The following is a 63,573-nucleotide window of genomic DNA, read 5'->3' on the forward strand; positions in this document are numbered from 1 at the left end:
ATGGTGGAGCAGGCTCGAAGGCCGACTCCTGCACCTATTTCCTATGTTTCTGGTTTCCTGCCCCACAACCCCCCAACCCTTCCCCCAAACCCTTTCTCCCAAACCTTGCCCCCAAGCTATCCCCCAAATCCTCCCCCAAACCTACCCCAAACTCTTCCCCCAATCCTTCCCCCAACCCTTCCCCCAAATCCTCCCCCAAACCTTTCCCCCAAACCCTCCCCAATCCCTTCCCCCAAACTCTTCCCCAACCCTTTCCCCAAATCCTTCTCCCAAACCCTTCCCCCAACCCTTCCTCAAAACCTCCCCCAAAACCTTGCCCCCAATTCTTCCCCTGTCTATCAGAAGTCTATCTAACACAGCATCCTCTGCCCTCTGGGGAAAAGGATTCCACACTTTAACAGCCCCCTGAGAGAATATAAATTCTCCCGATGTGGCTAACAAATGGTTTGTCAAAGATAAACTGTAGCCTGATTGCGAGGGGAAGGTAGACATTGAGAAGGTGCCAGAATGATGTGTGATTTCAAGAAGAAATTAGGTTTTGTTCTTGGTGCTAGAAGAATCAAGGGATATGAGGGAAGGAGGGATCAGGATATTGAATTTGATGATTAGCCATGATCAAGATGAATGGTGGAACAGTCTAAAAAGGCCAAATGGCCTACTCCTGCTTCTAGTTTCTACATTTCTATGAAATAGTGAAAGAGAAAGAGGTGAAAATGGGTATCAGAAAACAAGAGGAAAATTGAGAAACAAGATAGCTGAAAGAGAGGAGAAGAAGAAGAGGGGATCGAGACTGAGAACAGAAAAGAGAAATGAGAAATAAGGAGAAAGATGACAAGGATTGAAAGAAAAGAATGAGAATAGGAAGAGAAGGATAAAAAGTTAGGAAAAGGATGATGAAGGCAGCGAAAGCTTTGGCAAGATGATGGAGATAATAAAGGGGGAAGAATAAGTACGGATAAAGGAAAAGTTAGGACAGGAAGGGGGAACGGTCTCTGTACAAGGAAACCTGTATCATTAGTTTTTGTACGAGTTGTATGCAGAGTTTTCATAGATACTGTTTCGCATGGATCTGATTGGATATCAAAGTAACTGCCTCAGAATATAAGGAGGAGTTAGCAGTCATTGATCTAGTTAGCAGTGACCAATTTGGTTGGTAGTGTTAATCTAGTTAACAGTGATTAATCCATTAACAGTAAAACTAAAGTTTATTCATTAGTCACAAGTAGGCTTACATTAACATTGCAATGAAGTTACTGTGAAAATTCCCTAATTGCCACACTCTGGCGCCTGTTCGGGTACACTGAGGGAGAAGTCAGCACGGCCAATGCACCCAACCAGCACATCTTTGGAATGCAGGAGGAAAGCAGAGCACCCGGAGGAAACACATGCAGACACAGGGAGAATGTACAGTCTCTCACAGACAGTGACCCAAGCCAGGAATGGAACGTGGGTCCCTGGCGCTGTGAGGCAGCAGTGTTAACCGGTGATTAATCTGGTCAGCAATGACTAATTTGGTTAGCAGTGTTAATCTAATCCTTCATGTATATACCTGGAGGTTAAAGACTTTCTGCAGTTGTACATTAACATCAGGTCAATCAGGTCTCAATCTATCGTAAAAAGGCTCCACACCTAACAGTGGGGACAGACTCAGAGGCTATTTCACCTTTCTGTACAATCTGCTCCCACACATTGCTAGTCTCTGGGAGAGAGTGGAGTTTCCGATGTGTAGATTACTGTTGGAACTCTAGCACAGGGTTGTTGGGTCAGAATCAGGCTTTAGGAAATACATCAATCACCAAGACACCAGCACAGTTTGGGAATGTTTTCCTGCATTGCCAGCACCTGTAACAGTCACTTCACACAACACTTGATTCAGTCACAATTCCCGACATCCGGAAAGAACTGCAACTAGTTTATTCACAAAAATATTCTCTAAACCTCATTCTTTCTCTTTACCTGTATAAAATCTTTGAGAGAATCTACACACCAGATTGCACCCTCTAACAATCACATACCACATCTCACACTTAATAAATCACAACTGAACAATTGTGGAACAAATAGGGAATAAAACTCTGTTTTTTTCTGTTTTCCTTGTCTCCAGTTCATTCCCATTTCCACAGGGAAGAAACTAAAAGAGACAGAGCAGGTTACAGGCTTTAGAATCATGTTACAAACCCCGTTACAATTCCCATTGAAACCATGTCTCATGAGAACCATGTTACAGCCCCATTACATCCCCAATTACAAACCTCATTTGAAACATGTTACAGCTCCATTACAGCACCCATTAGAACAATGATACAAACCCAATTACAACTACCATTAAAACTATATTATGATCCTATTACTACCTCATTAGAAAAATGCTGCAGCCCCCATTACAACCCCATCAGAAGCATATTATGGCCCTTTTACAACAGCCATTAGAAACATGTTATAGCCCCTATTGCAACCCCCATTATAACCATGTTATGACCCCCATTACAATCCCCATTAGAAACTTGTCCCAACCCCATTAGAAACATTTTACAGCCTCTATTACAACCCCCATTTGAACCATGTTACGAGCCCCATTATAACCCCCATTAAAATCATGTTACAACCTCCAACAAGAATTATAAGATTATCACCAGTTAATAGAGAAAACACTTCCTGCAGTTGAACAAAAAGGTAATCTTTGGCACCTCGATGCTTTGCAAATGTTAAATATTTTAACCAAAGGGGCATTATTAACCCCAACAACTTCTGAATCTTTCACAGACCTTCAGCCCACATGACCTTTAACACTGAGTGCTAAAGGCAGCCCCGATGACAAGCTCGGGTATCATGGTCTGTCAAGGGTAACTGAAAATCCTCTAAAAACACAATATGGCACAGAAGCTACCAGAATACGGCAAAGACAAAGTCACCAAAACAGTTCCACAACAGACCAGTGTCAGGAAATGGAGTAACCTTTACAATTCTTGTTGGAAGAGGGGGAGAGAATGGCCACCAGGCCAGCGAGAGGAATTGACAGAAACTAATCTGAAAGAGATTTGAGTTGGCAGCAGGAACGAACTGGAGAGAGACAGCAAAGCTGCCAAATCTAATGACAGAAATTGTTCCAATTCCACACCAACGTGAAGGCTGTTAAAGAGGAAGTAAAAACTGTAGAAGGCCGAAATGGAGATGAAGGTGGAGATAAACAGCAGATAGCAGACTTGCTAAAGACAAGACAAGCAACATACCATTCAACGTCAAACACACAGCACAATCTCAACTTGAACAACGTACAAGATCCTGATCAACACAAATGTTTCAAAAGCATTCTCTTTCCTGGAATGGATTAACTATATCACAAAAGAATTAGTGAATTACCTGTGGGGATTTGTGATTGGTCATTTTAACAAAGCCACAGTTTGAATATATTTGGAGTTTGGAACCAGCAGCATTGTGAAGCTGAATTGCATCTGTCTGTGCTGTAAATTCTAACACGGATTTTATAACATTGAACTATCTGAATACAACAGATCAACACTGTGTGAGGAGACACCATCATCACAGGGGTGGCACAGTGGTTAGCACTGCTGCCTCACACCATCAGGGACTTGGGTTCAATTCCCAGCTTGGGTCACTGTCTGTGTGGAGTCTGCACATTCTCCCCGTGTCTGCGTGGGTTTCCTCTGGGTGCTCAGGTTTCCTCCCACAGTCTGAAAGACGTGCTGATTAGGCACATTGGCCATGCTAAATTCTCCCTCAGTGTACCCAAACAGGCACTGGAGTGTGGTGACTAGGGGATTTTCACAGTAACTTCATTGCAGTGTTAATGTAAGCCTACTTGTGACACCGATAAGTTAATTAAACTAAACAAAGGCTGTGCTTGTTTTATATCAGCTCAATTACTGTGTCTATACTGACTGCCAAACCCCAAGTAACTATCGGTGAGAAAATCTTTCTCATTGGGTCACAGTCTCACCTCAGAATTCAAATACTCTGAATTCAAATCCCACTCCCCGACCTGACACACCAGTGCAGAAATACACAAAACGGGTTAGTTAAAAGCCTGAGGTCCCATTTTCTCTGTTCAGTTAAAAATGTCACTATTCAAAGAAGACTGTCCTGGACAACATTCCTGCCTCGGTGAAATCATCAAAAGTAGAACATCTGGTCATTTAATCCCATGGGATCTTGCTGTGCCCACACAACAACAATGACCAGACTTCAAAATCAATCCATTGCGTGTCAGACACTTGATAATAATAAATAATGATGATCTATCTCACTGCATTGTCAGTGAAGAGCACCCAGGACAATGTTTCAATCCCCTCAACATTGTGCTCACAAATCAGTGAGTTGAACAAGTTATCAGAATTTCTCAGTGCTCTGGGAGCGAATCACTGAGAAATCATTATAAAATCAACCGGTACAGGCTGGCAACGAGGTCTGACTGAGGGTTTATTGATTCATTCACAGTGCGTCAGGTTCCAAACACAGCTCCTGAGATAATTTAAATTCGCCTTTGTCTCTTTAGTTTTATTGTTCTTGTTGCTACCACACAGCTTAGGTTCGAATAGACTTTTCCCTTACTGGAGGTGATATCCATTCTCGTCACCAGAGCAGCTCAACTCACTGAGTACAAAAATCAGAATTGCGAATACAAAAATCACTTTCCTGAAGCTCAGAGTTATAAAGTTTCACCCAGTGTAATAGATCTAACCAGCAGAGGGAGCTGAATGAATTGGAGATGATTACTATAACAAGGTTCACCTACCGTTTAATTATCTGCTCTCGTTCCTCAATCAAACTTCATCGTGAGTTAGAAGCAAAAAAGAGAAAGAATTGCATTTCTGTAGCACCTTTCAGGGCACTTCCAGAAGTAGCCAATGAAGTACTTTGCCATTTCTGTTGGTGTGGAGGAACTGCAGCAGTTAACCTGGTCATTAATTTCCCACCAACTACTCATAACATTCAGATCACCTTAGGGTGGCACAGTGGTTAGCACTGCTGCCTCACAGTGCCAGAGACCCAGGTTCAATTCTGGCCTGGGGTCACTGTCTGTGTGGAGCCTGCATATCCTCCCCATGTCTGCATGGGTTTCCTCTGAGTGCTCCAGTTTCCTCTCACAGTCCAAAGATATGTGGGTTAGGTTGATTGGCCGCGATAAATTGCCCCTTAGTGTCAGGGGGATTAGCAGGGTAAATCGGTTACGGGAATAGGACCTACAGACTCAATGGGCCAAATGGCCTCCTTCTGCAATGTAGGGATTTTATAATTCTACCTTTTTTTTCCAATATTGCAAAAGGTGGTTACTTTATGCCTATTTCTACACAGCACCTGTTGATAGGAATGTACAGCGATCATGCGAAACATTAGCCTGAGTTCCATGGATTAGAATTATTTTCCATCTCAATTTATAATCTTTCCCAGGCTGTGCAGGATTTGTTTCGTAGCAAAGAATAAAGTATCTTGGAATTAGTTACAATATCTGGCAGCATCACCCTGCAGGTTGCTCAGTCAAAACATCATTCCATCTGTTTTCAAATCAAAATCATTGAAACCAGAAGCAGGCGGAGGCCATTTGGCCCATCGAGCCTGCTCCACCATTCATCACGATCATGGCTGATCATCGAATTCAATATCCTGATCCTCCTTCACCACATGTCCCTTGATCCCTTCAGCTCCAAGAGCGATATCTAATTTCTTCTTGAAATCTCACAACTTCAACTACTTTCTGTGGGAGTGAATTCCACACATCCACCACCCTCTGGGTGAAGAAATTCCTCCTCACCTCAGTTCCAAAAGGTTTACCCCTTATCCCCAAACTCTGACCCCTGGTTCTGGGTTCCCCCACCATCGGGAGCTTCCTTTCTGAATGTCTAAACCTGATAGAATTTTATACGTTTCTACGCGATCCCCTTTCACTGTTTTAAATCAAAAACTCCTTGAAGGGTCAGTTGAATCTCTTCACAATTGATGGCGTCAGTCACTGTAACCTGAAACATGTTTATGTATTAAATCCGCTGAGGCAAGCTGTTTTTTAAACAATGCAAAGTGTGTGATAAAACAGGGCCCAGGTCTGCGTGCGGTCGAGATCTGAATTATCTTATAAAACTCAGCTTGTGTAGGATCCAAACTCACATTACTTCGTTCATTCCTATTGAAGCAGGGGGTAAGTGTGGAGTATTTACACTTTCACTTGTTGGGAAAAAATTGGTTTTCATGAAGTGATTTTGTTGATGAATTTTATTTCAAAACTTGATATGAATTAGTAAATATCAAAATGAAGAAAAAGATCAGAGAACATGCTTCGGTTAACAGTTAAAACACAGACAGCAATAAAAATGCAAATAATTATTAATATTAGCAATAATAATAAGTTCAGAAGCTCATAAGGTGCAGGAGCAGAATTGGGCCACTCGGCCCATCGAGTCTGCTCCGCCATTTGATCATGGTTGATGTTCTCCTCATCCCCATTTTCCTGCCTTCTCCCTTTAACCCTTCAACCCATTAAAAACCTGTCTAACTCCTCCTTAAATTTACTCACTCTCCCAGCATCCACCACACTTTGGGGGAGCAAATTCTACAGATTCACAACCCTTTGGGAGAAGTAGTTTCTCCTTAATTCTGTTTTAAATTTGCTGCCTTTTATCCTAAGACTATGATGTCTTGTCCTAGAATGTCCCACAGCAGGAAGCATCAGCTCCACGACTACTTCACCCACACCTTTTATCATCTTGAATACCTCAATTTGATCTCCCCTCGTTCTCTAAATTCCCGAGAGTATCGACCTAAACTGTTCAATCTCTCTACACAGGACAAACCCCTCATCTCTGGAATCAATCTAGCGATCCTCCTCTGAACTGCCTGCATTGCCACTACATCTTTCCTCAAATAAGGGGACCAAAACTGTTAAATAACTATTTAAATTTTAATAACAGTCCAATACCTAAGAATATCTAATTCTTAACAGTAAATAGTTATAGAAATTATATCTGCTGAACTTAGAACATAGAACATAGAACATTACAGCGCAGAACAGGCCCTTCAGCCCACGATGTTGCGCCGACCAGTTAAAAAGCAATGACCCTCTAACCTAAACCAATCCCTTTTCATCCGTAAACCTATCCACGGATCTCTTAAACGCCCCCAAACTAGGCGCATTTACAACTGCAACTTGGTAACTATTCTGCTGTAACAAATTATTCCCAAGAACATCAAAGTGATATTTTTAAAGGATCGGCCTGCTGATCACAAAGGTACAAACGAACAAAAGTTTTAATGGAAAAGTATTTACTCTACTGGCTGTTAAGATAGACTGCCTGCTAGCCTGTGCAAACAACCAGACGTCACATGATTGGTCTCTTTAACTATCCTTGGTCCAACCAGAAACAACAAGACTACACAACACTTTCCTCGCCCTGTATATCAGAGGTTCCTGCAATGAAATACAGTATAACATTAACAATCAAACTTCTCAGTATGAACAATTAATAAACGTAACAGTCATTAGGTTAGATATTTCAGAGGATGTCAATTTCTATGTGGTTGTTGGTGAACTTCAGGCATTTGCTTTTCCATGTTGACTGCGACCTCTGGTGTTTTTGGTTGATTTTGGGCATGATCCGCGGTTATCTTCACCGGAGTCAGTGTCGGTTTTGGAGGTTGATTCAGCGTTGGAATGTTCTCAGCTGAGTTACTGCCTCCCACTTATTGCCAGGTTTTCAGGACTTCTGGGTCTGGCCCAGCTTGTTGCAGACTCACAGTTAATTCTGCCTCTGGAAAACTAGCTCTAGTTGTTAAAATTTGATCAGTGTGTCTACCCCGGTACAGGAGACCAGCCATGATTCTGTTAATACCATGGCTTGTATCAGCTTCTCACTGCTGGGATAATTCCTTCCCAAAATGTCCCTTCTATAAAACATGGTGACTAGCCCTGTTCTCATGTCACAAAATCCAGCTCTGCTGTTTCCTCTCAATGAGCTCTCTTATCTTAGGTGGTTTCAGCAAACCAAACACTGTGCCTGACTGACATTTTATCATGAGTCATGCCAGAGAACGTGGAGTGTTGAATGTGTTGTGTTCCTGTATATCATCAGGAATTGGTTTAGACATTCAGACAGTGATCCTTGCTCACGAGTTACCTTTAATGAATGCTCCATTGTTAGCACAACCCTTGCAGCCGGCTCATCTGTGGCAGGTTGATAAGGAGTGGGTCACGTGTTGGATTCCATTCTTCTTTAGATAATTTGTGAATTCTTGCAAAATGAACCGTGGCCCATTGTTGCTAACAAGTTGTTCAGGGTAACTAAATCTTGCAAAAATCTCACCCAGTCTTCTTATTCTTCACTCCAAGGACATTGTCTTCATGAAGGCAACTTCAGGCCATTTCAAGTGTGCGTCTACCGTAATAAAACCATTTGTCCTTTGAATGTCTTGGTGAGACCACATTTGGAGTGTTGTGTGCAGTTCTGGTCACCTCACTATAAGAAGGATGTGGAAGCATTGGAGAGAGTGCAGAGGAGATTTACCAGGATGCTGCCTGGTTTGGAGGGTAGATCACATGAGGAAAGGTTGAGGGAGCTGGGGCTTTTCTCTTTAGAGCGGAGGAGGATGAGAGACAACTTAATAGAGGTTTATAAGATGATGAGGGGGATAGATAGTGTGGACGTTCAGAGACTATTTCCTCGGGTGGATGTAGCTGTTACCAGGAGGCATAACTATAAGGTTCATGGTGGGAGATATAGGAGGGATGTCCAAGGTAGATTCTTTACTCAGAGAGTGGTTGGGGTGTGGAATGCACTGCCTGCTGTGATAATGGATTCGGACACTTTAGGAACTTTCAAGCGGTTATTGGATATCCAATAACCATGGAGCATTCCAGAATGATAGGGAGTGGGATAGCTTGATCTTGGGTTTGGACATAGCTCGGCACAACATTGAGGGCTGAAGGGCCTGTACTGTGCTGTTAATGAACATCAGAGTTGCTGCCATGGAGCTCTCAAAGCCACATGTGTACAATCAATTGCACCCTGACCTTGAGAGAATCCTGTGATAGCTGCAAAGCTCAGAATTCTTGCAACCTGGTTAATGTAATTGAGTGTGAACTTCAGATAATGGTGAGTCTTATTGTAGAGGGCATCTGTCATTGCCTTGATACATTGCTGTACTGGGAACTAAGATGCCGCAGTGATCCCCTGTGAATCCCTGGAATCATCCACAGACTGTGGAGATAACCTTCACAGGAACTGGCAGGGGATGTTCTCCCTGTCCGTGCAGTGTTAGATCTTCCTGCAGAATGTGGCAGACATGATCCATCACCTCTCTTGACAAGTACAGGCTTCCCCAGCATTCTCTATCGCAACATCTCCAAATAGAAAAGTAATCTTCAGGAGACACCTGGCAGTATAAGTCACCTTTGTGAGATGACTCTGATCTCTTCATTTCCTGGGTCTTGCTGGGTCTTCCCCAGACCAGGATGCTGAGGCCAAGCATCCTCTCGAGATGGCACCCGGCGCCACTCCTCTTCAATCACATCACTGCCAATGAGAATGCAGCGCTGAGCGCAGGCTCCATTATTCAACCCTCCTGCTCCTTGGGGTCTGATTGATGCAATAGACTAATGAAACTGGGCAAATAGAGACCTCCCAGTCACAGACAGCAAGCCAATGCCATGCCTTCCAGCTGTATCTGTGCTATTGTCTTTTTGTTGGCACAGCCTTGTAGCTGAGGTGCAAACTCACTGATCTGGGTGAGTGAGATGACAATCCTAATGCCTCAAACCAAAACGCTGGCAAAGCTCAGCAGGTCTGGCAGCATCTGTAAGGAGAGAAAAGAGCTGACATTTCGAGTCCAGACAACCCTTTGTCAAAGCTCCTTGATATTTCAGGAGAGGTTTGAACACATCATGAAATGTGCCACCTTACACTTCAGCTGTGACAGGATGCCCTTTGACCTGCCATCAACCCCAATCAGAGAAAGCGCATTGGAGGATTTGACTGATGACTTGGCAGATAAGCAGCAGTTGTGTTTCCTTAAGGATCACAGTCCTTTCGAATACCCTCTATATCACAGCCTGCAACTGCCTCCCCTAATTCTAATCACCCCATATGTAGCCCAATACCAAGCCAGACAAGACCATGGCCACACCCTGCACACCAAGCTGTGCCTTATTCCAATGGAGCACACAGGTCTGGCCCCCTCCTGGAATACTCTTTGATGTGTATAGTCTCATAGCATGGCTCACAAAATCCCAGGACTTCCTTTAACTACTTACCTTAACCTCGTGGTCCCAGACCAGGGACTATGAATGTCTTTCAATGGGCTCTCATATTCCACCCCCCCTCCTCACTGATGACTATGCTTTCTCCCTCTCCTACCCCTTCCCTGAACCTCTTCTGACGTTAGTGTACCTTTAAGAGATTTTTTTAAAATCATGTTCTCTGCAGCTTACAGCCTCACGCTGTCTCCGCGGAGTCCTTTTGTGGTTTAAGTGGGGGGTTGTTTATGTTTACGCTGGGATTAGTTTTATGGCCCTGCATTATTTGGAGAAAAGATCATGGGTTCTGGACAGGTCTTTCTTCCTTCCTTGGGAGTTTATGGTTTTTTTCTGTTTGGTTGTACTTTGAGTTTTATTTAGAAGGGACATCAAGCTGAAAAGAAATGTTTCTCTCACTTCCTGGTTCTAGAAATTCTGCAAGTTAGCTGAAAGCCTTCCTGGAGTAGAAAATCCGCTCTTGGTGGCTTGACCATAGTCTACCTGGGGTTCTGGGAAGCTGATCTGACTTCAAACTGTTCCGAGTGTGTAAAGAGGACGACTAGAAGTTACAAGACTCAGAGTTTTCAATTCTCCAACCAAACGACTCAATTCTAGTGTCACGTAAGCAGTAGTCTTTGCTGTGTTGAACTTGTTTAAAGGGTTTTCTTTATGGAAGATTTTGGTTTGATTGGAACATCTTAGATATATTTGTTAAGGGTTACACATTATTATGGTTGTTTTGTGTTTGTTTGTAATTGATGGAAGTTCTTGCTAATTTTCTTACTATACATGTTAACTATATTCTTAATTAAACTTTGCTTGATAAAAGCTTCCAAATGGGTCATTTGGGTCATACCTGAAGGGAAACATCTCATGCTTACCCTGGCCAAAAACAAGATGCAAATGATCCAGGTGGGCTCCATAAAACACTTTGGAGCTTCTGACCTGAACCATATCAATCTGTGCAACTCACCCCTCTTGTCCCACATGAACATAACCATCTTCCCCCACCTCCAACAAACCCCAAAATATTCCAGAGTCGGCGTGTAACCCTGCAAACCCCCAAACCTCCCCCCCCAACACACACACACACACACACACACACAGACACACACACACACACACACACACAATCGAAATCCAATCTCGATGTGGAATTGATCTGGTCTACCTGGTGCAGTAAGTTATCAGAGTGACCATTCAATAGCTCACTCCTTACAATAAAAGGGAAACTCTGATTGTTGTTCCTTCCTGTGGCATTTATTTCATAATTTGCGTTTTACAACATGAGAAATCTTCTTTAACAAGCAATTGGAGAGAACCATGTAACATCTCCGTGTACTTCCTGCTGGGATTATTAATAAACTTGTTACACAGGTACATGAAGTTGAACTGACTCAGTTCCATTCCAGCTCGCTGTGTACCCACACAACTGTCTGCACGATAATGACTTTGCTCCTTGACCAACCACAACAGGAAAGCAGCATTGCTGGAGGGCTTGCTTTAACAGATTGCTCATTAATAACGACTCCAGAGGTGACGGCATTTACACGTTAATAAGTAATTACTGAGTGGAGAGATTCGAGTTGTGAACTTACTTTAGATGCAAAATGCATGATCTTGTTGTTATCCAAATACCCTTCAACTAAGTCTTTCTTTCTTCGTTTTCTGACTGTATTAGATGCAGTAAGAAGTCTCACAACACCAGGTTTAAGTCCAACCAGTTTATTTGATAGTAATCCCACAAGCTTTCGGAAACGGTGTTCCTTCGTCAGGTGTGTGTTTACCCCAGTCCAGTGCCGGCATCTCTATATTAGGTGCTCCAGACAAGAGATTCCCCTCTCCCCCACCCCCCCACTGACCCCGGGCACAACTTCCACCACCACCCTCCCCACAGCCCTTCACTCAGAAACTGAAAGGGAAGATTTCCTCTGTCAGAAATTCACTGGTAATTTTGCTCTGGAGAATACACTTCACAAACTCCCAGCTCTCTCTCATCTGGTTGGTAAAACTGCAAGTTCAGAAATCATGGCAATCTCAGGATTCCCGGCGAGGTTGTTAGTCGCTGAGGAAAAGCAACACATTCCCAACTTTTCACCAAAGCAGCAATTTCCCTGTCACCCGTGACGGACAGTGACTGTCACTTTGCTCAATCTGATCCAGGGCTCCAGGGATGGAATTCCACCAGTCACTCTGAGTAATGTTTACACTGACCTCATTCCTGTGCCAGGCTCTCAGGGTGTCGCTCTCTGGCAGACAGCAATAACCTCATTATAACGTAGCCCAGACTGGCTCAGGCTGAGGATCCTGACATTCTATTTATAACAACATTGTCTCAGTGAATCCCAGCCAGGTTTACTGGTGGGTTGTGAGGACTCAGCACTGACATTCCTGAGAGCAATTCTCCCCTTCCTCATTTCTGTTCTCTCCAAAGATTCACTTCAATTTCCTGTTTTACGTTATTCCCAGCTCCTTCTTTCATTAGAAGCTACAGTTGCAGTTGGGGTTCTGATCACTTCCACCTTCCCCCCCCACCCCCTCTTCCCCCTTCCCCCCCACACCCCCCTCCCCTTCCCCCCCACCCCCCCTTCCCCCTTCCACCCCCCATGAAGTTCCTGACCTTGCTCCTGTTGCTTTGGGGTTAACATTAGGTCAGGTCCATCATCTACCAATAGGGAAGCTGGGTGAAGGCAGGTGGGGAGCTGGTTCATTCCCAAGGCCAGGTTGTGCCTATCAGTCGAGGGGGTAAATGGGAGTGGGAGGGGAGACAATGGGGAGGAATGTTTCATGGGGTTCCTTTGTGATATTTTAAGATTGCAAGTGTCCTCACAGCTCAGATCCAATCCCCTGTCATGTCTGAACACGAAGGATTAACATGTGTTATTGAATTTCCACATTCCAGGGGATTATTTTGCAGTTGTATTTTTGATCTTTTTCCTCTAAGCCAGAAAAAGGCCGTTATTATATGAATCTCTACAGTGGAGAAGGGTCCATTCAGCCCATCGAGTCTGCAGCAACCCTCTGAAAGAACAGCCTGTCTAGACCCAATCCCCCATCCTAACCCCATCATTGATGGCATTTACCATGGCCAATCCACCTAACCTGCTCATCTTTGGAGTGTGAGAGGAAACTTGAGCACCTGGAGGAAACCCACACAGACACGGGGAGAACATGCAACTTCCGCACAGACAGCGACCCAAGCCAGGAATCAAACCCAGGGTGTGATGCTGTGAGGCAGCAGTGCTAATCACTGTGCCACCATGCCATCATGATCTATGACTGATTATTTGTTATTTAGTGAGAAAATCTTCAGGGACAATCTCAAATGAGTGTTGTGTACCTGGTCCATGAGGAGTTGATGATTACACCTGTCCTTACCTGCTTCAGTCACATGGCCATTCCAATGTAAACATCAATTGGCTCCTATCCCAATTCACTGCTTCAACTACCACCTTCCATATAACTCATTTAACCATCAAAATAATCTCTTAAAAATAACATCCTGAACACCTGCTGCAGGGACCTTTGTTTGGCAGTGGCTAACTGGAGAATGTGATAATACCGCGTTACAGAGTCCAGAAAGATTCTGAGTTCAATTCTAAACCATGCTGAGCTATCTGATCACTGCTCCAGATTGTGTTGGGTTGTGCAGGGAGATGTGTGGGGAAGTTTTTCTCGCACAGAGTGGTCAGTGAATATGCTGGAATGCACTGCCAGAGAGGGTGATGGAAACAAGAACATTAGCAACATTTAAGAGGCATCTGGATGGGTGCATGAATAAGGAGGGAATAGAGGGATATGGACCGAGTAAGGGCAGAAGGTTTTATTTTAGTTTAGTTAGGGAACCATGATCAGCACAGGCTTGGCGGGCTGAAGGATGGGTTCCTGCGCTATACTTTTCTTTGTTCTTTGTCCTAAAAGCACTGAAATTTGCCTCTGCCACCGAGTTTAACAGCAGAAAGAGAGGCCCTTCAGCCCATCGTGACAGTGCTGGCCATCTAACACCTATCCATTCTAACCCTATTTTCCAGCACTTGATTACCACCTAATGACTTATTAGAATAGTGAATGTCAATAAGGACAGGCGGGCACTATCCACAGTCTGTCAAAACCACCTCTCCGGCCACACAGGTAAAGGGTGGGCAGTTGGTCATAGCTGGCAGTGCCTGTGTGAGAGAGGGTAGAAATGAGTCAGCAGCCAGAACAGAGTCTGTCAGAGCAAAACAGTGAAGTTGTTAATCAGATTTACTCACTCAGGTATCGAGTGTCTAAAAATACATTCAGCAATAAATTGGGCGATCAGCTCTCTCCTGTGCATTAGACAAACATCCTGATCAAAGCACAAGTAATGTATTGTCTACTTTATGAAGCAACTTAGTCCACGCCCCATTCTACATCGATTTCAAGACAAAAAGTAAACACACTTGGTCAATATTTGCAGGGTTAGTGTAGGTCATTTTCTTTGTGCTAGTTTAAGCAGATCTTTTCAAGTTTACTTATTATAATTTTAAGTCTATTTATTAGTGTCACAAGCAGGCTAAAATTAACACTGCAATGAAGCTATTGTGAAAATCCCCTAGTCACCACACTCCGGTGCCTGTTTGGGTACACTGAGGGAGAATTTAGCACGGCCAATGCATCTAACCAACATGTCTTTCAGACTGTGGGAGGAAACTGGAGCATCCGGAGGAAACTCCCACAGACGTGGGAAATACATGCAGATTCCGTACATACAGCGACCCAAATCAGGAATCGAACCTGGGCCCCTGGTGCTGCAAGGCAGCAGTGCTAACCACTGTGCCACTGTAGATAAAGACAGCTTTGCTGTAGCTAAAGGTAAATGTCTGAAACCACATGCAGGCATTTCAGTGTGATAAAGGTTTATTGCTAATCTTTATGTTATGTTTCAGGTGTTAATAAGGTTGGAGTGTGAAATTCAGCCTTTAATCTGTTCATCTGTCTGACAACATCCAACAAGTGAATACTCAAACTGAGTGGAATTCAGGTTCAGGTTCGAGCGACATCAGCTGCAGTGAAAAGACTTCAGGTACTTTTCAAAAATTCTTGTGGACAGCAGCTCGTATCGGAATGAACATCAAGAGTAGGCCATTCAGCCCATTTTACCATTCAATTATATCATGGCTGATTATCTAAAGTTTATTTATTAGTGCCACAAGTAAGGCTTACAATGAAGTTACTGTGAAATTCCCCCAGTCACCACACTCCGGCGCCTGTTTGGGTCAATAAACCTAACCAGCACATCCTTCAGACTGTGGGGGGAAACTGAAGCACCCGGAGGAAACCCACATAGACACGAGGAGAACATGCAGACTCTGCACAGATAGTGACCCAAGCCGGGAATCAAACCCGGGTCCCTGGCACTGGGTGGCAACTGTGTTTGTCACTGTGCCACCCCTACCTCAGTGTTTTTATATAAGAATGTCTATTTATTCTGGTAAATCAGCACGCCCACAGCCATTCATAAAGCAGCATTGTACATCAGAGGAAAACATGGCGAATGGGTGGTGCAGATTTTGAGTTATTTGTGCCTTCCTTTATTTGAGCTTTTCATCTCTTTGTTGAATGCAAGCAGAGGAACAAGGATTCCACTTTTGGATGTCTCCACGACACATCAATCAAAATCATTTCATCCAAGATGATGTACACTTTGTCTAAATTAAACATAATGTCCAACTAGGGGGTGGCACAGTGGTTAACACGGCTGCCTTACAACATCGGGGACCCAGGTTCAGTTCTCGGCTCGGTCACTGTCTGTGCAGAGACTGCACGTTCTCCCCGTGTCTACGTGGGTTTCCTCCGGGTGCTCCGGTTTCCTCCCACAATCTGAAAGACATGCTGGTTAGGGTGTATTGGCCATGCTAAATTTTCCCTCAGTGTACCCGAACAGGTGCCAGAGTGTAGCAACTAGGGGATTTTCAAGGTAACTTCATTGCAGTGTTAATGCAAGGAATAACACTAATAAGTAAATAAAGATAAATACTCAGACTGGAAAAGTAAATACATGGATATGGTTAGATTAGAAAATAAGATCTCCTTTCCCCACTCTACTGAAATGTTTGTTCAAAACCTCGACAACATTATCTCTAAGTTTGTACACTGCCAGCTCACTCTCTGCGGTACCAAGCCCAGTCACAGCAAGGAGTTCAGCGTACTCACATTACAGCAGCTTATCAGCCTGAACGCCACACAGGATTACTGTTCCTTTGTTTGTGGGGGACAATTCTTAATGATGTCAGCTGCTTACACTGTTCTTTGTAGATTTCCATGGGTTTATAACATTTACAGAGTCTTATTTGCCTTTGTTTGTTCAGCATGAGGACAACGTAATCATATCATTACCTCCCAAACCGAGGCAAGGGAATGGAAATGCCTCAAATTATTAGCTGGGGTGTAATTAAAATCAGGAACAGAAAGGGCATTAAAGGTGACTGGACAGATATGATGGGCCACAATACTAATTTATCTGTGATGTTTGCCAGTAGGGATCAAGTCCTTGTTTAACTTAATGATCCTCTGTACGATCACCACTGCTGTCTCTGCAGTTCAGCATTTCCTCACTCCATGGAGATGTCTGGCACCAGGGATAAGTGAGATGATTCTTTTCTGAAGTGTCTCAGGCTTTCTGATGCTTCCCATCTGTCACAATAAGCAGGACTGGACACTGTCCTGTCCGTCACTTCTCATTGCTGACCTTTCACTACACTCCCAGTCGTGTTTTTGCTTCTCTAACCAGCGTTAGAAGATATGAACTAAAATTTATATAAATATCAGACTGTGATTTATGTATGGATAATAATTCTTGTGTGAATTATAACCATTTCAAGAAGAAATTAGCTTTTGGGGCTAAAGGGATCAAAGGATATTGTGGGAAAGTGAGGACAGGTTACTGAGTTAATAATCAAAATGGAAAGCAGAGCAGACTCGAAGGCCGACCCCCCCCCTTCTATTTTCTGTGTTTCTATGTGTGGGACTATGGGGAGTGTGTGACCAGAAAAACTACATAAATACCTCAGCAAATGAACATTTGTACTTTCACAGGTGTTAACTTTGTAAAATGGATGTATCATAGAATCCGTACAGTTCAGAAGGAGGCCATTCAGCCCATCGTGTCTGCATCGACCACAATACCACCCAGGCCCTATTCCCATAAACGCACACATTTACCCTGCTAATCCCCCTGGCACTAAGGGGCAATTTAGAATGGCCAATCATCCTAGCCCATACATTTTTGGACTGTGGGAGGAAACCAGAGCACCCGGAGGAAACCCACACAGACACAGGGAGAATGTGCAAACTCCGACAGACAGTGACCCAAGGCCAGAATTGAACGTGGGTCCCTGGCACTCTGAGGCAGGAGTGCTAACCACTGTGCCATCACGCTGTCTCATGTTTTACAGTCTTGCTAATTTGACCTTCCTGACTGTTCCACAAAAGAAGTATTGTTCTCTCAAAACCTTCGCAATCCTTTCTGTTTCCAGCCTGGCGTGTCCCCTACCCACCGTGCGCTGGATCCCTTCAATAGGCATTAACTGTTCACTGAAGACCCTCGACTGGCAATGAAGTGGGACAGCAGTCCATGAACCTTCCAGACTCAGACATAACTGGGGCAGAGGAGGGGAGGAGGCAGGGCTCACACTCCCCCCCACCCCCACATGATTAAATAAGAACACAAGAACCAGGAGCAGGAGTGGGCCACCTGGCCCCTCAAGCCTGCTCCGCCATTCAGTAAGATCATGGCTGACCTTTTCATGGACTCAGCTCCACTTACCCACCCGCTCACCATAACCCTTAATTCCTTTACTGTTCAAAAATCTATCTATCCTTGTCTTAAAAACATTCAATGAGGGAGCCTCAACTGCTTCACTGGGCAGAGAATTCAATAGATTCACAACCCTTTGTGTGAAGAAGTTCTTCCTCAACTCAGTCCTAAATCTGCTCCCCGTTATTTTGGGGCCATGCCCCCTAGTTCTAGTAAAGAGACAATTTTGACCATTGTCTCAGTTTTAACAAGATAAGTGCCCCACCTCTGCCAGACTGACCTCTGAGAGAGGATTCAGTTCAACCCAATGTATATAAGAGCTCAATTAAAATGCTACCTTACAGCAATGTATCACAAATAATTAGATGACTATATTTATTTAGGCCCTGTATCTACAGAAATCATTTGTATATACACTTTGTTCCCTTTCATATTTCCACTCTGGATTGCAGCTTTAAACCTCAAATTCCTTCCTCCACTCGGAGCAGGTGAGTGGTTTCTCCCCAGTGTTAGCTCACTGGTGTGTTCATAGATCACAGGATTCAGCTCTTCCTGTTCCACTAAGGCCATATTTGGACATTCTTGGTGCCACCCAGTGTGTGGACAATTGCATTTTCATACAGGAATGTTCCGATGGCGTCAAACACACAAGAGGCAAAGCGGGAGAGATTGTGTAACAGATTTAATATTGAGCAAGTGTAACGATACCCAAATACAAGTAAGAGCCACAAAGGTAACTTTATTTTAGATAAATAAACTGGAGTAAATCAACCAGAGTGAGTGAGCACTGGGGCACAAATCTAGAAGTGAGTTGGACCAGAACCAGACCACAGGTGAATGCACTGCCTTGAGGCAGAGCCAAGCTCTGGAGATGCTGGCGTTGGACTGGGGTAAACACAGCAAGAAGTCTCACAACGCCAGGTTAAAGCCCAAAAGGTTTACTTAGTAGCACAAGCCACAAGCTTTCAGAGAAACACTCCGAAATACCTGGAACAGCGCTCCGAAAGCTAGTGGTGTTTGCTACCAAATAAACCTGTTGGACTTTAACCTGGTGTTGTGAGACTTCTTACAGAGTGAAGCAGACAGAGATTCTTTCTACAGGTATACCATTCAATATCCTGATAAAACTGAGACAGTGGCCAAAACTCTCCCTTCAGTAAAGCTTGAATGAGTGAATATCCTAACAGATGTTGCTAGTTAGGGGGATAATAACTGAGAATATGAGGGATTGGTTCCTTGGAGCTGAGATCAGCGAATTGCTTGGTGCATCCCAGCTCCGGGAAGTTGGGAGTAGTGACACACCTGAGGAGGAATGGATGGAAAAGATTTCTTCAACAAAGAACTGTCCAAATCTTGGTCCTTGTGTGAAGCCCCTAGTGTCACCTGGGCAGAATAATTCTAAGGGGGCAGATCCAGAGAGTTCTTTCAGCCTATGACAAGTCAGACTATTTGTGAAGATGATGGATGAGATTTTACAGCCTTGCTTGTCCCGAAATTGTAAAATCCTGCCCGAGATCAACAGGCCTTCCCATTGTCCACCCCTCGAATGCTCCAATTCCCATGGCGGGCAGGGCAGTAAAATTCCAGCCTGTGTGTGTGTGTAGGAACAGAGCCAGCAACTGGAACCATCAAAGACAACAGATCCGGTAAACAGCTTAACGTTTAAAAATGGGTATAAAGATTACTGTGAATATGTGCAGTGTTTAATTTACTCAGTGATGTGACCTCGAGGTTACATTGCCCCAGTCGAGGCTGATCTGCTGTGTTTACAGGAGTGGGTGATATTACACCTCAGTTCTGACAGCCAACGCTCGTAATGTCGGTCCCCATGGGCCATCGATCTGGCCGGGAGGAAACAACTCACATTCAGCCTGGGTATTCTCGTCTGAGGGGGCGACCTCACCCTGTCTGAAGCTCAGGAGATGGTGAGCAGGAGCTTCCTTGTTGCGGACATTCTGTACAGGAATCCTTCACTTTGGGAGTGGTATGGTAGCACAGTGGTTAGCACTGCTGCCTCACAATGCCAGGGACCTGCATTCAATTCCCGGCTTGGGTCACTGTCTGTGCGGAGTCTGCACATTCTCCCCGTGTCTGTGTGGGTTTCCTCTGGGTGCTCCGGTTTCCTCCCACAGTCTGAAAGACATGCTGGTTAGATGCATTGGCCGTGCTAAATTCTCCTTCAGTGTACCCGAACAGACACTGGACTGTGGCAACTAGGGGATTTTCACAGTAACTTCATTGCAGTGTTAATGTAAGTCTACATGTGACACTAATAAATAAATTTAAAACTTAAAACTTAAACGCCCCGAATTGAAACAGCAAGGGCACCTCTCCTTCAGCAGGGTAACTCAGGGTGGGCAATAAATGGTGGGCTATTTGTGACGCCCACATCTCACAAATATATTGTTTAAAAAACCGCTGCTGGCCACTTCCAGGCCGGTCACTCTGGGCAGTGACTTCAACCCCATCACCGATACGGCTGGGGGGGTCCGGCAAGGCTGACAACAGACTGAATGCTACGTCCAGACTCCTGACGGAAACAGTAAAAGATGCCAAGCTGCACAACATCTGCAGAAGGAGTGCAGTGTAGGTAGACATGGCCACAGTCAGACAGGTCTGTCTGCTCCAGGATAGACTTCCTGTTTGTGTCCCGCGCGCACGGTCAGATCTATCTACATCAAGCCGGTGTTCTTCTCTCACTACTGCCTCCCACTGGCCTGACTGTCACCTACAGGAAAACCAGAGGGTGGGCAGGGAGACATGGAAGCAGAGTCTGACTTCAGTAAAAATGGTGGGGTTCAAACAGGATTGCAGAGATTGGAGAACCATGAAATCCTCAAAGGTTATTCAGGAAACTAGGAAGAAACAGAGGAAAATATCCCGACTTCGGAAAAGTGTGCAAAACCTGCTCCAGGTGGGGTGGGGGGGGGGAGGTGGTTGATGCCAAGGAGGATTTCCCCGAGGTGAAGGGCCAGCATGCTTTGCTCTTTACCTCGGAGATTTCTAAGATCATCGTCCAGAGCCTGTCCCGTGGAACAGTTTGAGGAGTTCACCTGTCTACTTCTGAAAGGTGCACAGAGAAAACTCTGTCAGCAGCCTGAAGGAAGAAGGCAGCTCTGTAAAGTCATCGCAGTCTGACATTCCGAGGCTCAACAAACCCTTTATGTCAGACTGAATGATGTGATTCTCAGAGACAGCACAGACTCACGGTCCCCCGTGTTCTCCATCACAGAGTTCTCAGATGACATTCCCAGGTCTAATTGCCCTTGAGAAGGTAGTGGTGAGCCACATTCTTGAATCTCGGTGGTCCATTTGGTACTGAGGGAAATGGCCACGGTTGATGCCCTGTGCAGTGGACAGTAACTGGAATCCTATGTGAGTGATTGGAACCTCATTTATATATTGTGATAATCCCCACGGGGTCCAGGGGAAGGCACTGACTGATCTCCCTGTGGGGCTCATTGAGTATGAATTCCCCTGGTAACAGGCAATGGTCTGCCTGACTGAAACTTGTTACCTGAGCCTTTTATAAGGCAGACCCAGGACTGGGCCTGCTGAACTGGAGTCCCAGATAGAGACTAGTGTGTGTACGCCACACTAGTTATTTTACTTTGCATTCTATAATAAACTATGTTCCTTTCCAGTCAGGCTTCCGGAACCATTATCTATATCTTTGTAAGTTTCCCACTTTATAACACATTAAGACCTCATGTTCAGGGTGGGATTTTCCAGCCACACTCAACCCAAGACTAGAAAATTCCACCTGAGGTCAATGGACCTTTGCATGATCCACTCCCCCCCCTCCACCCCCAACATTCTGTCCGCTCCGATTCTTGTGGCAGGCGAGACAGGAAAATTCTGCCCACAATCTCAGCTATGACTCCTGAATATTAAACTGATACGTATGGCATTGGATCCTGCACGTCCTGTCTGAGGTGAGGCGCTGTTCATTGTAGCTGTGAAAACAGAAGAAAGTTACCAATGATCCAGATTGTCACTAACCCTCAGAGGATTACATCAAACTTACAAAGCAAACCAAGCTGCAGTTACCGGTGAGGGGATAGTAATGACCATCATGTATCTGAGTTTAGTCCTCATCCCCTTTCTCTATTCTAGTTCCCTGTCTGAAACTTTAACTCTATTTTGCCTCACTTATATTTTAACAAACAAAGCAAATTGTCATTTCTGAAACCAAAAGCTTTGTCAATGTTTTGACAAAGAGTCGTCTGGACTCGTAACATCAGCTCTTTTCTCTCCTCACAGATGCTGCCGGACCTATTGAGACTTTCCAGCATTTTCTCTTTTGGGCTCAGATTCCAGCATCTGCAGTAATTTGCTTTTATTTAAATTTCTGCTCTTTTAATAACAGCCCCAGTTTTTCCCCTTGTCTTTATCGCAGTAGACAACCACCCGATGGTTCTGCCCAGTATCCGCCCTATCGTTGTGATGTGTTTTGTGAATGTCAGTGCAAAACCCAGGCAGCATTTCAACAATGACCTGACTAATGTTTTATATAAATTGGTCATTTTAAATCTGTGGGGTAGTGGGAGTTAAGGTCAACTTGCTGCCTTTCTCTGTCCTCGCAAGTAGCTGTCACTTTTTGACAGAAAGCAATGGATTTGTCGCTGATGTTGCTGTATTAAGTCCACAGAGGTGAAAGTCCCATTACCTGGTTACTTTATTTACACCATACATCTGTACACAGCCAGCTCTCCGGTCGCTCCCTGCTAAATGCAGGCAGGGAGTCTGACATACCTGCTTTAAACAGGGAGGATGAGGCTCCCTAATTTAATCATCAATTAGGACTCATCATTTTGTTCATACTCTAACAAGCCAACCTCATTAGCCTGGCTGAAGTCATCACAGCCATGACCAATAGTTCCTCCTCAATCAAAATCACTAAAATTCTCTCAATATTACAAAGGAGAAGCAGATTCAGGGACAGGCTCAATCCAGGAAAATGAATCCATTGCCACCTGGGGGAGACTGAATTCATCCTGCAATCTGGAATTCTCATTCAGAGAGGGAACAGGAAAGATTGAAGAGGGAAAAATGGAATGACACGCTGGGTGAGAGGGGATGCTGTCAGGAGGAGTTAGGCTACATTATCGAGGTACAGGGTGCTGTGCACTGAATATCCTCCAGAATATCTGTGAGCTGGGACTGGTACAAACTGTTCGGAAAGGCACTGACACATTCCTCTGCACAAGACAAATCTCACATTGAATACAAAACACATCAAACATAAATTTAAAGGTTAAAATTGGTACAAATAGAATCTAAGCCTGACTGCTCTGCACCACGCAGTAGGAGTGTACGCAATGATCCAACGAAAGCCCAGATTGTTCTTCGTTTGGGCATCTATGAATTTTCATTGTGAACACTAAAAACCAGTTTAAATATTCCAAATCGAATGAGGGTGATTGTGGAATTTCTTTGGATTACACTTGTGATATTATCTCTCTGGATTCTCCTTCTGTACATTCAGATCTTTAAGAGCACAGACTGACATTCTAAGATGTGTCACATTTACCAACGTGTAACATGTACACACTGATTTATAAAAATTCATGCACAGGACATGGGCGTCGCTGCCCATCCCAAATTACCCTTCAGAAGGTGGAGGTGAGCTGCCTTCTTAAACTGCTACACTTCAGGTAATAGAACATTACAGCGCAGTACAGGCCCTTCGGCCCTCAATGTTGCGCCAACCTGTGAAAACAATCTAAAGCCCACCTATCCCATGCTGTTCCAATATCATCCATATGTTTATCCAATGGCCATTTAAATGCCCTTAATGTTGGTGAGTCCATTACTGTTGCAGGCAGGACATTCCACGCCCTTACTACTCTCTGAGTAAATGGTGGTGCAGGTACACTGCAGTGCTGTTAGAGAAGGACCCAGCAACAGTGAAGGAACAACAAAGGGTATGTTTCCAAGGCAGGATGATGAGTAGCTTAGAGGGAACTTGCATGTGATGGTGTTCTCATGCTGCCCTTGTCTTTCTAGATAGTAGAGGCCACAGGTTTACATGGTGCTGTTCCAGGAGACTTGGCAAGTTGCAATGCATCTTGTAGGGTCAAAGAACCCTACAGTGCAGAAGGAGGCCATTCAGCCCATTGAGCCTGCACTGACTACAATTCCACCCAAGTCCTATACCCATAGCCCCACGCATTTACCCTTAGCTAGTCCTCCTGACACTGAGGGGCAATTTAGCATGGCCAATCCACCTAACCCGCACATCTTTGGAGTGAGGGAGGAAACCCATGCAGACACAGGGAAAATGTGCAGACTCCACGCAGACAGTGACCCAAGCCGTGTCTGTATCTGTACTTACCAAGATAGATTTTCAAGAATACCAAATCTATTTGCTATTCTTGTGTTTATCCTGATGAGTGCAAGACAAAAATCTTCAACAGAATGTCTCTTTTTTCAGCAATTCTGAACTTAGAAACTTAAGGTCAGGATTAAAGAATTGAATTAAGGTAAAGGAAGACAAAGTTTTGAGACCTAATGTGTTGGATCAAAAGATCCAAAGGGAAATATGAGAAGAAACAGGGAAATCTCTAGAAATAATTTCTGGGGCTCCGTTGAGATTAGAAATGAGGTGGAATTTGAAGATAAATGCAACATTTATTTGCAAAAGTCAAGGTACATTAAAACTAGGCAGAGGAGGACCTGGGAATATTGAATTTGAGGTGATTTTACTAGATTTCCGGATGAAGAGAAATGAATTAGAGACAGCTGATATAGACTTCAGAAATGCTGCTTAACAGTTCTGATTGCATTCTTTAAGAGGGTGATTGCACTGGGAGTTTAGTGTATACACATTCTGCACGATATCACCAAACACCCCATTACACAGTCAATAAAATATTGAAGCCATTGTTATAATGTAGAATGTGGCCAATTTCCACAGAGCAAGATCCCACAAACAATAACAACATTATAACCAGAAAATCTGTTTTTACTGATGTCGGTTGAGGGATAAATATTGGCCAAGGCACCTTGGAGGATTCCCTTAACCCTTTTCCCCAGGGCGCCTGACATCTCAATAAAAAACAGATTTCCTGCCAGTGCAACATTCCCTCATTACTTTTTTTTATTCATTCATGGGACACGGGCGTCACTGACTGGCCAGTATTTATTGCAAATCCCTAGTTGTCCTCAGAGGGCAGTTGACTCTGGAGTTACATGTAGGCCAGACCAAGTAAGGATGGCAGATTTCCTTTCCTAAAACACATGAGTGAACCAGATGGGTTTTTCCACCAATCGTTTTGTGATCATCAGTAGATTCTTAATTCCAGGTATTTTTTATTGAATTCAAATTCCACCTCCTGCTGTGGCAGGATTCGAACCCGGGTCCCCAGAACATTAGCTGAGTTTCTGGATTAATAGTTAAGCGACAATACCACTGGGCCCTCGGCTCCCTCATTGTGCTGGAATGTCAGCGTTGGGGGCTTCAACCCATAACCCCTGACTCAGAGGCAAGGTATGAGCGACGAGTAATAATATTTTGTTCATTATAACAATGTGAGCTGAAGACTTAAAAAACTGGTTAGCCTTGAAAAGCAAGCATGCCACAAAAGTCTGATGATAGCTTAAGACTTGAGGCATATTTCCAAAAAAGTTAAACAGCACATCAACCGTCCAGCTGACACACCAACTTGGAGTTACAACAGTGGCAGAGATGCTGACACCATTTAGAATCTGAACTAGTTTATGTTCCGTTTATCTGAAACGTATTTCTTATTCACGGTGAGTAAGCATTCCCAGACTCGATGAGGTAAGCAGCCAGAGATTGGAAGAATGCCCTTTCGTAAACTTCCTCATGTGGAGCAAGTGACTCAGTCCAGCCTGGCAGGGTTTGTGTACAGGATTTGTAAATGAAAATACCAGAAAAAGGTTTGACGCTCACTCATAAAAATAAGCACCTGGAACCTCCCACGGCACTTTAATTGTTTGATCGGTCGATCGACCATCAAGGGTGACAGAGAGAGTACTGAACTGTTGCGAGTTTGTGTTGCGCAGTCTGCTCCACCCTGCCAACAATCCCAGTGCTGAATGGAATCTTTGCCACGTCACAGGAAGCTCAAGTTCAGTTCACTGATATAACAGCGAGGCTGCTTTCAAACTAAGGATCAGTATATTCCTAACCAGGAGGGAGCTCAGGTGGCACAATTATATTCCACCCCCTGGGGTTTACCTTGATTTAATCAAAGTGATTTCTAGGACAAATGAATGTTTCTTAACAACTGCTTTTCACCAAACCAATCACAGTGGCACAGTGGGTTAGCGCTGCTGCCACACAGTGCCAGGGACCTGGGTTTGATTCCTGGCTTGGGTCACTGCCTGTGTGGAGTTTGCACATTCTTTTTTTAAAGTTTGTTTATTTATTAGTCACAAATAAGGCTTACATTAACACTGCAATGAAGTTATTGTGTAATTCCCCCAGTCATCACACTCTGATGGTTGTTTGTGTCAGTGCATCTAACCAGCATGTCTTTCAGACTGTGGGAGGAAACCAGAGGACATCCACGCAGAGACGGGGAGAACGTGCAGACTCTGCACAGACAGTGCCCCAAGCCAGGAATCAAATCCAGGTCCCTGGCACTGTGAGGCAGCAATGCTAACCACTGTGCCACTGTGCCATCCACGTGTTTGCGTGGGTTTCCTCTGGGTGCTGTAGTTTCCTTCCACAGTCCGAAAGACATGCTGGTTAAGATGCCATGCTAAATTCTCCCTCAGTGTATCCGAACAGGCGCCAGAGTCTGCTGACTAGGGGAATTTCACAGTAACTTCATTACACTGTTAATGTAAGCCTACCTGTAACTAATAAATAAACTTTATTCATGTGTTGATCCAGAGCTTCTATTCATTAACTCCAATCTCTAACTCTACACTTTTACTTTCCCTGTTCCCATTTTAACCACATTCAGAAGTTGTCCTGGACAGATTTAGACGCTACACAATTAATTTCCTGACAAGCCAGAAAACAGAGGGCAGAGAATGTGTAGGAGATGGAAAGACTCGTGACTAGGTAAGGGGACGCTGGAGATTGAGGCTGGGGTTGTTATTTTAATTTATATTAATTGAGCACTTAATTGTATTCAGGTATCTGCTTTACCCCCTGGGGGATTCACCTATTTATGGGAGCAAGCTGAAATAGTGGTTCAATGATACGTTTAATATTCATCCCTTAATCTTCTTGATGTTGAGGGTATGCAGTGAAATAGTCCGCAATTTGGCCAGAAACAAAAACAGAAAATGCTGGAAAATCTCAGCAGGTCTGACAGCATCTGTGGCGAGAGAATAGGAGCCAACGTTTCGAGTTTGGATGACCCTTTATCAGAGCAAATTGACCAGATTTGAATTGAGAAGTGGGATGGAGAGAAGGGTGATAAGTAGGAATAACTGTAATAGCTGAACAGACAGATAGACTGCATCATTAACACTTAGACCAATAGCTTCACGTGAATCACTCCCCAAGAATTCAACTGCTAAGTTCAGGATCTAACTAAAAGCTGAGGTTCTCTCCATAAAACAGTCATTTTCTCCTTCAGTCACAGGGCCTGAGCCACAAGAACGCAGTAACAATGAAAACTCTCCCATGCTTCATCTCCTCTGCAAGTTCCTGCACAAAGTTTAGCTCAGCACTTTGCCAGATTCTGATCTGCTTCAGTGCAGGAATGCTAGAGGTGCAGATGATGCTGTGGGTTTGGACTCGAGCCCCCTTCTTCCCAACGCCTCAGCGACACTCTGCTAAAAACACACATTCCCCCATTTCAAAACAACAATAGCACCGAGCAGAGCAAGCGGGAGAACTCCAGCATTCCTGATTGTCCAGCTTGGGGGTGATCTTAACCTTGTCCTTCCAGGTAAGTGGGTAATTAAAATTGCCGGGTTATTTGCAAGCCACAGGAGCCTGACGCGTTGAGTGAAAAATCATTGATTCCCGCCCAAAGTGTCACCGAGACCCGACAGTAACCATACCTGAAGTGGCATGCAAAAAGCTCACCTCACAGCATCGGGGACCCACGTTCAATTCCTGATTGGGTCCCTGTGCAGAGTCTGCGTGTTCTCCCCGTGTCTGCATGGGTTTCCTCTGGGTGCTCCAGTTTCCTCCCATGGTCTGAAAGATGTGCTGGTTAGGCACATTGGCCGTGCTAAATTCTCCCTCAGTGTACCCAAACAGAGGCCGGAGTGTGGCGATTAGGTGATTATCACAATAACTTCATTGCAGTGTTAATGTAAGCCTACCTGTGACACTAATAAATAAACTTTAAACACTGGCACAAGTTACTGGGAAATTTTCCTGCTGTTCTTCTGCATTTTGCTTCACATCATTTGGACAGGTAGATGGAGCTTTACATTTCACCTGGAAGACAACACCTGTGGCAATGCTGCACTCCCCGAGTGTCTGATGTGCCGAGGGGGTTTGTACTCCTGATGGCCAGGAACTTGAACCCTTAATCATATAACACAATGACATCAGCAGTCTCAGGAGCCATTGTGACAAAGAAAAACGTGATCAATTTCATATTTTTATTCTTTCTCTGGTGCATCAACCAAGGTGTGACTGGGGAGGGACATAAATAAATACTGGCCTAGCCAGCAACGCCCACATCCTGTACCTGAATTCAAAAAACATCCAGACTAATATATCAACAGGAAAATATGTGGGAAAGCAGAGAGTTGGTATCAATGGGTGCTATTCTGGTTGGCGGTTGGTGACTAGTGGAGTGCCGTAGGGATCGGTGCTGGGGCCTCAGCTATTTACCATTTATATAGATGATCTGGAGGAGGGGGCTGAGTGTAGGGTGATGAAATTTGCTGATGACATGAAGATGAGTGGAAAAGCAAATTGTGCGGAGGGTTTGGAAAGTCTGCAGAGGAATCTGGATAGGATGAGCAAGTGGGCGAGGACCTGGCAGATGGAGTATAATGTTAGCAAGTGTGAGGTTATCCACTTTGGCAGAAATAATAGTAGGAGGGATTATTATTTAAAAGGCGAAAAGTTGCAGCATGCTACTGTGCAGAGGGACCTGGGGGTCCTTGTGCATGAATCGCAAAAACCCAGTCTGCAGGTGCAGCAGGTGATCGAAAAGGCCAATGGGATGCTGGCCTTTATAGCGAGGGGAATAGAATATAAAAGCAGGGAGGTCTTGCTGCAACTGTACAGGGCACTGGTGAGGCCGCAGCTGGAGTACTGTGTGCAGTTTTGGTTGCCGCACTTGCGGAAAGATATATTTGCCTTGGAGGGAGTGCAGAGGAGGTTCCCTAGGCTGATACCGGAGATGAGGGGGTTGGCCTATGAAGAGAGGCTGAATAGACTGAGTCTGTACTCGTTGGAGTTTAGAAGGCTGAGGGGGGATCTTATAGAGACATACAAGATAATGAAGGGGATGGATAGGGTAGAGGTAGAGAGAAAGGATAGCAGGACTAGAGGGCACAGCCTCAAGATAAGGGGGGGGCAGTTTAGAACAGAGTTGAGGAGGAACTTCTTCACTCAAAGGGTGGTGAACCTCTGGAATTCTCTGCGCGTTGAAGTGGTGGAGGCTACCTGACTGAATATATTTAAGTCATGGGTAGATAGGTTTTTGATAGACAGGGGAATTAAGGGTTATGGGGAGAAAGCGGGAAAGTGGAACTGATCCACTTCAGATCAACCATGATCTTATTGAATGGCGGGGCAGGCTCGAAGGGCTAGATGGCCTACTCCTGAACCTATTTCTTATGTTCTTATGTTTTTATGAAAGGCATCAGTAAAGGGAGAACAAACAGATTGGGATGTACTGTTCGAGTTTATAAGAACGTAAGAACATAAGGAATAGGAGCAGGAGTAGGCCATCTAGCCCTTCGAGCCTGCCCCGCCATTCAATAAGATCATGGCTGATCTGTCGTGGCTCAGTTCCACTTTCCCGCCCTCTCCCCATAACCCTTAATCCCCTCTCTTATCAAAAACCCATCAACCCGCGTCTTAAATATATTTAGCGAGGCAGCCTCCACCACTTCAACGGGCAGAGAATTCCAGAGATTCACCACCCTTTGAGTAAAGAAGTTCCTCCTCAACTCCGTTCTAAACCGCCCCCCCTTTATCCTGAGGCTGTGCCCTCTAGTCCTACTGTCCTTTCTGAGCGGGAAGAGCCTCTCCACCTCTATCCTATCCATCCCATTCATCATCTTATATGTCTCAATGAGATCTCCCCTCATTCTTCTAAACTCTAACGAGTACAAGCCTAGTTTATTCAGCCTCTCCTCATAGCTCAACCCCCTCAACTCCGGCATCAGCCTAGTAAACCTCCTCTGCACTCCCTCCAAGGCCAAAATATCCTTGCGTAAGTACGGCGACCAAAACTGCACACAGTACTCCAGCTGCGGCCTCACCAGTGCCCTGTACAGTTGCAGCAAGACCTACCTACTTTTATATTCAATCCCCCTCGCTATGAAGGCCAGCATCCCATTCACCTTCCTGACCACCTGCTGCACCTGCAAGCTGGGTTTTTGCGACTCATGCACAAGGACCCCGAGGTCCCTCTGCACCGTTGCATGCTGCAGTTTTTCACCACGTAAGTAATAGTCCTTCCTACCATTATTCCTACCAAAGTGGACCACCTCACACTTGCCAACATTAAATTCCATTTGCCAGTTCCTGGCCCATTCGCCCAGCCTATCTAGATCCTTCTGTAGACTCTCCACACCCTCCGCACAATTTGTCCTATGTAGTTGCTGGGGAGAGGGGGTGAGGTAGAGAGGCCTGGAGAGGGAATTCCAGAGATTAAAGCTGAAGGCACAGCCATCAATAAACAGAAGAACCCTTCTGCCCGGCTGGTACTGACTAGCCCTCTCCCAATGGGGAAACAACGATGGCTTTCCCCAGTCAAGCTTCAGTAGAGCAGTACAGCACAATACAGGCCCTTCGGCCCTCAATGTTGTGCCGAGCTATGTCCAAACCCAAGAACAAGCTATCCCACCCCCTATCATTCTGGTGTGCTCCATGTGCCTATCCAATAACCGCTTGAAATTTCCTAAAGTGTCCGACTCCACTATCACAGCAGACAGTGTATTCCACACTTCAACCACTCTGAGTAAAGAATCTATCTCAGACATCCCTCCTATAGCTCCCACCATGAACCTTATAGTTATGCCCCCTAGTAACAGCTACATCCACCCAAGGAAATAGTCTCTGCACGTCCACTCTATCAATCCCTCTCATCATCTTATAAACCTTTAGTTTATAAGATGTCTTTTCAACCAGCTATTTTACTACTTCTATTGCTGAATTACTGTCCTTTAGGGAAGGAAATCTGCTGTCCTTACCCGGTCTGGCCTACATGTGAGCCCAGAGCAACCTGGGTGACTCTCGACTGCCCTCTGAGGACAACTAGGGATGGGCAATAAATACTGGCCAGTCAGTGACGCCCGTGTCCCATGAATGAATAAAAGAAAAGTAATGAGGGAATGTTGCACTGGCAGGAAATCTGTTTTTTATTGAGATGTCAGGCGCCCTGGGGAAAAGGGTTAAGGGAATCCTCCAAGGTGCCTTGGCCAATACTTATCCCTCAACCGACATCAGTAAAAACAGATTTTCTGGTTATAATGTTGTTATTGTTTGTGGGATCTTGCTCTATAGAAATTGGCCGCAATATTTTCTACATTATAACAATGGCTTCAATTCAGGAATACTTTGTTGACTGTGTAATGCTTTGGGGTGTTTGGTGATATCGTGCAGAGGCTTTTTATGAATCTATACACGCCAGACTAGGGATGGGCAATAAATACTGGCCAGCCAGCTACGCCCATCCCATGAATGAATAAAAAAACTTCAGTTGTGATTGTCTTCAAGTCTCAGGTTAAAGTTTCTAGTGGCCATCAGAGATTTGGCCACATGGACATTCACTGTTTCCAATCTGCAATTCTGCATCCTATAATTATTAATTTGCAGAAGTTCAGACTTTGAGTGAGAAACTGCCACAACTACCCATACCCCCACTGGCCTGCAGAAATGGCTTGAGAGGAGTTCTGCTACACATTTAGAAAGAGATATTTGAGGGGAAGGATAAGGTTTGGTATAGTATTAGCCCTATCCATTGGCATTGTATTTGTGTTGGGGATGCAATTGCCTCGCTGTATTATCACTAGACTATTAATCCAGAAACACAATTAATGTTCTGGGGACCCGGGTTCAAACCTCACTACATCATTTTGTGGAATTTGAATTCAATTAAAAATATCTGGAATTCAGAATCTACTGATGACCATGAAACCATTGTTGATTGTAGGAAAAACCCATCTGGTTCACTAATGACCTTTGGGGAAGGAAATCTGCCGTCCTTACCTGGTCTGGCCTATATGTCACTCCAGAGCCACAGCAATGTGGTTGACTCTCAACTGCCCTCCAAGGGCGAAATAGGGATGGGCGATAAATGCTGGCCAGCCAGCGATGCCCATGTCCCACACACGAATAAAAGAACTCTGCCCATTTGTCATTTTGGGCTGTTGTCTCTTGCTCTACCCTCCAGTGATCCTGTTAGTGGCAGGTTTTAAACTGCCTCAGAGAAAGTGATGAGCACGAACATTTCTCACCATTTCTAAACATGCTGGCCAAGGAAGAGGAAGCATGAGGGACCATCAGTTCATCCAGATTGCACAAAAGATTACGCCAAGCAGCACTTTGCAAACAGAAAGCTCTGGAAGAATACAATATATTCATGCGGGTTTTATAAAAATGATGACACCTGTGCACACGGCTGTCATAGTAATAGTGGCAGCACAGTAATATAAGCAACGTGGCACTGAACGCACAGCTGTATCCCAAAACATAGAACAGGCTGCAGTATTCTCATTGTTAGCCTGTGTGGACTCCACATTGTAAGATTAAAATTTTGATGTTTTTTAACAAGTGTGTCATCCTCACTTTCTGAAATCCACTTAGAAATAGAAGGTATTTCACTCTAATGGGGCCTCTGGCTGATTAAAAAAAAATTCCCTTTATTAGAGAGGGCTCTGCGATCTCAGCAGCCCCCACGCGAGTGAAATTGGCAAGATGCTTTGATGTGTCTCATTATCCCCACCAAGGTGGAGCTGGAGTGAGGTCACTTCTTGCAAGCTACGCCCAGCTTTCCCTCCAATTCCATCTTCTACTCTCCTAATTTAATTCTAACTCTCTTAAACTCACCCTAGCTATGTCTGTAACACTACATTCTGCAACTTCTTTCTTTCTCCCCTATGTACTCTATGAATGGTATGCTCTGTATAGTGCACAAGAAACAAAACTTTTCACATGTATCCAATACATTAAAACTGATTAAAACAGAAGCTGTTTTATATTCACATAGTAATTAATGATAGGAATATGACACTTACAATTAAATAACTAACCAAACTCATTAACTAAATAATAACAATTTAAATACAAAAGGACAGTTGTTCTTATGATACACTATTCACTTATTGGAATGGGACTGGATCCTACTCATGTTGACACACGGGGCAAAAGTGTATTCCAACAATGTGACTTTTGGAAGGTATAGAATGTGAAAGTGTTGGCGAAAATTCTCCACTTTTAATAACCAACCTGTCACCTTCCTATCTGCCAAGAAACTCTGCAACCTCTTGATGTTAGAACAAGAGGCAATAAGGCTGTTACATCTCCTTGGTCGTCCTTTGACTCTCTGTACTTTTGTTCCACCACTTACACATTCTGATCTCTATGGGCCGCTATTAACACTGTTCTCAGCCTTCATCACCACAACTTACACTCCCTTTGAATTTTTTTGTTGATGACCACCACCCCCACCTCCTACCCTTACTGTATAAATCTCGTTATATTTTACTTGTCTTCAGCTTTGAAGAAGGGTCATCCAGACTCGAAACGTTGGCTCTATTCTCTCTCCATAGATGCTGTCAGACCTGCTGAGATTTTCCAGCATTTTCTGTTGTTGTGGCAATAACGTACTTGGCTTCCGGTGGGTTCTGAAGCTAAAATGTTTTGAGTCCATTAATGATACATTCATTAAGTGTTTAGTTATATTTGAAAGTTGAGCAGTAATTGGAGATTGACTTCTGCTTCTACGTGTAGTAACAGGCTGTGACTGAATGTTTACAATGTGCCACTCGGTAAATAGAAGTTTCAGAAGAAGGCCTAGATCCATCCTTACTGTTAGACAACCATCTTCTACTCCAGATAAACCACTAACATAGTTTTGTTTTTGCTGCTTTTTGTAGACCTTTCCCACCAGTGAATACTTCAGCAGCCTCTGGGAAATGCTAAACTAACTACAACCTTGTAACAGCTGGATAAGCTGCTCTCGAAATGATTGGCAATGCCAGCCCGACAGGCGCCACACAAGCTGCAACTTGTGTTATACCCTTTCAGGTCATTTCTTCAGGTAGAATCACCACTGCCTAGAGTTCTTGCTAATGGGATATTCCTGCTATATCCAATGGACAGTGAAACCATGATTGGTTGCAGCAATGAATTAACTCCTGAAGCTGCCTGGTCTCCAGGTTTTCATTCCCTCCTCTAACTGTTAACATTACAAACAACAGCAATGTCAAAATCTCACAGAATGTTGCACAGATAATGGAAACTGTTTGAAATCAGAAGATTTTAAATTGGGAAATCTGAAACTAAATAAAAAAAGCAAATTACTGCGGATGCTGGAATCTGAAACCAAAAAAGAAAACGCTGGAAAATCTCAGCAGGTCTGGCAGCATCTGTAAGGAGAGAAAAGAGCTGATGTTTCGAGTCCAGTTGACCCTTTGTCAAAGTTGAAACTAAATGCAACAGTTGGAGCCTTTGTCTGGTTTGATTACACTATCTGTTTTTACCCTTTAGGGTAACTACTTTTAAAAGTTCTTTAGTGTTTGTGTACAAGGATCATAAGGTCACTTGAATGTTGAAGCAACCCTTTATACAACAGCCAATCTTTTCACTTCCTGTGAAGGTGTTTATTTATTAACGGTAACATTAATTTTTCAAGTCAGTAGAACTATAGAAAGTTGTTAAAATAGGTGATATTTGGTTTTGATGGCTCCTTTTATGTTTTTGTACATTTGGGAAGAATTCAATACAACTCCTCCTCTCATTGTCATTATCTCTTGCCACAACTACACAAAACTCCTTGGAGTTAAGGAGAGAATGCATCATTCCACAGATAAATCATAATCACAAGAACTAAGTTAAGTAACTCAAATTTAGTTATTAGACACAATTTGGCTTACATTAAAACTGCAACAAAGTTACTGTGAAAATCCCCTAGTCACCACACTCCAGCGCCTGTTCGGGTACACTGAGGGAGAACTTAGCTTGGCCAATGCACCTCAGTGCTGATCTTAGCTTGGCCTCATTTCCACTTTCCTGCCCATTCACCAGAACCCTTCAAACCTGTTACTAATTAAAAATCAGTCTATCTCCTCCTTAAATTTACTCAATGTCCTCACACTCTGGGGTAGTGAATTCCACAGATTCACCACCCTTTGAAAGGAGGGGATTGCGGGGAGCTTGTGTGGTCTGAGCGTTTTGTAATGAAGTTTCTTTATTAAACATTTTTCTTTGATTTACTTTGTGAAGATAGTTCTTTTGTTGCTTGCAACTCAAGCATCCTTACTGTCAGATGAACACTGGTCATGGTTTTAAATCTGCTACCACTTATCCTAAAACTATGACCTCTTGTTCTAGATTTCCCCACAAGAGGAGACATCCTCTCCATGTCTACTTTGTCTGTCCCCCTCATCATCATGTAAACTTCAATTAGATTTCTCATTCTTCTAAACTCCAGTGAGCATAAGCCCAAACTGCCCAATCTCTTTTCATAAGACAAAACCCTCACAGAACCATAGAAAAATCACAGCACTGAAGGAGGCCATTCGACCCATTTTGTTCATGCTAGCCCAAGGACACCAGGTGCCCTTTCTGATCCCACCTTCCTGCACCTGGCCCATTGCCCTATAGATTACAGCTCTTAAGGTGCAGATTCAGATATTTTTTGATAGAGTTTAGGGTCTCTTGTCTCCACCACCAAATTGGGCGGTGAATTCCAGACACCCATTACCCTTTACATAAAAAAGAATCCTTTAGCTATAAATGTCAAAATTCCATTTGACTTTCTTATTACCTGCTGTATTTGCATACTCGTTTCCTGTGACTCATACACATAGACAACCAGATCCCTCTGCACCAGATCACTCTGAAGTTTCCTCCATTAGATATTAATTTGCCTTTGTATTTTTCCTACCAAAATGAATAACCTCGCATTTATCCACATTAAACTCCATCTGCCACGTTTTGTCTCAGTCACTTAACCTATCCATACCCATTTGTTCATTTTTAATTTCATTATTGCAATAGATAGCACAAAATATAGAACAAACTGGAGACATCAATCCATCACTTTGTAAAACTGAAACAATATGAAATGAATAGAATGTAATGAACTCAATCTGACAACATCTGACCTATCAACTTTAATACAAAATGCAGATCGTGGTAAACCTTCCAATAGAATCCCTGGATAAAAGCAAATTATTGCAGATGCTGGAATCTGAAACCAAAAGAGAAAATACTGGAAAATCTGAGCAGGTCTGACAGCATCTGTAAGGAGAGAAAAAAGCCGAGGTTTCCAGTCCAGGTGACCCTTTATTAAAGCCTTGTCAAAGGGTCATCTGGACTCGAAACGTCAGCTCTTTTCTGTCCTTACAGATGCTGCCCAGACCAGCTCAGATCTTCCAGCATTTTCTCTTTTAGCCATAGAATCCCTACAATATAGGAGGCCATTCGGCCCATCGAGTCTGCACTGTCTGAGAGTTCTGTCCTTTCACCTTCATTCTGTAATTAAGGAGACACGTTTTGCAAAGGATTGTAATTATTTGGATATTGAAATGCTCCTTGTGCAATCCTTGTATTATTGCAGGTGTTATTTTTATGGTAATGAGCGTCTACAATTGTCATGAATCATAATTACTTCCGTTATATGTTTCGCCACCACAATTCTGCCCCAGACCTCAGGGTGATTTGTCCAGAATCCCCTTCCATCCACAGACCCCCTCAGAAAGACGGGAATGATTTGCAATCCTTCAGATTCTGTTACCTGTGTTCAGGAAGGAGTGGGTGGGATGTGTTTCTGTTTGATGGTGTCATCTACTCGGTAAAATTGAGCACATTAAAAGCATTTGATTAACTGGCCAACATTCACAGGTATGTCCCTTCGCCATGAATAAACCGCAGGGTCTGGGATTTTGTCTGGACAAACAGTTTATGAGCTGCTCATTAAAGGTTTTTAAGCTCGATTTCGGTAATGTTTGTTTTTAAAATTAAAACTGCTTTCAACACAATGCAGAGTCCCATGTGAGCTCCACAAGTTCAGGAATTGTTCTGACACTCCCACTGTGTCCCGGTTTGAACATTACCCCAGCCCGCGCTGTGTCTTTTTAGAAACAAAATACAGAATATATCCAACAGGACAGCTCGATCCGAATGGGAAGATTGAGCATGAGGAGCTGATTTCCCCAGAACAAAGACACACACACACACACACCTCCCACACTGAACCCCCGGGGCATCAACCTGTCTCCAATCTCCTGTTAATGATCACTCAGGCTGTGTAAGAGTGTCTGACTGACTGGACGGTGGGGTGCTGTGTGTGTGTGTGAATGGGTGTATGAGAGGAGGGAGGGGTGTATGGGTGCTGTGTGTGTGTGAGGATTGTTGTGTGTGTGACGTGGGGGACGTGCTCTGTGTATGGAAGGGAAGGCGGGTTCCTGTGTGTGTGTGTGTGTGTGTGTAGGGGAGGGAGGATCGCTCTGTGTGTGTGGGGGGGGTGCGGTTATGGGGAGGGAGGGTTATTGTGGGTGTGCGAGAGAGGGGAGGGTTGCTCTGTGTGTGTATGTGAGTGAGTGTCCCTCTGTGGGTGTGTTTAGGGGAGGGAAGGTTACTCTGTGTGTGAGGAGGGAGGGTTACTCTGTGTGTGTAGGGGAGGGACCGGTGAATATAAATAGGAGCGGCTGTGAGCCAGGAGTTAAATAGCTGGCAGTGATCTGAGTGAATATCTCTGTGTGAGGGAGAGAAATGGCGAAATTTGGGATTATCCTGGAAGCAGCTGTCTTCATCCTCTGTATGTTCCAGGTGAGTCTGAATTAAATACAAAGGGGGTTTTAGATGATTTCAGGCTGGGTGTGGGGTTTTGTTGTCTGATCTTTGTATCAAACCTTTCCCGCTTTGTTCCATAGACCCCCCTGACTGAAGCTGGTGGCTGTGGTACAGAACCGGGAGAGAGCAGCGGGTGAGTCTGTCCCCATTCCTCTTCCCAAATCACATCAGAGGGGACAGGAGGAGTCCATTCGGCCCATCGTGCCTGTGCAGGATTTGAGAAGGATTTCCAAACTGCAGGAGGATAATGGAGTGGTTAAATCTCCAGAACGTTTTCATTATTCGGAGTTTACATTCCTGGCGATTTCTCTTTTGCCTTTTTGGGTTTGAACTTTGGGGTTTTTTTAATCTCACAACCGATTTCCCTCTTGTGACCCCTGTTGTTGGGTTTTGTTGTATTTTCCATGGGGGGGGTGGGGGATAATTCAATAGATAGACTCTGAAAATATAGAGCCATAGAGGTTTACAACAGGGGAACAGGCCCTTCGGCCCAACACTTTAATGCTGCCCTTTTTTTAAACCACTAAGCTAGCCCCAATTAAGTGCATTTAGCCCATATCCCTCTATACCCATCTTATCCCTGTGACTGTCTAAATGCTTTTCAAAAGACAAAATTGTACCTTCCTCCACTACCATCTCTGGCAACTTGTTCCAGCCACTCACCACCCTCTGTGTGAAAAAATTGTCCCTTTTGTACTGCTCCCCTCTCACCTTAAACCTATGCCCTCTAGTTTTAGACTCCCCTACCTTTGGGAAAAGATTTGATTATCTAGCTGATCTGTGCCCCTCGTTAAAGGCAATAGGAAATGACAATTGACTAAACCCAAGAAATTGTTTGTGTTATTAAAAAAGATCTTGCGGGAGCTTGGTTGGTGGGAGAGGGTGGAAAGGTGAAGAGTAACCTCATCGAGGCCTTTACAAGTTGATAGAGTCCACACAGAGAATGTGTCCTTTTTAAGGTTATTTATTAGTCACAAATAAGGCTTACATTAACACTGCAATGAAGTTACTGTGAAATTCCCCCAGTCGCCACACTCCGGTGCCTGTTTGGATCAATGTATCAAACTGGCACGTCTTTCAGAATGTGGGAATAAACTGGAGGAAACCCATGCAGATACAGGGAGAATGTGCAAACTCCACACAGGCAGTGACTCAAGCTGGGAATTGAACCTGGGTCCCTGGCACTGTGAGGCAGCAGCACTAACCACTGTGCCACTGTCCTGCCCTGGGGGCAGGGGGAGAAGCAATGCTAGGCATTGCCAATATAAGAGAGTTCACCAAGAAATCCAACTGGGAATGTAGAAGAAACTTCTTCAACCAGGAAGTATTATGTTATATATGTGATATTATATAATACTATATGTCAGAGGGAGTAGTTGAGGTGAGTAGTATCGATGCATTGTAGGAGAAGTTAGAGTTACATTGATAGACCAGAGGAGACTGAAGTGGAGTATTAATGTCAGCATGGGGAGGTTGGGCCAAATGGTCTCTGAGTTGGCTATTCTATCTAATAGATAAGTCCTGTCTGCTCTTTGCTCCTTCTCCCCTCTCTTCCATCTGTCACATTTTTCAGCAGGTAAAAGTCTTTTTGATTTCACTTCAGAAGTTGTAATTTAAGAGTGGGGCTGGTTAGCCCGATTAGACAGTTAGCGTGTGGATCAGATTAACACATCTGCACAGGATCCATTCCCCTTTCCAAGTGAGGTTAACTTGGGGCCTACCCCCTCACTCTAGCTGCAGCAAAAACAAATCACTTGTCAATTATTTGCTGAATCCTAGTGAAGGAGCCGTCTTCAGTCAGAACTCGAAGAATATTTAAGATAAGCAGAAAATGCTGGTGAAAACCAGGTCTGGCAGTGTCTGGAGGGAGAGAAACAAAGTTAACGTTTCAAGTCCATTTGATCGATGTCAACTCTGTATCTCACTCCCTACAGATGTTGCAGATGAGTTTTCCAGCATTTTCTGCTTGTTTCATATTCCAGCATCCACAGTATTTGCTTATTTAGGAATATTTAAGAGATTGATGCATTGTGAAGAATCTTCCTAAACAATTTATCTGTCTTATTGATTGCAGGTGTTCTACAAGCTGGACCAGTCTGTGGTATGTGTGGTAAGTATCCATCCTGCTCTCTGTATAATCACAGGGCTTCAGTAGTATTGCCACTTTGATTTCAGCAGAATGGTAACAACAGATGCCCATATCGTGAGGATAGCAACCTTTAGTCGTTTAGCAGTGTTAAGAGTTTGTGGAAACAGGTTCCACAAGTCTAGGTGCAGAATTTCAAAAGAATCCAATTAAGAGCTAAAGATAAGTTGGTACAAAGACTTTACAAACATTTCAAAACATATCCAAAGGAATATACTGTAGTTATTCATCTAAAGAATCCCCTTCTGTGGAATGAGGTGTATTCCATCTCCCTACTGGGACTGTCTCTTGATGCAGTTTAACAAAATAAAGACTTGCATTCCTATAGCACCTTCCATTATCTGTCAAAGCACCTTGCAGCCAAAAATACCCCTGAAGTGTAGTTACTTTTAATGTAGAGTGCACAGCAAGATCTCACAAACAATAACAGGATAATGACCAGATAATCTATTTCACTGATATTGATTTAAGGGGCACCAGAAAAACTCCCCTTATTCTCTGAAATACTGTCTTGGAATCTCTTGCATCAACCTGAGGGTGAAGATGAGACCTCAAGTTAACATCTCACCACCTAATGTGCTGTGAGTGTTGGCCTAGAGTTTGTCCTCCAGGCTTTGGAGTGGGACTTGAACCCACAACCTTTGTGTTACCCACTCAGTTACATTGAACAGGCTTCCCAGAGGGAAAGAACGAACACTTGCCATCAGCAGGCAGTTTGGAGACCAGTGGCATCAGAGATGCTCCACAGAAATATGCGAACCATCTCTAAGGGTTCCTGTTTTCACCGCTATAACATTATTTGATTCTGCCCCTGCCTTCACTCACCTACTGCTGAAACCCTCATCCATTAGACTTGACAATTTCAACTCACTTCTCACGGTGTCCCACTCTCCAAGTCACCCTAAACCCTACTGCCTGTGTCTATCTCATTCCAAGTTCCGTTCACCCCTTGTCCTGTACTCACAGGCCTACGTTGACTCCCAGTTAATCAATACCTCATTTAAAAATCCCCAATTCTCTTTTTCAAATCCCTCCCTGGTTTCTGCCCTCCTTATCTCTGTCACATCCTTCAGCCCCACAACTCACCGAGATATCTGTTTCTCGAATTCTGTTTAATTGCTACAGCTTTGGTGTCTGTGCCTCCAACTGCAGAGACTCTAAGCTCTGGAATTCCCTCACTGCCTCTTTCCTACTTTAAGGTATTCCTTAAAACCTACACCTTTGAACAGACTTTTGGTTACCTTCCTTGCATCTTATGAGGCTCAGTGTCAACTTTGCTTTATTTTGCTCCTGTGAAGCATTTTGGGACATTTTAACACATCAAAGACACTGAATACATAAATAATGTCATAATCCCTTATCCACACAACCTGCACACCATGATTTCTGTTTATAAAACATTGACTGCACACACTAAGACAGTAAAAGTCCTTTAACAGGATTCCATATAAATTAATAAAACAAGATTAAGATTTTCCAAATAAACATTATTTCAAGGAATAGACTTTCTCCTCCATCTGGATATGATGTGGAGATGCTGGTGTTGGACTGGAGTAAACACGGTAAGAAGTCTCTCAACACCAGGTTGAAGTCCAACCGGTTTATTTGGTAGCAAACACCACTCGCTTTTGGAGCACTGCTCCTTTGTCAGGGTGAGTGGGAGTGGGGAGCTTTGTCCAGTGAGTGGGGAACTCCCCACTTGCCTGATGAAGGAGCAACGCTCTGAAAGCTAGTGGCATTTCCTACCAAATAAACCTGTTGGACTTTAACCTGGTGTTGTGAGACGTCTTACTCCATCTGGACACCAGAGCCAGATCATTGTAAACTGAGTAAAACCCGTTTGCAAATCTGTATTCTTAACTGTACCTACAACTGGATCATTCTAGTTGCTCACTACACATTTTGCACCAAGTGCCAGCAACGTGACAAGTGTTTGCGCTTAATCTGTTTTTGATATTTAAATGATAATGATGGACTAGACAACCAGCAGAGTAAATTCCTGAAAGTGGAGGATTAGGCAACCAGATCAGAAAGGTACTTTAAAACACAAATAAACAGAGGATTAATCTACTATCTAAACTTGAAAAATTATCAAATAGAGAATTAAATAACATTAATTGGAAATGAATCAGGTAATAATTACCCTGGAACAATAAGCTTTTTGCTGATTCCTAATAATCTTGTGTTTATTTTGTTTTTTGTTATTGTTTGGAGGGTTACAAAAGCTAACGACTAAAGTGATTGGACTGCTATTGATGGGCCTTGAAAGTAATGCTCTTGCCCCTCTTTCAGGTTGATTTTGTTGACTATCTTTCTGCTGTTGGTGTGTGGAGTGTTGGCCAGTTGTGTGAAATGCTGCAGAAGGACTAAACCCCAGGTCCCAACATTCTCACCCAGGCCTTATGAAGTTACAGTGATTGCAATTGATAATGACAGTACCATTCACAGCACTGTATCACGTAAGTAACAGTCCAGTCCTTTATTAATCCTTTTCATTGAACTGTGAAACAGTGCAGTATCAAAGGCCCATTGTGTGTGTGTGTGTGCCAGCTCTTTGATAACCTTTCCTGTTAACCTTATCCTGCATGTCTTTTCTCACAGCCACGCAAATATTTATCTTTCAAATATTTATTCAGTTGCCTATCAAAGCTCTGACTGAATCACTGCCCCTTTCCAATCATAGCTTATGTTTAAACTCTCAATTCCTTCTGTTGCTTCTGCTTTTGTTGATGATCTTGCCTTGTGGCCTAGCAAATCTTTATATAAAATGGAATTCAGCAAGATAGGTTTTTATTTCTGATTTTCTCAGTCACTTGTGACTGCAGCTGAGAAAGCAGACATTCCTGTGGTCAAAAATTTGAGTGTCTGTCGACTCTAACACTTGGGAGATGGACGGGTGCTTTGGTAGAGGTTCTTGCACTGATTATTCTCCTCTCATAGGGCTGAGTTAAGCCTTTGCTGTTCCCGTTTGGGAGAGCTGAAGGTCAGAACCTCAGCAGCTTAGGGTACCATTTACACAACCCCAAATTCCCCTGCTCCATGCATCGACTCAGTGTTACATTGTATGACTGTAATGTCTCTGGTTGCATGCTGCTGATATTTGACATGGTTGAGTGTATGAATGTACTTCCTTTGGCTGGTTCAGCATGTTTTGTAGAGAGTATCTGAGCTAACCAGGTCAGGAGTGCTCCCAATCTGAGCTACTGATTTTGGTGATGGCAGAAGCTAGTGGTAATGTTACCGTTCATCAACCCCATTAGAAAGTGTGCATGGATGGACACTGAGTGAGACCAACATCAGGTTCAGCTATAATACCACATTTGTGTCCCCAGTTCCCTGATCCTCAGACAAACTCTGCCAAAGGCAGTGAAAATTGTCCACTTGAGTGAAACTTTTCACCTATGCAAACTGTCATTTCCATGGAAACCCTTCTGACCAGTGGGAGAGTAAACAACTAGCAGGTTTTAAAAAGTTAATTTGTCCCACCATCATGGGCACAGAAAAGATGATGAATTTATTTGGGGGGCGTGAGCATCACCGGCTGGCCAGCATTTATTGCCCATCCCTAGTTACCGGAGAGTAGTTGAGAATCTACTGTATTGCTGTGGCTCTGGAGTCACGTGTAGGCCAGACCAGATAAGGACAGCAAATTTCCTTCCCAGAGAGACATTAGAAGGCATTTTCAAAGGTTATCTGAAAATTACAGCGGTTAAAATAATCATTTCTGGGAATATTTTGAAGAAAAACCCACTAGTCCTAAACTTTTCTTGAGGGGTTATGATCTGGGGGCACAGACCAGAGAAAGCATTGATTCTATTAGCATGGAATCGTGCTTGGAGCATGAGATCAGTAAATCTGCCATTAATAACTAACTTCCTAACCTGGAACTGTCTGCTTCCAATGATGTATAGTAAGAGGATACCATAAACAGAGTATACATTTTTTAATCTTTTATGCAGTATATTGATGAAGCTGTTTAAACACATGTATTTTTCTCTTCAATAGCGAACAATCCACTACAGTACATCTCCAACAACAGGAATGACCACACCTTTCAGGAAGCCAACACCATCATTCTGCCTCCTCCTCCCTACAGTTTGTACGCTATTGAAACCCCACCATCTTACGAAATGGCCTTAAAAATGGGCAAACCCGTTGAGACCCAAGATCCACAGACCCTGGGAGAGAATTTGGAAAGAAATGAGGAGCTCGGTCCTAAAGAGCAAACCTCCTCAACGCTTTCATAGCAATCAATGCCTTTCATTAATTAATTTGAAATTTGTGCAGTGTGTTTTTCTCTTTTTTTTAAAATATTTTTTGGTGCTGTCTGAGACAAAGTGACAGATCACCAAAAACACGTCTTCCTCCGATTCCAAAGAACTGTGTTTTACAGGGGCTGCATCTTGCTCTAGCAAGCGGAATATTTTCAGCAGATTGCTGCAGAACTGACTCCATTACTAAGTAATGACATTTCTTCAATGTGGTTTTGGGTGTATCACTATTAATGATAGTGAGTACAAATGAATACTGATAGGATTTCAGCAATCTGAATCTCACTACAAAAATATGACCTTGACAAAAGATATATTGGACATTGTGCAGTCACGTTCTGATGTGTGTTAAGTCTCAGAGAATAGGTTTGTAAATGTCCGTTTGTAGCATCATTGAGTGTCACAAAGTTCTAGTTTTCATAGGCAAAGGTAATAAAACATTTTTTTAGTTAAAGAAACCTTTGATATTCATCAAAGCCTATCCTGACAATGTTATTGGGTATCAGAATTCTTCAAATCAAAAATTCTGTGTACTGTGAGTTTTCAAAATTTATTGGCATCACAAGTAGGCTTATGTTAACTATCATCCATTGTGGATCTTAATGCTCATGTTCTGTAATCCACATATGATTTGTTAGTTAATTGTTGCAAAGCTAACCAATCCATGAATGAATTAATTTACAACCTACATAATCTAATAAATCTACTGATTTTAGACATAAATGAAATAATTTGGACTCCTGGCCCAAAAAACTGCTTTTGTCTAACAAGGGGAAACATTCAGGGAAGTTGTGAAATCATGTTTACATAATATGGAAATGTATTAAAATTAAATTTGTTGTTTGTATTCTTTAATGTCATGAATTTCTGTATAGTTTTTTTATGAAAAGCTCTATGCATTTAGTATTTTAAAATAAATATGGTTTAAAATTTAAAGTTTCCTTGGACATGGTGATAATTATCAGAACTACTGTGAATGCTAATGCATTTGAAGCATTCAAAGTAAGTTGATGATTTCCTTAAATACTGAGGTTACAAAATTCAGGAGGAAACCCTTTCTCTCTCTGTCTCTCTCTCTGATAATTTTCCATAAAAATTAGCTGCTTCCTACTAGCATGTTTATTTGTCATTCTTGAACTAGGTAAGGTGTTACCAAGAGGAATATTCCATCTAAAATCAATCCAGGTATCCAATGTGCAAACCATAATGGGATTCCTGGTGGCTATTCAGCCCTTAGACACTGCAATGCTGAAGGAATGCTGGACTCCAGCTGGTGAGACTTACAGAAGATATGTTGTTGCCCCACGCACTAATAATAGCAAGGCTACTGTTGGAAAAAGAGCATTTATATCTCAACAACTAAACTGAAAATCTGGTCATTATCACTTTGCTCTTTAGAACATAGAACATAGAACATTACAGCGCAGAACAGGCCCTTCGGCCCACGATGTTGCGCTGACCAGTTTAAAAAAAAAACAACAACAATGACCCACTAACCTAAACCAATCCCTTTTCGTCCATAAACCTGTCCACAGACCTCTTAAACGCCCCCAAACTAGGCGCATTTACAACTGCAGCAGGCAGGGCATTCCAATCCCTCACCACCTTTTGGGTAAAGAACCTACCCCTGACATCTGTCCTATAACTACCCCCCCTTAGTTTAAAGCCATGCCCCCTCGTGCTAGATTTTTCCATCAGAGGAAAAAGGCTATCACTATCCACCCTATCTAAACCTCTAATCATCTTATATGTTTCAATAAGATCCCCTCTTAGCCGCCTTCTTTCCAGCGAAAACAACCCCAAATCCCTCAGCCTCTCCTCATAGGATCTCCCCTCCATACCAGGCAACATCCTGGTAAACCTCCTCTGCACCCTCTCCAAAGCCTCCACATCCTTCCTGTAATGTGGGGACCAGAACTGCACACAATACTCCAAGTGCGGCCGCACCAGAGTTGTGTACAGTTGCAACATAACGCTACGACTCCTAAATTCAATCCCCCTACCAATAAACGCCAAGACACTGTATGCCTTCTTAACAACCTTATCTACTTGATTCCCAACTTTCAGGGATCTATGTACACATACACCTAGATCCCTCTGCTCCTCCACACTATACAAAGTCTTCCCGTTAGCCCTATACTCAACACATCTGTTATTCCTACCAAAGTGAATTACCTCACATTTCTCTGCATTAAACTCCATCCGCCACCTCTCGGCCCAGCTCTGCAACCTGTCTAAGTCTTCCTGCAAACTATGACACCCTTCTTTGTGGGAACTCTGTCTACAAATCCCGCTGCCTCGGCAAAGCAGCCAGCATAATTAAGGACGCCACAAACCCCGGACGTTCTCTCTTCCATTGGGGAAAAAGATACAAAAGTCTAAAGTCAAGTACCAACCAACTCAAAAACAGCTTCTTCCCTGCTGCTGTCTGACTTTTTTGAATGGACCTACCTCATAAGCTGATCTTTCCCTACACCCCAGCTATGGCTGTAACACTATATTCTGCACACTCTCCTTCCCTTCTCTGTGAACAGTATGCTTTGTTTGTATAGTATGCAAGAAACAATACTTGTCACTATATACTAATCCAAAGGACAGTAAATCAAAAGCTTGCTATCCACAAATTGGCTGCTGCATTACAGCAGTGACTATAGCCAAAAAATAGCTTGGGACGTCCAGAGGTCAAGAAAGGTGCTATATAAATGCAGATGTTTCTTTATTCTCCCTTCTCAGAATAGGCCATAACCCAAGCCTGGGCTCCTTCCTGTTCTTTATAACTCTACAATGCATTAGATGATGCATTTGTCCAGTTGAACAGTTCAGTTGTGAAATTTCCTGTGCTTTTGTGCCCAGGTTTGCTGCAGCTGAAGCACAAAATTAATAAATTGCTGGAATGATTGTGGAATTCTGGACGTAAATTGCTTGTGTTTTGCCCAAATCTCCTTTACCTTTCATAATCATCTATCAATCTCTGCTTCTGATAATTGCCCTGCAGCCAGCAAGTTAATTTCATTTAGCTCTCATTCCAACTATAACCAGAGTTTCAGGTACAACAGGAAATAAATTTATTTTTCTGGTGTTTCGCTGCAATTGTCTGAGTTGTTTAGAAAGTTCGTAATTAGACTTGCTCTTTATTTTCTGTTTCTTTGGAAATTATTTTATGGACTCACCTAGAATCAACATTATAAACTGAAACAACTTGCCTAATTACAAAGTTTTTAAACAGTTTGTTCCTGAGGTGTATGAATAGTCATTAATTGAGTTCAAAAGTTAACTTTTCCTGCTTGAGGAGTTAATATCCTTGAATTGCTGTTTAATATCCATTTTAACATTGGCACCTATTTGAATAAGATTGCTAGAAAGCTTCAGCACTGCTTGAGATTAGCAAATGGCCGTGTTATTCAGTCCTTGTGCGTTTGTTTGTAATCTTGCAGAGTCCATGAACCATGTCTATGTTCAATGTCACAGACTGAACTCCCTTTTTAGTTGCCTTAAAAACCTTTACTGATGTTTTGTTTGCACTTCAGCCCCGCTCCTGATGTACAGGCACCGAGTGCAGAGGGGGGTGGGAAAGGTGGAGGACCTCCTCGTGAACCTGCTCCTGGGCCTGGTTAAACTTGCCTTAAACAGGTCCGGACAACCGAGGGGGGGGGTCATCCAACCTGCTTGCCTGCCCCTCTACCATGGCTACATTCATGGCTGGAGAAGGACCATGCAATGTCTGAGGGCACAGTTGATGCCTTTCATGCCCGTTGGGCACCACAGGGACTAGAGTGTATTATCGATTCCTTTAATCACATTTTACTTTGATGTTTGATTTAGTTTTGATGTCTTTTATTTCAGGCAGTTCCCTTCTTTTTGGGGACTGCCCCTTTTAATTTAATTCTCAGTTAATTTGATTCAGTTTAATTGTTTAGTCAAAAGATTGACTTGTGCGTCTGGAGGGATTTCCAGCCTGTGATTCTGTGCATGCTGGGGTACTTTGAAATGGTGTCAGACTGCAATACATATTCCTGTGTTTCAAGAGCTCAACACACAGTGACCTAGGAGCATGTTGGGGGTTGGAATGTGGCAGATAAACAGCTTTAGAGAGACCTTGTTCTATTTCACTGGTTTAAGGCAAAGTGATGTCTTGTCCCATGGGAATTGAAGAAGTGAGGAACAGAGTTGAAGATGACCCTCTTTTAAATAAACACAAGGGCCACCCAGGAAGATCCAAACCATTTTAATTACAGGCTTGCCCTCGGCTGACAATTGTTCATCCATCCCAGCAGGATTAGGAGATGGGGCTGTAACTTGCCTGAAACCTTTGATTCTAATGAACCTCGGGTCCATGACATCCACTGACATCAGACACTTAACTGACCTTATATCGTTATGAGAGACAGGATGTGGACTCCACTCACCCGAGGAAGAAGCAGCGTTCCGGAAGCTCGAGATTCCGAATAAACCTGTTGGACTTTAACTTGGTGTTGTGAGACTTCCTAATTATGAGAGATAGCTGGCTGATGCACATCGATAGAACCTGCATCATATTTGCAGTGTCAGCAGGAGAGCTGTAATCATTATTGTTTGTTGATATGGAATCACATCAGCCAGCTACTGTTCTGAACTTATTCATTAAGGTGTCAATGTTTTTTGATATCGGCAGTTTAATTTGGAGATCGTGTCAGTGCACCTGATGGGAAGCAAACTTTTGGAAATAATTGATTCCCTTTTAATGTTGAGCTATTTTTTAAAAAAAGGACAATTTCTATATTGCTGAATTGGTGCATGTGGTTATCCGAAGGAAATTCGGGGAATGCGACCATCTTCCTCCGCATTGGGAAGCCAACATTAAACATTCCCATTTCAGGAATGAGGTAGAAAATGGAAAGGGGAAAATACATTTCTTATTACACATGAGGATTTCTATTTGAATTTCACACGCCAACTATTCTTATGGTTTATGGGTATTCCACATCTCACCCCACTAGGAACTGAATGATGAGGGGCTCAGTTTCTGTCACTCTCTTTTTTCATTCATTCACGGGATGTGGGCATTTATTGCCGATCCCTAGTTGCCCTTGAGAAGGTGGTGGTGAGCTGCCTTCTTGAACCACTGCAGTCCCTGCAGTGTAGGTACACCCACAGTGCAGTTAGGGAGGGAGTTCCAGGACTTTTACCCAATGGCAGTGAAGGATCGGTTGATATATTTCCGGGTCAGGATGGTGTGTGGTTTGGAGGGGAACTTGCAGGTGACGGTGTTCCCAACTATCCACAGCCTTTGTCCTTCTGGATGGTAGCGGTCACAGGTTTGGAAGGTTCTAGCAAGGTATTATGTAGCTGCACTATTTTATAAAAAGCTAACAGGATGCACCTCAGTGTAAGAACAGTCTGGGGTTTATGGATGCCCACAAACCCACAAGTAAGTTATTTTCTTCTGGCACAATTATATCTAATTTTAATGATATTTTGCAGGAAACAAGTCATGATTTACATATTGGCATCAAGATGTGTGATGTCAAACTGCTCCACTATCCTGGAAAGTTTGAAATGTAAACCATTTGTCAACGTGGCTGAAAGCAACATAATATTGATAAGTTAATCAAGGTGCTTATAGTCAAGAGTTGGTTTCTGTCACAGCTTCCCCTGGAACAGATGTGATTCTGATGCTGCTGCGTAAACATGTTTGTGTGGAGTTTTAAAAGGTGAAGCTAATTATTATTTTTAATTTTCTCTGGTGGAGAGACAGTCAGTGAGCTGTCACTGCCACAATTGGTGTAAGACACACACACACAGACATAGAAAAGCAGGCACACACAGTAACATACACACACAGAAAAACACACCCACACACAGTAAAATACAGACACATACAGAAAAACACACACATGCATACACAGTAACATACAGACACACACACAGAAAATACACACATGCACATACAGTAACATACAGACACATATACTGAAAAACATACACAGACATAGAGAAAAGCATATATGCACATACAGGCGCACACACACTGACACACACACACATAGGCAGACACACACAGACACACTGACACATGCACACACATAGACAGACACACTGACACACACACATAGACAGACACACACAGACACACTGACACACACACACATAGACAGACACACACACACACACTGACACACACACACACATAGACACACACAAACACACTGACACACACACACATAGACACACGTAGACACACTGACACACACACACATAGACAGACACACTGACACACACACACACACAGACAGACAGACAGACAGACAGACACACACACACACACAGGCCGGCCGTAAAAGTCCACCCAAACTGTGTTTTTCTTTAATATCAGCATTGTGAGAGCAGAGATATTCAACAGTTGGGAATTCTGACGAATCAAAGTCCAATTTGGGACAGTCAGGACACAGTGAGATTTCCGGATTGTTCTTCATGATTCTCAGAACTGAAATGACAGTGTGCGATACTTTAACACAGAACAAGACAAGGATTCAAAATTAAAAAATATCTATTTGTTGTCAGGTAAACGCTCTTGCTGTAACTGTTGACCATTGTGCAGTTAGTTATCTGCTGGATTGTTTTTCACTCTCCGGGTGGAAATCCTCCTTCAGATCGCTTTACTTGATTAACTTAAAGGATTCGCCGGTCATCATGTCGACAAATTCTAGAAAAGAAATGGGGTTTGTGGGTCAGTTCAGCCTGATTACAGTCTCGTGTCAGACTGATTTCCCAAAGCAGCTTCTCATCGCCACACACCCAGACTAACCTTGATAATCAATAGTTCCATCACCATCCTTATCAGCTTCTTTCATCATGTGCTCTGCCTCGTCCTCATTGAGAGGCTCCCCTGCATTCATCAGGACGTATCTTAGATAGAAGAAAGGCAAATGTGAAGGTATCACAAAAACAGAAAACATTTTAGATGCAATTCATTAAAAAGAAATGGTGGTTTTGTTACTAAATCGATTGCCTGGATCATACAGGCAGCAGCACAATGCCTGTACCCAGTTACTGCAACAAAACACACTGAATATGGGAATCGGAGAATCCTACACTGCAACAGGAGGCCATTCAGCCCATCTAATCTGCACCACATTCCCACCCAGGCCCTATCCCCACATGCATTTACCCTGCTAGTCCCCCTGACACTAAGGGGCAATTTAGCATAGCTAATCCACCTAACCTGCACATCTTTGAATTGTGCAGACATGGGGAGAATGTGCAGACTCCCCACAGACAGTGACCCAAGCCAGGAATTGAACCCGGGTCCCTGGCACTGTGAGGCAGCAGTGCTAACCATTGTGCCACCCCTCACAAATGAACCGTGCACATTTGGACATGACTGAAACTGCTCATTGGAAAATGCTCACCCATGAATAATGTTCAGTGACGGTAGGATGGAACTAGATGAGGCACCTCTGTCCCAACCTAATGGGAGGCAATGGCCTAGTGGGTTATTGCTATAAATCCAGAAACTCAGCTAATTTTCTGGGAACTTGGGTTTGAATCCTGGCAGATGGTGGAATTTGAATTCAATAAAAAATATCTGGAATTAAGAATCTACTGATGGCCATGAAACCATTGTCAATTGTTGGAAAAAAACATCTGATCACTAATGTCCTCTAGGGAAGGAAATCTGCCGTCCTTACCTGGTCTGTCCTACATGTGACTCCAAAGCCACAGCAATGGGGTGGACTCTCAACTGCCCTTCGAAATGGTCTGGCAAGCCACTCAGTACATGGGCAACCAGGGATGGGCAATGAATGCTAGCCCGCCAGTGATGCCCGTGTCTCACGAATGAATATAAAAAAAATCTGGACTCAACTATGTTGCCCTGTGATCAGAGAGGCCACAAGCTACATCCACATCCTGGACTGGATCCCAAAGCATAGTTTATCCCGTAAGGTTATTCCAGTGGTCAGCGGCTTCAGGAGGGAAGAGGGGAAAATTGGATGGGAAATGTTTCAATTTTGAATAAAGTGCAGAGTGAAAATAATTATTAGATCAGGAAGAATTAATATTATTAGATCCATTGTTACAGTTCAATATTGTGATATATGTGTGTTGGGGGCTTGGAGTGTGTCCTGCCCTTTAAGAGTGCAGGGCATGTGACCCCTGAGGTGGGATTAGCCACTCCCAGGGTGGAACCTGGTTAAACACTCTAGGATCTGACCATGGGACAGCTCACACCTGTAGTGTGTCAGTCACAAGGCTGACTTTGTTGTTGTTCTTGCACCAAACTTTGGTAAGTACACTCATAATTAATATTCATTTTTTCTCTAAATCAATAGTTTCAATAGGATATTAGTTAATTATATTATGGGCAATTATTGAATAAGAATGAAGAATGGTCAGAAATGAAAATAAAAATGTATGATGAAATTTACAGCCTGCTCTTTGTGTTCTGATATAGAGTGGAATCTGATTGCAGTTCCCCAGTGTAGATGTGGTAAAGTGAAACAGGGCATCAGAGAGATCTGAGTAATAACAGAGAACAGGATCAGCATTATGTCAAATGGAACTCGTGCTATTCTTAGATTTACTGCAGCTCTTTAGATGGAATTTCTAGAGCAGTGTCTCTAGTTTGCTGGAGAGATGGTTCTTTCCTTCCCAAAACCCCCAGTCCAAGTGGAACATCACCACAGGGTCTATCATAGCAGATATACACTCGCCCTCTACTGGCTTCAGGCTGTTCTTACAAATTAATTGTGACTTTGGGACGTTTCATGAACACATTAGGGCTGGCATTCTGTCCGGTTTGGGGATGCCTGACGAAGGAGCAGCGCCCCGAAAGTTAGTGGCGTTTGCTACCAGATTAACCTGTTGGACTTTAACCTGGTGTTGTGAGATTTCTGTCCCAGGTGCAGAGCTGCCATCACCAAAGCTCAGAGCATTCAGCAAGCAGTGAAAGCAATTAATTGCATGTGACTTCGTGAAGCCAGTTCATTGAAACCATTTCTGTGTGCTCCCTGCTCACATTGGACAGCACGGGGAGGGGGGGGCGGTAAAAGTAAAGTTTATTTATTAGTCAAAAGTAAAGCTTTACATTAAAACCACAATGAAGTTACTGTGAAATTCTCCTAGTCACCACAGTTCGGGTCAATGCACCTAACCAGCACGTCTTTCAGACTGTGGGAGGAAACCAGAACAGCCGGAGGAAACCCAAGCAGACACGGGGAGAACATGCAGACTCCACACAGACAGTGACCCAAACTGGGAATCGAACCTGGACCTCTGGCACTGTGAGGTAGCGACGCTAACCACTCTGCCACTGATCCCGTCAGCCAGCAACTCATACAAGGCTGACGGGAAAATATAAAAGAGGATTTGGCGATTTAACTGTAAGTGGCTGCACAGGTGGTTAAAAATATAAGTTTGAAAGACAGAATGTCTCCTGCCCAAACGCACACCAGTCAAGGCAGGCGGTGTCCGCAATGTTATCCGTTACTGAACACAGCCAGCTTTCCATTGGCACAATCTGGGAATGGGTCCAAACTCATCCCAACAGGAGAAGGAGATTTGATTGCAGGAGTGAAAGGTTCATTGCTGGTTTCAACCCACCCAGCTGCCCTTCACAAACAGACACCAAATGCACTGAATCTGCATTGACCCAATTTACTGACCCTGTAATGAAAATCCTCACCTGGTTGGAGTGGGAGGAGCTAGAGGCTAAGGAAAATGATGGGGGAGATGTGGGAATAATATCAACACATCATTTACATATCACATCAATGTTCTTGCATGTTATAGAATCCTTACAGTGCTGAAGAAGGCCTTTCAGCCCATCGGGTCAGCACCAGCTCTCCAACAGACTATCTTACCCAGGCCCTATCCCCATAAACCCACACATTGATTCCTCTAATCCCCCTAACCTGTACATCTTTTGGACAATAAAGGGCAATGTAACATGACTAATCCACCTAACCTCCACATCTTTGGACTGTGAGAGGAAACTGAAGCACCTGGAGGAAACCCACGCAGACACGGGGAGAATGTGCAAACTCCACACAGACAGTGACCGAAGACCAGGATTGAACCCAGGCCACTGGCACAGTGAGGTGGCAGTGCTTACTGCTGTGCCACCTTGTTTCAGTTAGAAGCTTTCTGCCCAAGCGGAGAGATATCCTTAGAAAATATTCCAATGCATTCCTGGCCTGTCTCACACTATCTGTCCTTCGGAAATTTATGGTCCTCTGAACTTTGCAGCCTGTGTCCTAACTCCATCTAACCCTGGATTATCCCTGTGGTCACTGACCTGCACTGATTCCTGCTCAGCAATGACTCAATTTTAAAATCCTCATTATCATTTTTAAATGTCTCCCTATCTCTGTAATATCCTCCAGCCCCACATTCCTCTGCACCCCTCTTGAGCATTGCACCGTCAATGGTTTCAAAGGGAGGTAAAGAGAAAACAGGGTGATATAGACCAGTAAGCCTGACGTTGATAATGGGGAATGTTCTAGAATCTGTTATCAAGTAGCAGCATTGGACAGAGTCATCATGAATTTATGAAAGGGAAAAGGTGTTTATCAAATCTACTGGAATTCTTCAAGGATGTAACTAGTCGAGTGGACAAAGGGGAACTAATGAATGTGGTTTATTTGGAGTTTCAGAGGGCTTTCCACGAAAGAGATTAATGTGTAAAACATTTATATCCCTATTATTCGAACCATTATTCATCCTATAAATTACAGTGCCTCAGCCCAATTGTACATTAAAGATATTGTTCTCCAAAACATTTGTGCAGCTCTCTCTGATCTTTTGCTACATCCTTCAATCATGATTTAAATTCCAAGGTTTTTTCCTAAACTGCTCCAGAATGGCAACACCCAGAAAAGCGAAACTGATCAAATTGGGAATATAAGGGATGTTTTATAGCAAGATGTAAATTTTGATCATGCTTTGTGGAAACACTTTGACATTTAGCAACAAAGAATGGGATGAGCCCTTTTATGAGAATTGACTTACAAGTGTAGTCAATATTTACAGAACACATTACATAAAGCACTAGGAAAACAGGCAAAAACTACACGTATAGACTCTAAACATCTTCAGGATAAATCTGAACAAAGCTTAGATCACAGCTCCCGTTGCTGCTGAAACTAACTGATGGTGAAATTACTCACTTTAAAGTGTTCCAGTCAATGTAACCCTTTCTGTCTGGGTCAAACACCAAGAATGCTTCCTTCAGTTCTTTATCCTGATTCTTTGCTTTTTCATGGTAATCTCCCATCAGGGCCAGGAAGTTGTCACAGTTGAATGTCCCTTTCCCTGTCACAGAAATACCATTGTGAGAATTCCTTTCTCTGTACAACTGGACATGTGACAAGAGATTTAACTTTCACTGTTACCATTTCAGATTAAAGTCAGTTCATGGTCTCTGCTAAGAGCTGCTATGATTGAACGGTGGAATATCAAGTCCTCATCGAAGGAAATCAGCCTGCATTTTGAACAATACGTCCATTTCTATTTTATGCAACATTTCCTCTTCTGCCTCAGTTCACCTCCATTGGTCAATCACTTGAGGTCTCTCACCAAGTATTTCACAGACATGGCAGCATGTTTGAGACTGAGCCTTTCGCTTAAATGATTCCACACTTTGTCACAGACTCTCTCACACTCACTCACCCACTTACACACTCACTCGCGCACACACCCACACTCACTCACGCACACACCCACACTCACTCACGCACACACACACTGCACTTGCGATTGTTTGGTAGCAATGTTGGGGGATAATTGTGGCACTGATACGCTGACTAGGATCACTAAACACAGAATGGACCAGGAGCTGAACCCAAAACCTTCCCAATCTGTTCAACTTAGTACTGACCAATACAGGGTAATAAACCTGAGCCACCACAGCAAATAAAAACAGAAAACGCTGAAAAAGCTCAGCAGATCTGACAGCACTTGTGAAGAGAGAATAGGACCAACATTTCAAGTCGAGAGGTTTGGAGTACAGGAGCAGGAATGTGATGTTACAATTATCCAGGGGCCTTGGTGAGGTCACACTGAGAGGATTGAGCGCAGTTTTGGTCTCCTTTTCTGAGGAAGGATGTTCTTGCTCTCGAGGGAGTGCAACGAGGGTTTACCAGGCTGATTCCAGGGATGGTGGGACTGATGTATGAGGAGAGATTGACTAGGTTCGGATTGTTTTCACTGGAGTTCAGATGAATGAGGAGGGGGGGAGGAATCTCATAGAGACTGATAAAATTGTAATAGGACTGGACAGGGTAGATGCAGGGAGGATGTTCCCAATGGTTGGGGAGTCCAGAACCAGGGGGTCACAGTCTGAGGATTCAGGGTAGACCATTTAGGACGGAGATGAGGAGACATTTCTTCACCCAAAGCATGGTGAGCCTGTAGAATTCATTACCACGGGAAGTAGTTGATGCCAAAATATTGAATGTATTCGAGAAGCAGCTGGATATAGCACCTGGGGCGAATGGGATCAAAGATTATGGGGAGAAAGCAGGATCCATATTGAGTTGGACGATCAGCCGTGATCATAATGAATGGTGGAGCAGGCTTGAAGGGCCAAATGGCCTCCTCCTCCTCCTATGTTCTATGTTTCTAAGTCTGGGTGACCTTTCTCAGCTCTGACGAAAGGTCACCCAGACTCGAAATGTTGGCTCTATTCTCTCTCCACAGATGCTGTCAGACCTGCTGAGATTTTCCAGTATTTTCTGGGGTTTTTTTTTCAGATTCCAATATCTGCAGTAATTTGCTTCTATTTTATGGTTTTGGCAACTTCTGTAGATTAGACTGAAGGATGTGGAGTTGCCAAGTCCATTATTGAGACCTGAGGGATTAGATCTGGAAGGACACTGTCCTGTAGGTCAATTGGAGAGTCTGTGTACCTGGCTGGAACTTGTAGAGTTATCTTTGTCCCACTCTTGCCAGCTTTAGTGTAAGCAGTTTCTACTGCACCTTCTCTCCTGAGATGCTCACACGGGGTACGTACCCATGACACCTGCAGCCCTCTGCTATCTTGACCAGGGGCTGCTTTTTATATGAATAACTCTGCAGCAATGTAACCACCTGAGACAGAGGATTTTTTTCTCACTCAATATCCAAACACACTTTCCAGGGAATGTGGATGGTGCTGAGGGACACAAACTGGTTCTGTCCCAACCATCACCCAGGATGATGGCACCGATTGTAACCTTTCTAATGTCACTGAACCAGCTCAGTTTAACGATAGCTGCCTCCTGCTAACAATCACTGTCACCGCTCCAGGCGGCTCATGTATCTACTGCGTCTTTAGAAAGATGCTCACCTCCCAGATAAACTAATAGCTTCTTCCCTGCTGCCATCAGGGAAGAATGGACCTATCACATATCAAGCTGATCTTTCTCTATACTCTATCTCTGATTGTAACACTATGTTCTGAACTCTGTCCTTTCCTGCTCTATGAATGGTATGCTCTGTCTGAATAGCGTGCAGAAAAACAATATTTTTCACAGTATATGATGTGGAGTTGGACTGGGGTGGGCACAGTAAGAAGATTCATAACACCAGGTTAAAGTCCAACAGGTTTATTTGTTAGCACGAGCTTTTGGAGCACTGCTCCTTCATCAGATGATTGATGAAGAATGAAGGGGCAGCGCTCTGAAAGCTCGTGCTAACAAATAAACCTGTTGGACTTTAACCTGGTGTTATGAGACTTCTTACTGGTTCACTGTAAACTAATACATGTGACAATAATAAATCAAATCAAACAGGTAGATCATTCAGCCCATCACCCTCTGGAAAGAGTTCTCCACCCGTCCCCATTCCGTTCCCTGTTCTCCACAGATTATTAATATTGCTTTTGTTTTACTGGCTAGCAGAATTTCTGATATTAATGTTACTTCACTTGTGATTTATCTATTAGTGTATCACAGTGAAAGAGCCAAAGGGGTTTCCTCACCGTCTTTATCCACATCTTTCGCCATTTGTGCCAAGTCCCGTTTGGTCAGGTTGATGCCCAACAGACTCATGAGGTTGGCCAAATCAGCTGTTTTCACTAAACCGTTCCCTTCTTCATCGAACATCTCAAACACTCCTTTGTACTCGGTGAGTAGCTCAGGTGTCAACGACTGTAAACACCGTAAATGAAAGACAAACAATTAATAAAGAACAGTGGGGATTTTTTTATTCCTGTGTGGGATGCGGGCATCGCTGGCAAGGCCAGCATTTCCTGCCCGTTCCCCATGAACCGAGTGGCTCGCTCGGCCGTTTCAGAGATTGGTATAAATCAGCCACGTTGCCATGGGTCTGGAGTCACGTGTAGGCCAGGCCGGGTAAGGACAGCAGATTTCTTTCCCTAAAGGACATTACTGAGCAAAACCTTCAGCAATTGCACTAAGCCCAGATACTTATCATAGAATTCCTACGTTACAGAAGGAGAGAATTCAACCCATTGAGTCAGTGCTAACTCACTGACCGAGCATCTTACCCAGGCCCTACCTCCATAACCCCACATATTTACCCCACTAATTCCCCTAACTTGTACATCTTTGGACCCTCGGGGACAATTTAGCATGGCCAATGCACTTAACCTGCGCATCTTTGGACTGTGGGCAGAAACCGGAGGAAACCCACGCAGACACAGGGGGAATGTGCAAACTCCACACAGACAGTGACCCAAGGCCAGAACGGAACCTGGATCCCTGGCATTGTGAGACAGCAGTGCTAACCACTGTGCCACCCTTAACTTAGACATTCTTTCTCCTTTTTCACACACAGGTCCTGCCCCACTCCTCGAGCTGTAAGAGAGAGAAACAGGGCCATATTCTGGGAGCTGTTAATGGGACATGGATACAAATCAACAGCAGGGCCTGAATAACCCTCTACATTTCCTTTATTCCCTATGGAGAAGGAGGTAACTCCACTCAGGAATTATCCATTTGGAAAATCCAGTCATGAACCAATGGCTCTCTATAAGCTGTGTATTCATTCACCAAACCACAGCACAGCCATTCAACCCAGGCACGGTGATCAGCTGTCCCTCAGGGTGGGGTGCTCATCGTAACAAAGATGTCATTATTGGCTGACGTGACCTCCGTCCCATCCTCCATCTTTGCTCATCATCTCTCTGCACCCCCCCCAACTCCCCCAGACTGGCTGATGCTCCCAGGCAGGTCTCCGCTCAGAGCTGGGTTATATCAGCCGTCCCCGGCGGAACAACCTGAGGAATGGCAGAAGGATCTATTTAGGGCTTCAGAAGAAAAAGCAGCAAGACAGGGAAATGGAAGGGAAGGGGAAAAGATGGTGACTGGAGAGGAAGGAATGGGAGGCCAGAGGAGGATAGGAAGAGGTGAGGAGGGGGTGAAAGAAAGGGAACGCAGGAACGAGACAGCTAGAATGCAAGGTGTGAGAGTGGTGGTATTGGATAAAGGGCTGGGGGTGGGGAGGTTGGAAATGGATGACTCGAGGGGGGGACAGAATGGATAATGAGGGGAGGAAATGAATTGTAGTGAAACTTTTAGATGATACAGGACAGAGGATTCGCTTTTAGAAATTCCAGGATCACTTGAGAATATTCCCAATAAATTTGAGGTTCATCTGCAATTCTATTAGATTTTCCCATCTGGTTCAGTTATTTTAAAATTGATGATCACACACAACACTTCAGTTCCAGGAGAGCTGGGATGGATTTCCATTAAGAGGAGATTTGAAAAAGGTTTACAAGTCACAAGAGGTCGGAACAGACAAGATAGGGAGAAACTGTTTCCATTGGCAGAAGGATTGAGAAGCAGAGGGCACATATCTGAGGTAATTGACAGAAGGAGCAATGGAAACCTGAGAAGGGACATTCTTACACAGCGAGTGGTTAGGATCTGAAATGGACTGCCTGAGAGTGTGGTGGAGGCAGCGTCAATTTAAGAAGGAATTGGATTCTTATCTGAAAAGGGAGAATGTGCAGGGTTACAGATAGGCAAGGGAACATTTCTGGGTAAATTGCTCTTTGAGAGCTAGTACAGACACAAGGGACTGAAAGGCCTCCTTGTGTGCTCTGACTATTCCATGATAATCGTTGATGACAACATCTTTTCACTAGTTTATTGCACATATTAACATTAACTTGCCAAACTGCTTTCAGCCACACTGTTCCAGAAACTTCAAAAATCATTTTGATCTGGAAGGTCGTTGAACTCTTTCAGAGCAGGGATTTGCATTTTTGTTTAAATTATTATATTCAAAATATTACTTTCATCATAAAATTAATAACATGCAACAGTTATTAACCTGCAAAACTCATGAGTTGAATTGAATCATGACCAGATAGGGACTAGCAATAGGAGACAGAGTAACATCTACTCTGATTCCCCTCATGTTGGTCCTTTTCTGATGAATCCACTTGCAGAGATTTACTGTCACTCTCTGGCTGTGAGCAGTCCAACAAAGCCAGACTTTGTACAGCTCGTGAGTTAAGCTAAAGTTAAGCTAAGTTTATTTATTAATAGCACAAGTAGGCTCGCGTTAACACTGCAATGAAGTTACTGTGAAAATCTTCGCCACACTCTAGTGCCTGTTCGGGTACACTGGGAGAGAATTTAACACGATCAATGCATTTAACCTACATATCTTTAGACTGTGGGAGGAAACCAGAACACCTGGAAGAAACCCATGAAGACATGGGGACAATGTGCAGACTCCACGCAAACAGTGACCCAAGCTGGGAATCGAACCTGGGTCCCTGGCACTGTGAGGCAGCAGTGCTAACCACTGTGCCACCATGCCACCCAGTGCAGCAGAGACAATGCATTCATCGGTTTATCAGGAGCCAAATTCTACCTTTTGATTTTATTGTTTGGATGCATTTCTGCAAAAGACAGAAAACTTTCCACATGGCATTCACCAACTCTGTAAAAATGTTAATTTATTAAAACTTTTCTCAGCCACTTTGAGTTGCCCAATGTCCTCTCACGTTCACATTTTAAAACTTTAGATATTCGTATGCAATGCAACAGCTGATAAAATTACTTAAGGAGCTAAATCAAAAACTTCATTTCAAATCAAGTAATCTCACCAAAGGAACCTGGGTCCCTATCTCACAGTTAGATATCTAATTATGCCACATGCCCAAACTGCCTACATTCAGAAATGCCCAATTTCTCTCAGTTTTTAACGCGAGGGAACAATCTCTAATTGTCCACAGAAATGCCAGTTTCTCCCAGTTTCACTCACCATGTTGCTGTAACTGCCGGAACAGTGATCAAGATCTGCCTTCCTCCACCAGTGATCCAACCCACACAGAAAACCGTTACATCTTTAACTTTAATGAAGAGAGTAAGTCCATGAAAGCCCAGTGGAATTGACAGTTAAAGTTGCCTTTTATGGTTTGATTGAGAGCCTCATTTGATCCTATTTCTGGATGGGTGTACGTTCACTTTCTTATGTGCGTTTTCTTGCACTGATTTCCTGGTGATAAAGGATTGCACAAAGTTATTCTGAAGTCTGAACAATATTAAAACTACCTTTCTTTGAGATGAGCCAACATTGTTTATTCAAGACCAAATAATTCTTTGGTGCCCACACCACCATCTGTATCTGTTCGTTAGAATCATAGGATCCCTGAACTGCAAAAAGAGGCCATTCAGCCCATCGACTGCACCAACTCTCCAAAACAGCATCCTCCCCAATCCCCTTGACCCCATGCATTTGCCATGGCTAATCCACACATTTTTGGACGGTGGGAGGAAACCAGACGACCCAGAAGAAACCCATGTGGACACGGGGAGAACATGCAAACTTCACAGAGACAGTGACCTGAGGCTGGGATTAAACCCGGGTCCCTGGTGCTGTGAAGCAGCTGTGCTAACCACTGTGCTGTAGAAAATATGAAAGGTTTTGTTGGGGTAAATAGTGAAAACTTATTTGTAAAGGTTTATAAAGAGGCAACAACAAGATATAAATTCAAAAAAGTCTTTTCCCGCAGGGAGTGTTTTGAGGATATGGAAAATTTGCTAAAGTGGCTAATGCGGGAACAACTGTAACCTAAGATAAATTATATCTAAAAACAAGGAATGTAAAACAATTGAAGAAATAATCAGGTAAATGGGACTAGATTAGATACCGGAGTGTGGCAGCAAACACACAAGAAGAATGGACCAAGGGCTCTAATCATTCTGTAAATGATCTGTGATCATTACACCTCTTCATCCCCAACCCAGAAAAGCTTTTCACTTTCCAATTCCTTTTTAATGTTCCTATTTAAATGATGTGTATCTTTTTTTATTTATTAGTGGGACATGGGTGTCACTGGCTGGCCAGCATTTATTGCCCATCCCTAGTTGCCCCTGGAGGGCAGTTGAGAATCAACCACATTGCTGTGGCTCTGGACTCACATGTGGGCCAGACCGGGTAAGGACGGCAGATTTCCTTCCCTGAAGGACATTAGTGAACCAGATGGGTTTTTCTGACAATCGACAATGGTTTCACAGTCATCAGTAGATTCTTAATTCCAGATTTTTTTTATTGGATTCAAATTCCACCATCTGCCGTGGTGAGATTCGAACCCAGGTCCCCAGAACATTGGCTGAGTTTCCTGGATTAATAATCCAGCGATAATACCACAAGGTCATTGCATCCACCCCCCGCCCCGTAACTCCATCCAGTGTTGATGGAAAAACAACACTAAAATATTAACCCATCAGCTCTCTGTGTTGATGTCAATGGCGTTTCCAGCTGTTTCAGCAATATCACATGTTGTTTATTCCACCAGGCTGATGTTGCTCCCCAACCCCAGGGTCCTGGGGCTAAATGGCACACCCTTACATCGTCCTGTAGACCAGCGAGAGCTGCAAACATTGCTGATGGTCAGACCTTTGTACTGGGTGTGTGGCCTGGCACTGAGGCTGGTGCCACACTGAACAACAAAACTACAGGAGGAACTAAACATTCGGGATTTATCACCTCTTGCCCCGTGTATCACTAAACGATCAGATCCAAGTATACCCGACAGAGGAAATAGCTCGC

At 43.6% G+C, this 63,573-nt stretch overlaps 2 protein-coding genes across 2 annotated transcripts; one reads left to right on the forward strand and one right to left on the reverse strand.

The window, feature by feature from the left end:
- The first annotated feature begins 38,010 nt into the window (after positions 1–38,010).
- LOC145360172 (transmembrane protein 52-like) lies at positions 38,011–45,519 on the forward strand. The gene is made up of 5 exons (XM_080215179.1): positions 38,011–38,142; positions 38,247–38,299; positions 40,241–40,276; positions 42,605–42,771; positions 44,318–45,519. The coding sequence occupies exons 1-5, from the start codon at positions 38,086–38,088 to the stop codon at positions 44,557–44,559; spliced, it is 555 nt and encodes a 184-aa protein (XP_080071305.1). The 5' UTR covers positions 38,011–38,085; the 3' UTR covers positions 44,560–45,519.
- A 5,699-nt stretch (positions 45,520–51,218) lies between these two features.
- Positions 51,219–59,669, reverse strand: LOC145360008 (calglandulin-like). The gene is made up of 5 exons (XM_080214909.1): positions 59,652–59,669; positions 58,520–58,688; positions 55,728–55,872; positions 51,368–51,468; positions 51,219–51,265 (listed from the first exon to the last, which is right to left on the reverse strand). The coding sequence occupies exons 1-5, from the start codon at positions 59,667–59,669 to the stop codon at positions 51,219–51,221; spliced, it is 480 nt and encodes a 159-aa protein (XP_080071035.1).
- Positions 59,670–63,573: the final 3,904 nt, after the last annotated feature.

The sequence above is a fragment of the Carcharhinus amblyrhynchos genome, chromosome 30 (genome assembly GCF_965287045.1).
Source record: "Carcharhinus amblyrhynchos chromosome 30, sCarAmb.v2.hapA, whole genome shotgun sequence".
In the NCBI taxonomy this organism is placed as follows: domain Eukaryota; kingdom Metazoa; phylum Chordata; class Chondrichthyes; order Carcharhiniformes; family Carcharhinidae; genus Carcharhinus; species Carcharhinus amblyrhynchos.

Coding starts and splice junctions, on each gene's coding strand:
- LOC145360008 (XM_080214909.1), bottom strand. Junction 55,873..58,519: donor GAAAGATGTGGATAAAGACG/GTGAGGAAACCC, acceptor TTTCTGTGACAG/GGAAAGGGACATTCAACTGT. Junction 51,469..55,727: donor ATTGACTGGAACACTTTAAA/GTGAGTAATTTC, acceptor CTTCTATCTAAG/ATACGTCCTGATGAATGCAG.
- LOC145360172 (XM_080215179.1), top strand. CDS start 38,086: ATGGCGAAATTTGGGATTATCCTGGAAGCAGCTGTCTTCATCCTCTGT. Junction 38,143..38,246: donor TCATCCTCTGTATGTTCCAG/GTGAGTCTGAAT, acceptor TTTGTTCCATAG/ACCCCCCTGACTGAAGCTGG. Junction 40,277..42,604: donor ACCAGTCTGTGGTATGTGTG/GTAAGTATCCAT, acceptor CCCCTCTTTCAG/GTTGATTTTGTTGACTATCT.